This window comes from Trachypithecus francoisi, unplaced genomic scaffold (genome assembly GCF_009764315.1).
Source record: "Trachypithecus francoisi isolate TF-2019V2 unplaced genomic scaffold, Tfra_2.0 Lachesis_group17, whole genome shotgun sequence".
NCBI lineage: Eukaryota > Metazoa > Chordata > Mammalia > Primates > Cercopithecidae > Trachypithecus > Trachypithecus francoisi.
In genome coordinates, this window is record NW_022681462.1 from 89,051,819 (window position 1) to 89,123,907 (window position 72,089).

The 72,089-nt window shown below is 38.4% G+C and overlaps 1 long non-coding RNA gene across 1 annotated transcript; it reads right to left on the bottom strand.

Moving 5' to 3' along the window:
- Window positions 1-21,757: 21,757 nt before the first annotated feature.
- On the bottom strand, window positions 21,758-49,008 carry LOC117063028. The gene is made up of 4 exons (XR_004428679.1): window positions 48,918-49,008; window positions 43,282-43,402; window positions 41,966-42,059; window positions 21,758-21,832 (listed from the first exon to the last, which is right to left on the bottom strand). It is a non-coding gene; the product is annotated as an uncharacterized LOC117063028 (long non-coding RNA).
- Between the last annotated feature and the right edge of the window lie 23,081 nt (window positions 49,009-72,089).

Here is a 72,089-nt window from a genome sequence, read left to right on the forward strand (position 1 = left end):
CTCACACACACATGTACACACACCCCCCACTGGGCAATTAATCAGGAGCCCAGAGTAGAAAGAGAAGAATATAAGAAGACAATAAATAGGAAAAGAAAATAACTGTATAATGATGTTTCAATGACATTTATTTCAACAAATATTTTATGAAATGCAATTCAACCACAGTGATTTGAGCTTTGCTTTTGAAATATACACCGTAATAAGATTTGACTTGAAGGTTTTGATACTTAAATATGTACTTAGTGGTATTTTCAAAAAATGATCATCAATCTACTTACCTAAGTATTTATTTTTTTATCTCAATAAAACAATAACTATGCTGTTTTTCATATTTTGTGTGAATGACCCAAAATATGCCATCTGAAATGAAGTCAAGCTAAAAAAGAAAGAAAGAAAGAAAAGGACTGGTTCCCCCAGTGAGCAGCATGCAGATGAACAGCTCCAGGAAGTTGCTTCCCCACCTGAAGAGAGGAAGCCCTATGCTTGCCTTGGGCATGACAGGAAGAATTAATGGGATCTATAGTTATGTATTTTGGAAGTAGAAGTGTTATAAAATAAAATGTTTTTAATTAGTCAATTAAAAAGAATCATGTCCAAGGAACTTTTCTAGACCTTAGTTTTCCTCCAGATAGGAAAGGAAAATAACGAAACAGATTTGATGACCCGAGTTCCAAACATCAGGTTTATGGCTCTGATGTTTTTGATGCACATGTATGCTCTCTGACAGCAAGTTACTGAGAGCCTAGCTCCAGCAGATGGTCTCTGCTGACATTCTCCTCACATGCAGGCTTTGCTGACTATCCTGGCCCATTATCCCTATTACTTCCCCTGTGGCTTCATCCAGGGACCTACTGCCTGGTGCTGGCCTCTGGTGTACCTGGCCTCCCCACGCTGATTCTAAACAACTGGGGAGTAGACTGTGTATTGTATATCCAAGTCCGCCTCAGATTCCAGCATAGAACTGACAGTAGGCCGGGCGCGGTGGCTCAAGCCTGTAATCCCAGCACTTTGGGAGGCCAAGACGGGCGGATCACGAGGTCAGGAGATCGAGACCCTCCTGGCTAACACGGTGAAACCTCGTCTCTACTAAAAAATACAAAAAACTAGCCGGGCGAGGTGGCGGGCGCCTGTAGCCCCAGCTACTCGGGAGGCTGAGGCAGGAGAATGGCTTAAACCCGGGAGGCGGAGCTTGCAGTGAGCCGAGATCGCGCCACTGCACTCCAGCCTGGGCGACAGAGCTAGACTCCATCTCAAAAAAAAAAAAAAAAACTGACAGTAAATATTTTTGACCAATTGTTTGATGAATAAAAATAGTTTTAAAAATTAAAAAATTACAAGAATTCAGCTCAAAAATAAAAACATGCCATGAACTTTTTAAGTGTTTCAAAATGAAACTTCACTAGCCCAGAACTATTAAGTCATTCCTCCAGCACACAGAGGTAGAAACAGGCCAGATTTAGGCTTCATCGTTCACATTTTTCTAGGAGCACCTGTCATTTTTACTAAGATCTATGTAGATAAAATAAGGTAAAAAATTTTAATTCAGACGTAAAAACTGAAAAATGGAGAAAATTGATAACCTCTGTTTATCTTCACAACGCAGTGTACTTATTTGACAGATATTTTTTCCCCTCAATAAATTTCCATTTTTCTTTTGTTCAACTTTATGGAAGCATGATTGAAAAATAAAAATTATATGTATTTAGTGCATGTAATGTGATGTTTTGATATATGTATACCTTGTGTAGTGATTAGTACAATCAAGCTGATTAACATAGCCATCATCTTACACAGTAATGACCATTTGTGTGTGTGTTTGTGGTGAGAACACTTGAGACATTTGCTTCTTTTTTAAGGTTGGATAATATTCCATTGTTTATATATACCACATTTTCTTTGTCCATTTACCTGTCTACACTTAGGTTGTTTCCATATTTGGCAACTGGGAATATGGCTGCAATGAATATGGAAGTGCAAATATCTACTCAAGATAGTAGTTTTACTTGTTTAGAATATAGACCCAGATGGAGCTGAAGAATAAATTTCTGTTTTTAAATAATGTAATTTTTTTTTTTTAAAAAGGAAAGAAAATGGTGGTGTGGAAGTGGTAGGGAGTAATGGAAAGAGGACTGGATTTGGCTTTTAAGTCTTAAGTATAAAAATAATACACTATCTATGGCGGACTTCCCTGAGTCTCAGTTTCTTCAGTTAAGTATAAATATAGTAATAAAATATGCCCTCACAACCTTGAAGGGTTTTGAAGAACTCCAGTGATATAATGAATACAACAATGATTTATAAACTTTAAAGTACTTCACCATATTAGTTAATATTATTACAGAGATGAAACAAAGCTCCCCATATCTTTTGTAGAAAGTAGATTTGGCATTAGGCATGATTGTTGTATAATTTCAGATAAGCAGACCCACTTAGATCAGAGTAGGCACTCTGGAATTTTGAGAAATGAATGATCTAATCTCTTCTTTGTTTTTGTAAAATTGTCAGACAAATTGTTTCATGGTATTTTTTTTCTCTTAACATCTGGTTTTTCCTGGTTCAATCAGAGCTAGACATACCAAAAGAGTGTAGAAAATATTTTTGGGATATATTTGCAGACACGAGTCATTTGGATCTTTTCGTGCATTTTATGAGTTCTTATCTCAGCCCAGCCTAGACACTTGAGTCTTTAAATATGCCTCATGTACAAGATGATGTAGTTATCAGGTGAACCTATTTTACATGCAACTTTATTAAGAAGTTTGTTGAGACTGTACTAGCCAAACCCCTTTACAATAGAAAAATGGTGACCAATGGTATTCAGATAATTTCCTATTATGGTATTGTAGGGAGAAAGCCTCACTAAGGAGGTGGTTCATCATGTGGAATGCCAAGCAAGAAGTCATGAATCCTGCCCGTATTAGCTCACAACTTCCCTCTCAATGCTGACCTCTGGCTCCCATGACCAGGTCTCTCAAACCCCACTTCCTTGCAAGCCATAAACACTCTGGCTGCCATTATCCTGGCTGTTGAGGCAGGTGTTGAGCTAGTGGCAGAAAGATTTGCCCTGATGTTGTTTCTTCCTTCCCTCCAGACCAAAGCCACCACTGCCTCCCTAAGCTAAGGCATGAACAACCAGTTCAGCTAGGATTCTGTCTTACTCTGCAGTTCACCCCTATAGACTCAGCTGGACCTTTAAGAAGAGTATGTAGAAGAGAGTTACATTGTTAACCACCTAGCCAGTGTGCCACATGGCCTCAATGGGTGGAGTGTAGAATTAATGTGCACAGACCAAACTGCTGCTCAGCCCAGCAGGAGGAGTTTCAGTCTACAAATAACCAAGTAGTCAGTCAGTGCTCAGTGTTCAAACACTAGGTGCTACATGAATGAATGGATGAATGCATGAGTAGATAGCTGCCCACTGGTTTTCTCAAGCATTTAGCCTTTGGATGTCAGTTTTCATTCATTCACACAATACAAAAAGTTGGTTGAATGCTTGTGGATTGGGCAATGTCAGGGTCCTGGGCACACAGGGTGACAAAACAAGCAATGGTTCCTGTGCCCATGGACCTTATAGTCTAGGAGAGGATAGAAGCTTGAATCAAAAGGATACATATTCAAATATAAAACCACCACTGTGATAAATATAAGGGGAAAAGTATAAAGTGCTAATGAGAGCATTAAAAGGAGGGATCCAACCCACCTGAGTGCCAGGAAGGCTCCCTGAGAAAGTGATGTTTGAGGTGAGATTGGAAGAGTTAGGATGGGTCAGCTCAAAAGGGAACTCCAAGCAGAAGCAATTACTCAAGCAAAGGCTGTTGCAGGAGAAAGCAAGTGCCCTGAAGAACTGAAAGAACTTGTCTGTGGCATGACATTAGGATAAGAGGTAAGGTGATCCTGCTGAGGCTGGAAAGGTAGGCAGGGTCTGAACCATTAAAGGCTTTGTGGCTTGGCTAAGAATTCTGGTCTTTAGCCCAAGAACAATGGGCAAACAGGAAAGGATTTGAAAAGCTTGCTATGAAGCATAGTTTGGAGGGGTAAGAGTGAATGTGGGACACCTTCCTATAGTTAGGAGGCTAGTGCTATAGTCAAAAGAGGCCAAGATTGTGGCTAAAACTAAGGCATGGCAGACAATGAAGACAAGTGGACAGATGGAGAAGTTGGTAAGGACTGACAAATCTGGTCACTAGATTAGATATTTAAGTAATTGTGGGCTGCATCAACAATGACTCCTAGATTTTGGCTTGCACAGTTGAATAGGTGAGGGTGCCATTTACTGAGATAAGGAGTTCTGGAAGAGAAACAGGTAAAGAAAAATCACCGGTTCCTCTTGCACGTGTTGATATAGCGGTGCCTTTGTAGCATCTATGTGGAGACACAGAGTGGGCAGTTGGATAAATGGGACTAACGCTCAGAGGAAAGGTCAGGGCTGCACATGTGGAGTTGATAGTCATTGCTACACAAGTGGCAACTGAAGCCATGGATATGAATGAAATTGAATGAAGGGAAGGGAAATATTCCTGCTAATGGTCTTTCTCTGCCTTGACTACCAAGCTTTGGGTTCCCAGCTACACCTTGATAGCTGCCTCCTCAAGACATTGAGGATGTTTTTCATTCAGTCTTGTCAGGTTTCTTGTCAAATTACGCAGGAGTGTGTGTGTGTGTATCTGCATGTGCGTGTGTGTTTGTGGGTGTGTCTTTATGTGTGTATATAGGTAAAGTCTGTCCTATCGATCCAGAATTGAAAAGTCACACTGGACTGAGTTTTGGTTTCATTTTCTAACACTCCTGTCTGCCAACATTGTCAAAATGGAGAAAGTAGATTAGCTTTTCCTGGGGTATAACTTGTTTCCTTTACCTTTGACTTTTTCAAAGCTCACACCTTCTTCCTTCAAGGTTCCCTACTGCTTGGGACTTTAAAAACAGTCTGATCTTGTTTCTCATTTCCTCATAATTTCACCACCCGCAAACAACTGGATAGCTGTGCTTTTTCTTTTTCCAGCAAGGTTTACTAGGAGTTGAACACCTACTCTTTATTTTCCCACCTGCCTTGGCATATGATTCTGATTCCCAGAATGAGCCTATTGGTTACAAAACGACGTGGTCCTGGCACTCCATCCCCACAGGTGCCCAAACATTCTGGTCCTTTGAGAGGGCACTATCAGGGGTCTGGATCTTTCCAGTAGAATTGTATGCCTGGATTTTCATTGACTTTTTCTTCCTTAATTTGGTTTGTGTTGATGAGGAACACATTTTAAAAACGCTTTTCTCATCATATTCCTCAGGCAGCCTTCCTGACTTCTCTAAATGTCTCGGAGAAAAGGTAGTTTTGCAGCAGCCAGAATGTGGGCTTTGGAAAGGTGAGGGTTTCTGTTTGTGGCTGGTAATTAGGCTTGTCCTCTGCTATGGTTCTAGGGTCTGCTTTTACTGTCTTTACTAGAACTCACCTTTCAGTTCTAGATTGGAAAAAAATATATTTTACTTTGAATTTGATTACCAACCAAGATAGGGTGAGTGCCTAGTGTCTGCTGGGCTCATGCCCTGGGGATATCAAGATGATAAGGAAAGACATGGTCCATGCCCTCGAGATGTACATTTGTGTAGTAGAGAAGACAGGAGGAAGACAGGAAGAAAGTGACTGACTCTATGGTGATGTCATGACAAAGATGATAAGGATGCAACTAACCTGAAGAGAATAAAACATTCCACTGGTCATTTATAAGTTACATGGTTTTCATTTTTTTTAAATTCAACTTTCATGTTGGATACAAGAGGTTCATGTGCAGGCATATTACATGGGTATATTTCACTCAGGTAGTGAACTTAGTACCCAACAGGTAGATTTTTCAACCCACAAATGCCTCCTTCTCTCCCCACTCTGGTATAATAGTCCTCAGTGTTTATTGTTTCCATCTTTATGTCTATGCATCTCAATATTTAGCTCCCACTCATGAGAACATACAGTATTTGGTTTTCTGTTCCTGTATTAATTTGCTTAGAATAATGGCCTCCAGCTGCATCCATGTCACTGCAGATGATGTGATTTCATTATTTTTTATGGCTATGTAGTATTCTATGGTGTATACTACCACATTTTCTTTATCCAATCCATCATTGATGGGCATCTAGGTTGATTCCATGTCTTTCCTATGGTGAATAGTGTGGTGATGAACATATAACTGCATGTGTCTTTTTGGTATAATAATCTATTTTCCTTTGGGTATACACACAGTAATGGAATTACTGGGTCTAATAGTAGCTCTGTTTTAAGTTCTTTTTTTTTTGAGACGGAGTCTCGCTCTGTCGCCAGGCTGGAGTGCAGTGGCAGGATCTCAGCTCACTGCAAGCTCCGCCTCCCGGGTTCACGCCCTTCTCCTGCCTCAGCCTCCCGAGTAGCTGGGACCACAGATGCCTGCCACCTCGCCCGGCTAATTTTTTGTATTTTTTTTAGTAGAGACCGTGTTAGCCAGGATGGTCTTGATCTCCTGACCTCGTGATCCGCTCGTCTCGGCCTCCCAAAGTGCTGGGATTACAGGCTTGAGCCACCGCGCCCGGCCGTTAAGTTCTTTTTTTTTTTTTTTTTTATTATACTTTAAGTTCTAGGGTACATGTGCATAACGTGCAGGTTTGTTACATATGTATACTTGTGCCATGTTGGTGTGCTGCACCCATCAACTCGTCAGCACCCATCAATTCATCATTTATATCATGTATAACTCCCAATGCAATCCCTCCCCCCTCCCCCCTCTCCATGATAGGCCCCAGTGTGTGATGTTCCCCTTCCCGAGTCCAAGTGATCTCATTGTTCAGTTCCCACCTATGAGTGAGAATATGTGGTGTTTGGTTTTCTGATCTTGCGATAGTTTGCTGAGAATGATGGTTTCCAGCTGCATCCATGTCCCTACAAAGGGCACAAACTCATCCTTTTTTATGGCTGCATAGTATTCCATGGTGTATATGTGCCACATTTTCTTAATCCAGTCTGTCACAGATGGACATTTGGGTTGATTCTAAGTCTTTGCTATTGTGAATAGTGCCGCAATAAACATACGTGTGCATGTGTCTTTGTAGTAGAATAATTTATAATCCTTTGGGTGTATACCCAGTAGTGGGATGGCTGGGTCATATGGTACATCTAGTTCTAGATCCTTGAGGAACCACCATACTGTTTTCCATAATGGTTGAACTAGTTTACAATCCCACCAACAGTGTAAAGTGTTCCTATTTCTCCACATCCTCTCCAGCACCTGTTGTTTCCTGACTTTTTAATGATTGCCATTCTGCCTGGTGTGAGATGGTATCTCATTGTGGTTTTGATTTGCATTTCTCTGATGGCCAGTGATGATGAGCATTTTTTCATGTGTCTGTTGGCTGTATGAATGTCTTCTTTTGAGAAATGTCTGTTCATATCCTTTGCCCACTTTTTGAGGGGGTTGTTTTTTTCTTGTATATTTGTTTGAGTTCTTTGTAGATTCTGGATATTAGCCCTTTGTCAGATGAGTAGATTGCAAAAATTTTCTCCCATTCTGTAGGTTGCCTGTTCACTCTGGTGGTAGTTTCTTTTGCTGTGCAGAAGCTCTTTAGTTTAATGAGATCCCATTTGTCAATTTTGGCTTTTGCTGCTGTTGCTTTTGGTGTTTAAGACATGAAGTCCTTGCCCATGCCTATTTCCTGAATGGTACTACCTAGATTTTCTTCTAGGGTTTTTATGGTATTAGGTCTAACATTTAAGTCTCTAATCCACCTTGAATTAATCTTCGTATAAGGAGTAAGGAAAGGATCCAGTTTCAGCTTTCTACTTATGGCTAGCCAATTTTCCCAGCACCATTTGTTAAATAGGGAATCCTTTCCCCATTTCTTGTTTCTCTCAGGTTTGTCAAAGATCAGATGGCTGTAGATGTGTGGTATTATTTCTGAGGACTCTGTTCTGTTCCATTGGTCTATATCTCTGTTTTGGTACCAGTACCATGCTGTTTTGGTTACTGTAGCCTTGTAGTATAGTTTGAAGTCAGGTAGCGTGACGCCTCCAGCTTTGTCCTTTTGACTTAGGATTGTCTTGGCAATGCGGGCTCTTTTTTGGTTCCATATGAACTTTAAAGCAGTTTTTTCCAATTCTGTGAAGAAACTCATTGGTAGCTTGATGGGGATGGCATTGAATCTATAAATAACCTTGGGCAGTATGGCCATTTTCCCGATATTGATTCTTCCTATCTATGAGCATGGTATGTTCTTCCATTTGTTTGTGTCCTCTTTGATTTCACTGAGCAGTGGTTTGTAGTTCTCCTTGAAGAGGTCCTTTACATCCCTTGTAAGTTGGATTCCTAGGTATTTTATTCTCTTTGAAGCAATTGTGAATGGAAGTTCATTCCTGATTTGGCTCTCTGTTTGTCTCTTACTGGTGTATAAGAATGCTTGTGATTTTTGCACATTAATTTTGTATCCTGAGACTTTGCTGAAGTTGCTTATCAACTTAAGGAGATTTTGGGCTGAGACAATGGGGTTTTCTAAATATACAATCATGTCATCTGCAAACAGGGACAATTTGACTTCTTCTTTTCCTAACTGAATACCCTTGATTTCTTTCTCTTGCCTGATTGCCCTAGCCAGAACTTCCAACACTATGTTGAATAGGAGTGGTGAGAGAGGGCATCCCTGTCTTGTGCCAGTTTTCAGAGGGAACTTTTCCAGTTTTTGCCCATTCAGTATGATATTAGCTGTGGGTTTGTCATAAATAGCTCTTATTATTTTGAGGTACGTTCCATCAATACCGAATTTATTGAGCGTTTTTAGCATGAAGGGCTGTTGAATTTTGTCAAAAGCCTTTTCTGCATCTATTGAGATAATCATGTGGTTCTTGTCTTTGGTTAAATCTCCAAACTGCTTTCCGTAGTGGCTGAACTAATTTACATTCCCACCTGTAGTGTATAAGCATTCTCTTTTCTCCAGAGCCTTGCCAGAATCTGTTGTTTGCTGACTTCAATAATAGCAATTCTGCTGCTGAAAAAACAAAAAACAAAAAAACAAAAACAATAGCCATACTGACTGGTGTGAGATGATATCTCATTGTGGTTTTGATTTGCATTTCTCTAATGATTAGTGATAAAGATCATTTTTGATGTATTTGCTGGCCACTTGTATGTCTCATTTTGAGAACTGTTCATGTTCTTTGTCCATTTTTTAATGGGGTTATTTTTCTTTTGCTTGTTGATTTCTTTAAGTTCCTTATAGATCCTGGATATTAGACCTTTCTTGGATGCAAGCTTGTGAATATTTTCTCTCATTTTGTATGTTTGATGTTTACTTTCTTGATAGTTTATTTTGCTGTGCAGAAGCTCTTTAGTTCAATTAAGTCCCACTTATCAATTTTTGATTTTGTTGCAATTGCTTTCAGAGACTTAGCTAAAATTTCTTGCCAAGGCTAATGTTCAGAAGGGCATTTCCTAGGTTTTCTTCTAGGATGTTAATAGTTTGAGGTCTTACATTTAAGCCTTTAATCCTTTTTGAATTAATTTTTTATATGGTGAAAGGCAAAGGTCCGGCTTCATTCTTCTGCAAATGGCTAGCCAGTTATACCAGGACCATTTATTGACTAGGGAGTCATTTCCCCATTGCTTGTTTTTGTGGGCTTTGTCAAAGATCAGATGGTTGTGAGTGTGCTGCTTTATTTTTGAGTTTTCTATTCTGATCAGTTGGTTTATGTGTCTACTTTTGTGCCCGTACCATACTGTGTTGGTTACTATAGTTTGAAGTCGGGTAGTGTGATGCCTCCAGCTTTGTTCTTTTTGCTTAAGATTGGTTTGGCTGTTAGGATTCTTTTTAGACTCCATATGAATTTTAGACTAATTTTTTTCTAATTCCATGAAGAATGACATTGGTAATTTGATAAGAGTAGCATTGAATCTATACATTATTTTGGGTGGTATGGTCATTTTAATGATGTTGATTCTTCCAATTCAAAAGGTATATATTTAAGGAACTGAAATTGGTTAGCTTACACAAAACAGCATTCATAGTTTATCTGTTTCTGAAAGAACACATAAGGGAGGGAGGTAACAGATAGAAAGTCTGTATTGTTTCAGAGAAGATAAGTAGGCCATAGAAGTTATAGGGGGTTAAATATGGCACTCTAGAAGAAATAAGCATCCCAAGAACTTAAGATATCAGATATGGAAATGAGCTGCTTCAGGACAGTGAACTCACAATGACAGCAGTGTGCAAGCAGATATTGGATTACTGCCTGTCAAGGTTGTTATAGAAGACACTGATTTGTGCGAAAGACTGGGCTAGATCAGGGACTTTCAATTTATTTTTAAGTAGCGTAATTTTTTTCAAAGATCTCTTACATGAAAGCATAAAATGTAAAATATATATGTGTAAAAGGAAGGCTGTTTGGTTGTACCCTACCTTATTGGTCTGTTCAACTCCCCCATCCCCTGCAATGACTGCCCCCATGACATTTCCTTAGAATTCCAAGGACTTGAACAGTGTCCCCCTCACACTGTTTAATATCTAAGGATTATGATTCCTTTTGCTTCCAGGATTCCATGATTATTCTATATAGGAAGTTTTTGCATTTAAAATGAATCATTAGCTATGTTTCTTTTATTTTCATTTCTTTTTTATTTAGTCTCCAAACATTCTGGAATTTCACAAATTAGGTCCTGGAATGTTTAGCCCAGAGTTCAGTTTAGATCTGTTGAAACACAGATTTTGACCAGTTAAGATATATAAATGATTTTTCTTCCAAAGGATGAGTGTTTGCGGTCTAGTAATATATTTTTTAGACACAAACTACTTGAAATCAGATTGTTTGAGAATGAGGAAGTACAGCATTAAGTAACCAGCTCCAAAAACTTTGATCAACTTGGGTTTAGCATGTTATGGAATTATGTGTTTCTTTCAACTTTGCCTGGCCATAGAAGATTGTTTGAAGCTCACATGTAGGCAGTTAATCTTAACTGGGTTCATTGATTTATAACAGGGAGAAAAATGCTCTTGTGAATCCAAATAACTTACACTTGAAAAAGTTAAGTCAAGTGATTTTGTCCATAAGCCACTAATAAAATTAAAGAGATGTCAAACAGATGCCTTGTGGGGCGGGGGGGGGGGGGGGGGGCGGGGGGGTCACTGGTCTGCAGGTGCAAAAACTTTAGTTAAGCAGTTAATCACCTTCAGAGACTCAACATGCTAACTAACCTAAAAAAGATGGATACATCAAGCATATAGTTTATTAATTAGCATGAAGAAAAAGATGGCAGATTTCATTTGAAAAATGAGACTTATTTTTTGATCAGCTTTTCTGGTGTATATGTTCTCTTAATAGAGAAAATTGCATCGATTTACAAAAGAGAGACACTGACAAGTATGTTCATTGCTGCCTTAGTTTTGGTGACTAGGAGCTGAAGGCATTCTAGTTGTGCATAGCTTGAAGAATATGTAGATAAAATATGGTGGGGGTGTTCACCTTGTAATATTATGAGTAATCTCTTAGGAGCAATATGCTAGCTGCCACATAGCAACATGGATGCATTAGAAACACATATGATTAATTTTAAAAAGAAACAGTGAAATGTAACAATACCATTTACATAAATTACAAATAAATAAACACAAAACAAAAGAATCACATTTTGTCAAAGCACATACAAACACATTAGAATGGTTGCATGTACAGGGAGCACAGGCAGAATAGGAGCTGTGAAATGGGAATAAAAGTGAATAATGGCAATAATCAAACAATTAGCTATTGTACAGTATAAAACTAGTTGTATGCAGGAGAAACGTACAAAGTAAAGCTTTGAAATGAAGAAGACTGACATAACTGTGAGAATGAGAGAAGACTTCTTAGTGGAGGAAATGCTTGAGCTGGCGTAGAACAATATGGAAAATTTGGAGAACTTACATAATTCAGTGTAGCTGTCATGGAAGATGAGGTGAATGCTACAAACCAGGTGAGATCAGACTGTCTGGTACTCCATGTGAGCAATTTGTGTTTTATCCCAGAGGCAATGGAACAAATGGAAGTTTTAAGAAGAGGAAAAGTAAGAATGGAGTCAGTAATACACAGACTACTCAAGAGGCAGCGTAGAGGCCACATTTGAAGAAATAAAACTGTAAGAGAGAAATCAGTTGGGATATTTAAAACAGAGAGGATGACTGTCTGTAATTAAGGAAGTAACAATGAAGATGGACATAATTAAGGAAGTAACAATGAAGATGGATGCTGGGGAAAGATGTGGGAAATATGGAGGAGATAATGTTGATAGGACTTTGTGACTGGTTAGATATTGAGAGGTGAGAAAAAAATTTAGGATGGCCCCCAGTTTTCTGGCTTGGATGATTGGATGCTTAGTAGTGTTGTTAAACAACAGAGGGAACACAGGAGAAGGTTTAGGAGAAGACCTAGTTCAGTTTAGCACATGTTGAATTTGAAGCACTTGTGGGACCATTCAAACTGCGATGTCTAATTGGTAATTGAATCTAATTATCAGGAGAGTGGTCTGAGATAGGGATATAAATCTGGGAATTGAGGCAGGAGAAGAAGTGTTGTCCCTATTCCAAGTTCACGGTGTAAAGATAAAAAGGAAGAGAAAAAAGAACGAAGCACTGTGGGGAGTACAAAGGAATGAGCAGGTGAAAGAAGGGGCAAAGGAAGATATTTAGGGAGTAATGGAAGAATGAGAGCAAGGGAAGAAGAAATCTGGAAAACAGAAGGAAAGCTAGGAGAAGGCAATGTCTTGGAAGTCTAGGGAGTTAAACTTTTGATGAATGTGGAAGAAAGGCTTTCTTCTACTCCACATATCCAACTATCAGCCTACCCTGCTAACAGCTTCCCTGAAGCTTGTCTCTCTGTGGTTCTCCATTGCCATCTTCATCTTCCGAGCCCAAACCACCATCAACTCTCTACTGTGACAGCCTCTTAACTGTTCTCTTGCTTCTACTCTAATCTTAAATTACAACCAGAAGACCCTAGTTAAAACAAATTATATCATGCCACTTATCTGCTTATAAACTTTTAATCACCTCCTCTTATAAACAAGGAAAAAATCTATATTCTATCATGACCTACAAGAACCTGCCAAATCTGTTGTCCATGAGATGATCTCTCTAACCCATCTCATGCTACTTCCTTCTTTAGTCTCCATTGTTCTTTGTTCTCTTCATAAGATTCAACAAGCTCTTTGCTTGCTCTTTCCTTTCCCCAAATTTTAGCATGGCTTTTCCATTCTTATTTTTCATGACTCTATTCAAATATCATATGCTCAGAGTAATCTTCCCTGACCACTCTGTCCCTCCATCTTATTGCTTTATATTTTATTTGTCCTCATCACCTTATTGCTTTATATTTTATTTCCTTTATATCACTTATCATAATGGGAATAAGACAGTGCTTGCCTTATGCCAAATGCTGTGTTAAGTGCTGTTTCATGTATTAACTCAGTCATCTCAGTGATACTATCAGATAGGTACCTGTATCCATCTGGGTTCTTTCAGGAAAATGAAACTACTACAAGTCAATGGGAAAGTGGAATTAATATAGGAGTTTTATGTGGGAGGATCTGGAAAAGTGAAGATTTGAAGGCAGTGGCAGAAGCAATGGAGAACAGGGAGAAATCCACTGACTGTAGGCCTATCAGGGAAAAGTCTTAATCACAAAGTGAGAGCTTGTAGGGAGATCTGGAATCCTGTTGTGTCTCACTGCCATGAACTTCTGAGAACAGTCCTTTGATTTACTTCTGTCTTCTAAATTCACACAAGTTTCTCGTAATGGGAAATTCTAGCATGGAACTATCCAGAGAAGGGGGTTCTGGGAAGCCAGTTCTCAGCCTTAAAAGGGCCTGGTGGTAATGGTGCAAAGCCAACAACAAACAACTAACAATAGTATTATTATCTCCATTTCTCAGCAGAAGAAATGAAGAGGGGGAAAAAAACCAATGCAGTTTTCACAGGATCACATAACAAGTAAGGTGAAGAGTGGGATTCAGACCTAGCCATCCTGGCTGCTGGAACTTGCTCTCACCACTGTGTCATATACCTTCAGTGTATACATTCTGTGACAACCAGGACCTATTTATCTTATCCCCAACACCTCCCACAGTACTTAATATATAGTAGGCACTCAGCAAAATCATTCAGGAATGAAAACTCAGAGGTAATTGATGAGGTTACCAATTACTCAGCATAACCAATGCCACTGTAGTGACTGAGAAAACATCAGATTAAAATGGGTTAAAAAGTGAATGGAGGATTAAAATGGCGTATAGGAGGCAGGACTAGCTTGCAGCTCCTGCTCGCATGGACAGAGAAGTATGTGAAGACTCACATTGTGAACTTTTGCTCCAAGAACTACCATAGGAGCATACCAGGAAGGCCAAGAGAATCCACAGACCCTTTGAAGAAACTGGATCACCACCGCAGGCTTCAGTGAAATAGATAGCATAAATAAAAAACAATCACAACTTCTGGAAATCAAGGACACACTTACAGAAATGCAAAATGCACTGGAAAGTATCAGCCATAGAACTGAACAAGTGGAAGAAAGAACTTCAGAGCTTGAGGACAAGGCTTTTGAATTAACCCAGTCTGTCAAAGACAATGAAAAAAGGATGAAAAGAAAATGAACAAAGCCTCCAAGAAGTTTGGAATTATGTTAAACATCCAAACCTAGAAGAATTTATATCCCTGAGGAAGAAGAGGAATCTAAAAGTTTAGAAAACATAATTTGAGGGAATAATTGAGGAAAACTACCTGGCTTTGCTAGAGATCTAGACATCCAAATACAAGAAGCTCAAAGAATACCTGGGAAACTTATCACAAAAAGATCATCACCTAGGCACATAGTCGTCAAGTGACCTAAAGTCAAGACAAAGGAAAGAGTGTTAAGAGCTGTGAGGCAAAAGCATCAGATAATCTATAAAGGAAAACCAGTCAGATTAACAGCAGATTTCTCAGCAGAAACCCTATAAGCTAGAAGTGATTAAGGTCCTATTTTTAGCCTCCTTAAACAAAAATCAGCCAAGAACTTTGTATCCAGTGAAACCAAGCTTCGTAAAAGAAGGAAAGATACAGTCTTTTTCAGACAAAAAAAATTCTGAGAGAATTCACCACTACCAAGTCAGTACTATAAGAACTGCTAAAAGGAGCTCTAAATCTCAAAACAAATCCTTCAAATACATAAAAATATAACATCCTTAAAGCATAAATCTCACAGGATCTATATGAAAATAACACAATGAAAAAAAAAAGAATGTATTCAGGCCACAAATAGCATGATGAATAGAATAGTACTTCACATTTCAATGCTAATATTGAATATAAATGGCCTAAATGCTCCACTTAAAAGATGCAGAATGGCAGAATGGATAAAAATTCACCAACCAAGTTTCTGCTGTCTTCAGGAGACTTGCGTAAAACGTAAGGACTAACATTCACTTAAGGTAAAGGGGTGGAAAAAGCTGTTCCATGCAAATGGACATGAAAAGTGAACAGGAGTTGTAGCTATTCTTATACCAGATAAAACAAACTTTAAAGCAACAGCAGTTTAAAAAGACAAAGGGGGACACTATATAATGATGAAAGAACTAATCAAACAGGAAAATATTATAATTCTAAATATATATATGCACCTAACACTGAAGCTCCTGAATTTATAAAACAATTACTACTAGACCTAGAAAAATGAGATAGAGGGCAACACAATAATAGTGGGGGACTTCAGTACTCCACTGACAGCACTAGACAGGTCATCAAGACAGAAAATCAGCAAAAAAAATGGACTTAAACTATACCCTACAACAAATGGACGTAACAGATATTTACAGAACATTTTACCCAACAATTGCAGAATATACATTCTATTCATCAGCACATGGAATGTCCTCCAACATAGACCATATGATAGGCCACAGAATGAGTCTCAGTAAATTTAAGAAAATCAAAATTATGGCCAGGCCTGGTGGCTCATGCCTGTAATCCCAGCACTTTGGGAAGCTGAGGTGAGTGGGTCACCTGAGGTCAGGAGTTCGAGACCAGCCTGACCAACATGGCAAAACCCCATCTCAACTAAAAATACAAAAATCAGCTGGGTGTGGTGGCACATGCCTGTAATCCCAGGTACTTGGGAGGCTGAGGCAGGAGAATCACTTGAACCTGGGAGGTGGAGGTTGCAGTGGGCTGAGATCATATCATTGTACTCCAGACTGGGCAACAAGAGTGAAACTCCGTCTCAGAAAAAAAAAAAAAAAAGGAAAATCAAAATTGTATCAAGTACTGTTTCAGACAAAACTGGAATAAAATTGGGAATCAACTTTAAAAGGATCCCTCAAAACCATGCAGATACATGGAAATTAAATAACCTGCCCCTGAATGATCATTGAATCAAGAATGAAATCAAGATGAAAATTTAAAAATTCTTTGAACTGAACAATAATAGTGATACAATCTATCAGCACCTCTGGGATACAGAAAAAGCAGTGATAAGAGGAAAGTTCATAGCATTAAATGCCTACATCAAAAAGTCTGAAAGAGCACAAATAGATAATCTGAGGTCACACCTCATGGAACTGAAGAAACAAGAACTATCCAAACCCAAACCCAGCAGAAGAAAAGAAATAACAAAGATCAGAGCAGAACTTAATGAAATTGAAACAAACAAACAAACAAAATACAAAAGATAAATGAAACAAAAAGCTGGTTCTTTGAAAAGATAAACAAAATTGATGGACCAACAGTGAGATTAACCAAGAAAAGAAGAGAGAAGATCCAAATAAGCTCAATGAGAAACAAAATGAGAGCTATTACAACTGATACCACAGAAATACAAAAGATTATTCAAGGCTACTATGAATACCTTTATGCACATAAACTAGAAAACCTAGAGGAGATGGATAAATTCCTGGAAATATACAACCCTCCTAAATTAAAACAAGAAGATATACTAAATAGAATCTCTGAACAGACCAATAACGAGTAGTGAGATTGAAATAGTAGTTTAAAAATTGCCAACAAATAAAAGTCCAGGACTAGAGGATTCACAGCTGAATTCTATCAGACATTCAAAGAACAATTGGTACCAATGCTGTTGACACTGTTCAAAGAGAGAGAGAAGGGGGGAATTCTCCCTCAATCATTCTATGAAGCCAGTATCACCCTAGTACCAAAATGAGAGAAGGACATAACAAGAAAAGAAAACTACAGACTAATATCTTTGATGAACATAGATGCAAAAATTAACAACAAAATACTAGCTAACTGAATCCAACAGTATATCAAAAAGATAATTCACCATTATTAAGTGGATTTCATACCAGGGATGCAGGGATAGTTTAACATGTAAGTCAATAAATGTGATGTACCACATAAACAGAATTAAAAATAAAAATCACACAATTTTCTCAATAGATGCAGAAAAAAAATCTGACAAAATCCAGCATTGCTTTATGATTAAAACCCTTGCAAAATCAGCATAGAAGAGACATGCTTTAAGGTAATAAAAGCCATCTATGACAAACCCACAGCCAGCATTATACTAAATGGGGAAAAGTTGAAAGCATTCCCACTGAGAACTGGAACAAGACAAGGATGCCCAGTTCCACCACTTCTGTTCAACATAGTACTGGAAGTTTTAGCCAGAGCAGTCAGACAAGAGAAAGAAATAAAGGACATCCAAATCAGTAAAGAGGAAGTCAAACTGTTGCTGTTTGTTGATGATATGACTGTATACATAGAAAACCCTAAAGACTCGGGCCGGGCGCGGTGGCTGAAGCCTGTAATCCCAGCACTTTGGGAGGCCGAGACGGGCGGATCACAAGGTCAGGAGATCGAGACCACCCTGGCTAATACGGTGAAACCCCGTCTCTACTAAAGAATACAAAAAACTAGCCGGGCGACGAGGCGGGCGCCTGTAGTCCCAGCTACTCGGGAGGCTGAGGCAGGAGAATGGCGGGAACCCGGGAGGCGGAGCTTGCAGTGAGCTGAGATCCGGCCACCGCACTCCAGCCTGGGCGACAGAGCCAGACTCCGTCTCAAAAAAAAAAAAAAAAAAAAAAAAAAAAAAAAAAGAAAACCCTAAAGACTCATCCGAAAAGCTCCTAGAACTGGGAAATGAAATCAGCAAAGTTTCAGGAGACAAAATTAATACAAATCAGTAGCTCTGCTATACACCAACAGTGACCAAGCTGAGAATGAAATCAAGAATGCAACCCCTTTTACAATAGCTGGAAAAAATATTTAGGAATACATATAACCAAGGAGGTGAAAGATCTCTACAGGTAAAACTACAAAACACTCCAGAAAGTAATCATAGATGACACAAACAAATGGAAACACATCCCTTGCTCATGGATGGGTAGAATCACTATTGTGAAAATGACCATACTTCCAAAAACAATCTACAAATTTGATGCAATTCCCATCAAAATACCATCATCATTGTTCACAGAACTAGAAAAAAAATTCTAAACTTTTTATGGAACCAAAAAAGAGCTCACATAGCCAAAGCACGACTAAGCAAAAAGAACAAATCTGGAGGCATCACATTACTTGACTTCAAACTATACTATATGGCCATAGTTACCAAAACAGTATGGTACCAGTATAAAAACAGGCATATAGATCAATGAAACAGAATAGAAAACCCAGAAATAAAAGTCAAATTCTTACAGTCAACTGATCTTTGACAAAGCAAAGCAAATAAAATAAAATAATAAAATGGGGACAGGACACGCTATTCAACAAATGGTGTTGGGATAATTGGCAAGCCACATGTAGAAGAATGACACTGGATCCTCATCTCTCACCCTATACAAAAATCAACTCAAAATGGTTCAAAGACTTAAATCTAAGACCTAAAGTCATAAAGATTCTAGAAAATAACACTGTGAAAACCTTTCTAGACATTGGCTTAGGCAAAGACTACATGACCAAGAACCCAAAAGCAAATGGAACAGAAACGAAGATAAATAGATGGGATTTAATTAAACTAAAAAGATTCTCCACAGCAAAACAAATAATCAATAGAATAAACAGACAACCCACAGAGTGGGAGAAAATCTTCACAATCTATTCATCTGACAAAGGACTAATTTCGAGAATCTACAAATAACTGAAATAAATCAGCAAGGAAAAAGCAATCTCATCAAAAAGTGGGCTAAGGACATGAATAGGCAGCTCTCAAAAGAAGGTACATAAATGGCCAACAAGCATATGGAAAAATGCTCAACATCACTAATTATCAGGGAAGTGAAAATCAAAACCACAATGCAATACCACTTTACTTCTGCAGGAATAGCCATAATCAAAAAATCAAAAAGTAATAGATGTTGGTGTGGATGTGGTGAAAAGGGAACACTTTTACACTGTTGAAGGGAAAGTAAACTAGTACAATCACTATGGAAAACAGTGTGGAATTTCTTTAAGAACTAAAAGTAGATCTACCATTTAATCCAGCAACCCCACTACTAGATATTTTCCCAGAGGAAAACAAGTAATTATACAAAAAAGATACTTGTACATGCATGTAATTTGCAGTTGCAAAAATGCGGAACCAGCCCAAATGCCCCATCAATTAATGTGTGGATAAAGAAAATGTGATGATACTACTCGTCCATAAAAAGGAACAAAATAATCTGCAGCAACCTGGATGGAATTGAAGATTGTTATTCTAAGTGAAGTAACTGAGGAATGGAAACCAAACATTGTATGTTCTCACTCATATGTGGGAGCTAAGCTGTGAGGACACAAAGGCATAAGAATGATACATTGTACTTTGGGGACTTGGGAGAAAGGGTGGGGGTGACAAGGGATAAAAAGACTACACATTGGGTACAGTATACACTGCCAAGTTGATTGGTGCACCAGAATATCAGAAATCACCATTAAAGAACGTATGCATGTAACCAAACACAACCTGTTCCCCAAAAATCTATTGAAATAAAAAAATTAAAAATTAAAAAAAGAAGCAAAAGAGTGAATGGAGATGAATATGCAGAGACAGAGAAAAAAGACTTTCAGGTAATTTGGTGCTATATAAATGTGATGTTTTCATTGTATGGCTTCATTCCTACAAAACTCTTTATTATGACAATATGACAATTACCAGAGACATTTTCTCACTATATAATTGGTTATGTACTACTCTAGTAATGCTCTAGGACTTTGAATACATCTTATCACCACTGTTATCTATTGTCCTGAGAGAAGTTCTAGCTTCTTCACCAGAGATAACCAGTTCCTCCAATAAATACATCACAATTATTTTCTCTTTTCCTCTATTTCTTTTCTTTTTACACTTTTCAGTGTAGTTCACATATCTTAAATGTTCACTTGGTGGAGATACATATGTGTGTGTGTCAGGGGGTACACATACTACTGATCAAGATATGCAAGATATAGAACATTTCAGCCCTCTGGGAGGCTCCCTTGTGCTGCTTCCAAATCAATACCTCTATTCTATTTTATCTTGCTTCTTTTGCTAAACCTGGTATTTCTGAGATTAATTAATGTCATAATGCATAGCTTGTTCTTTATATTGCTGTTATTTCTTTACAATCTGCTACAAAATATTGCTACTTATTTTTCTGTGTTATTGTTGGTGGTTATTTTTATATTTTTGGTTATTATTAATAAATTGCCTATGAACATTCTATTATATGACTTCTGGTGGTTATATTTATTTCTCTTGCATATATAACCAGGAATGGAATTTATGGGTCATAAGGAATGCATATGTTTAGTTTTAGTAGATACTACCACAATGTTTTCCAAAGTGATTGTACTAATTTAAACTCTTACCAACAATGAGGAGAGTTCCAGTTGTTTCACATCCTCAGCAACACTTTTAATTATTAGACTTGTTTGCTTCAAATAATGCACATAGGAAAATAGGATTAATACATAGAAAAACATAGCTAAAATACAAAGTGCTACATGATGAGTGTATGATGGGACAAAAAATAAGGAACTGTGGATATTCCCAGACTTTGTCCCTTGTCCAGAAATCTGAGGATAATCTTGCAATTGCTGACCCAGTATTCCCCTTCTTACTATATTTACATGTTTAATGAAGATATAATTTTCATAAATAAAGTGCACAGATCCCAAATGATAGTTGGATGAGTTTTGGCAATTAGGCACGTCTGTGCAACTTCTTCTCAAAACAAGTGGTGTAATATATTCTTCACCATTCAAAGTTATCTCATACCCCTTTCCAATCAATCTCCTCCCTTAAAACTTGCCGACAGAGGCAATCACTTCTTGATTTCTGTTACAAGCCATTTGCACTTTCCCAAACTTCTGCAGATGTCCCATGGGGAAAACTGGTTGTATGTTTGGGGCTTGACTAGGATTCTAATCCTTCAACATAGTCAGCATGACTATCAAAACTCTGAGGGTTTTTTTTCCCCCCTTAGTAAAGTACCTCTACCTTGGTTAGCTCCCATGATTGGCAAATGCTGCTAAGGTAGAAAATGACCAGCATTTGCCAACTTTCTCTAAAAAGGACATTTTCTTCTTTGGAAATTTAGGCAATTTAGCCATTTTTGCTTCTATAGTTGTCTGATGCCTCTAAAAATATTATATTTAAATCTTCGTAAACTTTTTCCTTAATTCTTGTAGCAGAAATGTTGAGCTATTACATTCTACTCCTCCTACTTAAAAGTGGACACTTATTTTCTTTTTAAAAACTATTTTAAAAGAATTTATCACCAAGTACTTATTGGTAACCTGTTTTATTCTTAACACTGTGCTGTGAGACTTAGAAAAAGAATCTAAGCTGACGATACTTAACCAAGGTAGCTGACATCCGTTTAAGAAGAAAAATCATAGCCAAGTGAAACTGTAAGAAAGCATAACAGCAATGTCAAATATAACAGGAAAATCTGTAACTTTGATTCAGTCATTTTGTCTTCCAGGTCTCCTTTTCCACAATTGTGAACAAGAGATCTGATTCCGATTCATGATTATCAAACATTTATGTTAAACACACTGAGCCAGGTGATGGGGCTGGCCACTAAGTAGCTGCCCAGGATATCAATCTAAATGAGGTGTAAAAACAGCAATGGAAATATAATAAGATAGAGAAAACACAATTTATCAGAATCTCACTCAGGAAGCATACTGCATGTGATCTTAGAGTAAGCCATTGGGATATTGGGTGAGATTCCCAAGGAGAATGCTTAAGAAAGAACAGATGGAGGATAAACTCTTCTACGGAGAGGGAAGCTGGTTCACCACAGAGTTTTTGTTCTGTGAAATGGCAAGTTTGGGTTCCATCCAATATGCCTGGCACAATAGAGGAGAGGCTGAGGCTCTAACAGCCCTATTTTTCGGTTCCTTCATGCAGCTTTCGGTATTTCTACATGAATGATGAGCATATAGTTTATAAGTATAGACTAAATGAGACCACATTCATATTAGCCCTGCATGCACAGCCTAGTTCTCTAGTAAATAACTCCTTTATAAATGAAGTTGCGCATGGAACCCCAGTACAAAAACATGAGAGAGAAATCACCTGGTTAAATTATGCACAAGGGTGTGGGGCTTTGTCTGCTCAGCTTGCCTTAAAACCTGCTGATAAAATTTTGCCAAATCTTAGGTCTTAGTGGAATACTCTTTGAAAACTACTTAGATGATTTCCACCTTTTTTTTTTTTTAAAAAAAACCACTGATGTTCTGTGATAAGGTATAGATATCTGGAGAATCTGATTGTAATACTTTATTTCTTAAATTCTAATCTGTCATTCATGAATAGCAATGCTATTAATTATTTGATGTAATAACAGATATTTTGAGAAAAATAAAAGATTTACATGTTAAATGTACAATTATCCCTTATATTTTGTTTTCTCTCTCTTTTATTTATATTCTGAAAGCTTTCCTGAACTTCTTGTGGCCCTTCTATTAAATAATGTTTTTATTTCCATGAACTCTTTCCTTTTCTTTTACTGTGTATTTTTTTAGTCATCTGTTCTTGTTTTCTGGATGCCCACTCTTCTTACAGCTCTCGGACGCTATTAATTAGAATTCTCTTGATGTTTGTTTCTCTTTTCTAGGGTATCCAATGTTTGCTTCTCAGTTCTTTCTTCCATCCTATTCCTTCTTTTCTGAACAGCTGGTTCTCTGCAAGTTTTCCAGGAACCTTGATTGTAATTCATATTTAAGCACAAAAGACTGTTGATTAGTAAAGGCAGATGACGTGGTTTCCTCTGTTGCTTCAGGTGCCCCTCCACAGGGAGACAGCAATTTGAATTCAGGGTGTGCTGACTGCCAGGCTTCACCTCAGTCAGGCTGCCTTGTCTCTCCCTCTGCTGGGCCACAATGCTGGGCCACAAATGCTAGGAGAGCCAGCTTTGAGGGACCAACTTCCATGTAGATGCAAATTCTTCCCAGGCAGGTTGCTTAATTCCTCTGGGAGCATTTCCCAGGCCTTCATGGGGGAAGACACTGCTGTGGCATGGGGCAGAGAGAGTGGAGAAGGGGCTATCTCCTGACCCAGGAGAATTCCACAGGTAGCTCTTTATTCATCGTCTCAACTTCTGCCCCTTCTCCCATTCTCTCTACATTGCTTATTCCAAAATATTATATAGGAAAAACGTATGTGGTGGTCTTCCTATGCATTTCCTGAGCTGGAGCCTCCTCCTGCATCCAGTATTAGTAGGCAGTATGAGCCTGTCATTCAAGATTTTCTAAATGGCTGTAACTCCCATTCTTGTTTCTTTCTTATGGCTTTATATCCTTGTGCACTTTACTGTGATAGCATACTAAAGATGGGGCAGCTGGAAAGCTCTGGGTGCAAACAACAGGAGATGTATTGCTGGTAGAGAATTTAAACACAATAATAAAACCAACAGAAAGGAAGTCTGGTTTTTATCATCACCAAGGTCATTGATAACTGGCCTCCTCCAATCCCCTGACCAAAAAACCCACTTTCTTTGATCTAAGTTCTAAATAATTGCTTTGGTTACTGTAGAGTTTTAATAATATATATGTGTATCAAAAAAACCCCACAGTTTTTACTGCTTATTCTTTAACAACACTGAATTCTACAGTGAAGCTAATTTGGAAATTTCCCAATTATACAGTGGACCCCAACACAAATAAGTGTAGTTTTTACTGATTATTCTGTAACAAACATTGGATTCTATGGAGAAGCTAACTTGGAAATCTTCCAGTTACCTAATGGACCTCAACACAAAGGGACTCAGCTACCTATGTTTGTTTCAAGAGTAAGTTCTTAAAGATTTGGAAGCATTCAAGCTCACTCTCGGAAGCATTTGTATCTCCAATCCTTATGGTGCTACCTATGCTTGCATTGAAAGAGTAGATTTGAAATGAACAACGACAGTGCAGTGATGATAAAGAAGAATTCGAGTTACTTCCATTATCTCATTTTATTTGATAATTTTGAGTTTTATTTGTGTTTAAATTGAAAACAATGATCAACAGACCAAATAGTGAGCTGTAATATTTTTGTGGTAAGTACTAATTTTAGTTCATAATGATATATTTCACTAAGTATTTTTAAATGAAAATTGTTGTATGTAAAGTAAACCTTTGTTTCAAACTGTGGAACAAATTAATGAAATAACGATTAGTACTGAAAGCAATTTTGTCATAAAAGGGAGTATTAAAAGATGATGCTTCTGGGTGTCAAATAACTGCATGCCGCTGCTTTTTGTCATTTCAGTGGGTTGGGGGAAGGAAGGAAGTCAACGCATGTGGTCGGTCTGCCATTTTGAACCAGTAGTGCAGGTACCACAAGAAATTAGAGAACTTGAGAAGTTAAATAACTTGTTTAAAGCAAGGTTTAAGTCAGCAATGGAGCTTGTGTCCCACTCTCATTACTTTTAGTCAAACTAGTCATTGCACTTCGTGTGATGAGTCAGCCTGTGAAGGATATCCATACATGTCCAGCTTTCCCAGGCCCTTTGGGCTGAGCACGAGTCCCATTCCTCATTATGACTTCTCCTTAGGCTGTTTCAGCTCAGACTCCTCTCAAGCCTCACATACCTTATACTTCATCTAGTGCTTTTCATATGATACCTGTGTTTTGCTTCCACATGGACTGTAATCTCTTTAAGTGTAGGAACCATATTTAATGGATTGCTCTATCTCTTTGCAGCACTGAACCTACTTCATGTAGGTTTCCAGGAGTAGTTGCTGATAGAGGTGGTTATGGTAAGGTTGGAAAGAAAGGCTAACCCTCAATGGTGACTTACTTTGAACATGGATTTTTACAAAAGGTCAATTCATTTGGAAGCCAGTCTGAAAATGAGCTCTGAACTCTCAGCATTTTTTACTTTTTAGTCAAAAGTAAAGCGTGATTACAAAGCAATGAGATTTCCTGATAGCTTCATTTACACAGTGGCTCCAAAGGAATTTCCAGAAGTATGATCCAGATGCATTCTATGCTGCAGCAAAGTCATTCACTTGTGCATCTAGCCTCCTTCAGAAGGTTGACTCTGAAAGATAACACTTATTGGATCTGCTGGTTTAATTACCTAAATAGCCTGAGGTGATACTATTTTCCTAAAGCACTAAGTCATATTAAAGGCATTGGTTCAATCTGAAACACTGTCAGAGATTAAAAGAAAACTGGATTTGACAAGAGAGTAACAGTTTGCTGCCTCTCTCCTTAGGAGAAAGTTCTGAATTTGTTCTCTTCACAGCCAGGGCATAGTTATAATCGGACACCTTCTGTTAAACGTTACTCAATTTCAATTCCAGAGAGAAATAAAAAAGGGTAGGAGAGCTGTGACTGAGAGCAAAGTACCTTATATCATTAAGATCTGTATTTTTTTTTAATCCAGAAAGACAATTTAACAGATTGAGGAAGTTGTGGGAGAAGAGATAGCTATATAAACACAGTCTCAAACAAAAGACCTTTCATTTAGAAAGATAAGACTGTGTTTGGACAGAATCAAATTTTATCAAGTCATGATTGAATGGAGAGGATAAGTTGAGGCTTGTTTAACAAATGCAAATATTGAATATTCAAGAATGGTAAGTTTAGAATAAATATAAGATGTGTATTATTTCAGCAGAGGGAAGTAAATACACTGCTGGAACTCATTTAGCCTCAAAGGTGGTACTGGCTAAAATACAAGTAGATTGCAAAGTGCTTACAATCCATTCAGAGATGATAGGTATAGCATGGATTATTAAGGGAAGCCAGAATGATTGGACCTTTCCCTGACCTCTGAGGCTGATGCTGAATGTGACATGCTGGCCCTCCAGGACTCACTCTTGGGGTCATCATCAGAGACAGTCAGTTGGACTGCAGAATCAAGGAACTGGTCCAAGGGCACAATTCTGATGTTCTCATGTTTCATCTCACTGAGCTAAATATTAACTTTCGGCCTGTAGTGTCTGTCACCAAGTCATCTGTCTTGGTAAATGCTGTTGGAGTCTCAGCATTGTGAGAAGGCAATGAATTTTCCCTGCTGACAGTGCCATAGAGATTTCTGCTTCCCACAATGTTTATGACAGTAAATTAGGCTACAGGGTGCACTGAAGATTGTTTACATAACCCCGATAGCTGGTATATTTGTCAGTCCCACTCCATGGACTGTGACTTTAGTAGAGCCAGATATTGTTTAAAATATAAGATAATGTATGAAATGATCAGAGTGCTTTACAAGAACTCTGATAATAAACACTTGTTTATTTGGACCTTTCGTGTGGATCTCGTATATTTTCTTTCCCCTCTGTTTTTCTTTGGTTTTTTATATGGTTTGGATCTGTGTCCCCACCCAAATCTCATGTTCAGTTATAATCTCCAATGTTGGAGATGGGATCTGGTAGAAGGTGATTAGATCATGAGGGTGGATCCTTCATGAATGATTTAGCACCATCCTTTTGGTGCTGTTCTTGTGATAGACTTCTTACTAGATTTGGCTGTTTAAAAGTGTGTGGCACCTCCCACCCTCTCTTTTCCTCCTGCTCTGGCCATGTAAGACGTGTCTGCTTCCCCTTCGCCTTCCGCCATGGCTGAAGGTTTCCTGAGGCCTCCCCAGAAGCTGAGCAGAAGCCACTATGCTTCCTGTACAGCTTGCAGAACCCTGAACCAATAAACCTCTTTTCTTTATAAGTTATGCAGTCTCAAGTATTCCTTTATAGCAGTGTGAGAATGGACTAATACAGTTCTAGTATTATCTTTCCATTTTTCTCTGGTTTCATTGTTAGTTTCAATTCTGTACCCAAACAGAGTAGCTTGGGCTTTTCTTTTAAACTTGTTGTGGGTCGTAGGCCTGCCTCTCTACAGAGCCGTTTTCCTAGGAAAGTCAGTGACACAAATTGGCCTCATATGCAGATAATTTTCAACTGTCTAGATCTCACCCTAACTCTTTACCTGTGTCCAGACTTTCAGTTCAGCTTTATGCTTCCATTTACCTTGTTCAGTCTTTAGCAGAAAATCTTGTTTTATAAGACTTGATTGCAAAACAGAGACTGTTGCATAAAGCAATCACCACTGAGTGTCATTCCAATCAAAATAGAAGCTTTCAGGAAATATTCACTTTTGCAACTTGTGTGTGTAGCCCTCATTTGCAGTAAATTTTGTCCTTTGATACTACAATCTGATTTTTCAAAAGAGCTAAAATTATCTGGTTTCAAAAAAATAAATTTGATGGCAAAGTAGCCCTAACAGATTGTACTTCATATAATTTTTACTTTCATCAAGCTAAAAATCTGTTTTCTTATATATTTAATTCATTTCATATAATTTCATGGCCACTTTGTTCCCAGAACTACAAGAAGAGTTACTGATACAGAAGCAAATGATACAAAGAAAACATTATTAAAATAACTGTTTGGTCTGGAGGGAAATTTTGATTTCTTGGCTCCAACAATCCTTTATATCCATTTTAATGGCTTTTAGCAGGCCAAGACTAATTAGTAGATTATGAATTTTAAATGTAGTGGTCACTACCTGCAATGTTTTGTTTATTTTGTTTTGTTTTTTGACAATGCAGAATAAAAAGAAGATAATAGAATAATATAGAATAGAATAGGATTTCAGTTCTGCTTAGGATATAGAAAGTCACAAGATAACTCTGTTCCTATCCTACCAAAAGGAAAAACTGAATAGTCCACAACAACAAAAATAATTTTCTTGAATCCACAATACAGTTGAAGTCACTGGGTAGCAAGGTGAACTGAACTCTTCAAAGTGCACCAAAGGTAACTATAGTAATAAAAAACCCAAATCCGGATCACTTAGATTAAATCAGCTCCCCATAATGCCTGATAGAAGAAGAACTACATCCATTTCTGTGTTCAAATATTTTAAAACTTAGTCAGTATTGTTCTAAGCATAATGTTTGGCATTTGATTACAAAAATTATAAAACCCCTAAAAGCTAACCCATTGTGAAGAGACAAATCAGTAGAGATGATACAGATGCTGGAACATTGAACTTTAAAAACACTTATGATTGATATTTATTAATGGTATTAACCACTGGAGAAGGTACACAACATGCAAGAATAGATTCAGTAACGTGATAAAAACTACATACATAAGAGATGTGATAAGCAGATTGGTCACAGCTGAAGAAGAATGAGTGAACTAGAAGTCAGAACAATGGAAGTTATCTAAGCTTAAACACAAGAGAAAAAAACAGGTGGTGGTAGAGAGGACAAAGCATCTGAGAGCTAAGAATTATGGGGCAACATCAAAAGTCTAACGTGTGTAACTGGAGTCCCAGATAGAGAAAAAACAGGAGAGCAGAAAAAAATATTTGAAGAGATCATGGGCAACTCTTTTCCAAAATTGATGAAATGTAATAAACCAAAGATCCAAACACTTTATAATGTGTGTACACTTAATAGCAGAACTTTGAAGTACATAATGCAAACACAGAACTGAAGCGAGGAGTCCACAATTATAGATGGAAATGTCAATACTTCTCACACAGGAATTGATAGAACAAATACACAAAAAATTGTAAGAATATATGAGACATGAACTGCACTATCAAACAACTTCAGCAAATTGACATGTATAGAACACTTCACCCATCAGTAATAGAATACACATTCTTTTCTCAAGTACACGTGGAACATTCATTAAGAAACACTATCTTCTGGCCCATAAAACAAAGCTCGACAAATTTTAAAGAACTGAAATTATATGTATTAGGCCATTCTTGCATTGCTATGAAGAAATACTTGAGACTGGATAATTTATAAAGAAAAGAAGTTTAATTGGCTCACGACTCTGCAGGCTGTAAAGGAAGAATAATGCTGGCATCTGCTTCTGGGGAGGCGTCGGGAAGCTTACAATCATGGCAGAAGATGCAGCAGTTGTCTCACATGGTAGGAGCAGGAGCAAGTGCAAAGGGGAAGGTGCTATACAATTTTAAATGGCCAGATCTAATGAGAACTCACTCAGTATCTCAAGGACAGTACAAGGGGATGGTGCTAAACCATTCCTGAGAAATGCACCCCCATAATCCAATCACCTTCATCAAGCCCCACCTTCAACACTGGGAATTACATTTCAATATGTGATTTGGGTGGGGACATACATCTGAAGTATATAATTATGCAAAGTACTTTTTTTCTGCAGAAGGGATTTAACCTAGAATCAATAACAGAAAGCTATTAAAAAGAAGCCAGGCACATTGGTGCGTGCCTGCAATCTCAGGTACTCAGGAGGCTGAGGTCGGAGGCTTGCTTGAGCCCAGGAGTTCAAGGTCACATAGCAAGACCTCATTTCAAAGGTATTGCAATAGTTTCTTTAACATCCTGCAATCATTAATGATAAGCCTTATTATCAACACATATAATAGATGATAAAAATAACACTTGTGTGGCAAAGAGAAAATTGCTCATACAGTTGCTGAAAATCATTTCTCTTATATATTGATGTGTGTATAATCTTTGATAAATTACCTGGTAAATAAAAAACTGTATTTCTCAGTGTTATCATTTACCTTATATAATTCTATTGTTAAATAACATTTCAAAGTAATGTTTATTACATCATCATACTTAAGTATAGATTCCACAATCCAATCTGATGAATGTCCTGATATTTGCAACACTTTTAATTTAGGTGGGATAGATGTGGCAAGGTAATTTTATAAAAGAGTTCTTTAGTTATGTAAGTTTAACTTAAATTACAATTCATTTAACCTAGATTTTAATTTCCTCCTAGAATTAGGAAGAAAAAATGGTGGTCAACATATATTTACTTAGAAAAATAATAAAAAGAATTACATGTGATAAGGCAAAAATATATTGCAAAGTATATGGAAATTACTAAAATGCTTGGTGTCTATTAATAATGGTGCAATTTCAAAGGATTACAAATATGTATAATGAATATTGAGAATTCTTCAAAATTCTGCAATTGTCATGAATATATTTAAAAATACATGAAATGATTTTTAATTTAATTATTTTAATTCCTTTAAAAGTTAATCTTAACAGAATTTTACCAAATAACTAGATTATGGAAATATTTTGTTCAGAGATTGTAGTTAACTGTTTCTATTTACTATGTAATTCTGAAGTTCTTTGGTTTTTGGAAGAGAAAGTATTAAACGGGGCATAGAAACTCACAAATGAGATTCACATTTTCAGTTGTAAAGAAATCTCACTTGGAAAATATTTTTAAAGATGTTATATGGGTAACAAAATTGGCTACTTAGCTGATATTTTAAGCAATCTTAACAAATATAATTTAAAACTACAGGGAAAACCAATGCTATATTTCAACAAGTTGAGAGGTTCCAAAAAATGTTGTTATGGCAAGCAAGACTCAAAAATAGTCACCCTAGTTGCTATGTTTTCCCAACATTGCTGTAACATATTGAAAAGAATGCTATTAATGAAGCCAGTTTCAATAAAATAAATGTAGAGATATTGTTACATTTCACTTCTTTGTTTCAAACTTTCAATCACTACTTTCCAGAAGGGAAATTTGAAACATTGAAGTAGAAAGTTTTCTATGCAAACCTTGAATTAATTATTGATTTAAACTTGATCCACGAAAAATAATATAAATCATTATATCTAAGCTCTTCCTTACACCAAAGAATATTTATAAAATAGAGTTTACCATTGTTTTGGATTAAGATTATAGGAAAATTTCTATTGCTAAGTATAAAAAGTGTTTATCACACTTTTACACTGTTGGTGGGACTGTAAACTAGTTCAACCATTGTGGAAGACAGTGTGGCGATTCCTCAAGGATCTAGAACTACAAATACCATTTGACCCAGCCATCCCATTACTGGGTATATACCCAAAGGATTATAAATCATGTTGGTATAAAGACGCATGCACACGTATGTTTATTGCGGCACTATTCACAATAGCAAAGTCTTGGAACCAACCCAAATGTCCATCAATGATAGACTGGATTAAGAAAATGTGGCCCATATACACCATGGAATACTATGCAGTCATAAAAAAGGATGAGTTTATGTCCTTTGTAGGTATATGGATGAAGCTGGAAACCATCATTCTCAGCAAACCATTGCAAGGACAAAAAGACCAAGCACCGCATATTCTCACTTATAGGTGGGAATTGAACAATGAGAACACTTGGACATAGGAAGGGGAACATCACACACTAGGGCCTGTCATGGGGTAGGGGTCTGGGGGAGGGATAGCATTAGGAGATATACCTAAAGTAAATGACAAGTTAATGGGTGCAGCACACCAACATGGCACATGTATACATATGTAACAAACCTGAACGTTGTGCATATGTGCGCTAGAACTTAAAGTATAATAAAAAAAAGAAAAAGTGTTTATTTATAATTGCCATTCACAATGACAATATTTGTATAAACTAAGATTTTCAACACTGAATTGATAAAAAACAAAAGAAAGTAATAGGCTCAAAAAGTGTACCAGGGGTCATCTGCTTCTTGTTAAGGTGAAATAACAGAGACAAGATTTACAAGTCCACTTGAAACAACTAAAAAATAAAAATTAGATAAAATAGATGAAACAATGATTTTTAAGAAGTTGGATATCAGGTAATGAAGGACAGTAATCTCTGAGATATAGTAAACAAATGATGTTAGCCTTATAAGTAGCTACAGTGCAGGGAGAGGGGACCCAGGCAGTAGCTATTGGTCTCCCTGAGTTGAAGAGACAGAGCTGAGACACCAAGGCTGCTGGAGTTCACAGAGTAGAATGTAGAATACCAAAGAAGGGAGAACCTCTTGAAGAAATAATCCAGAGATTTGCAGAGGGTCCTCCTTGAATATGGAGCAGAGTAGTGAGTCTGTTCCCCTCAGCAAAACTGGAAAAACCTCTTAACTCACAGGGCATTGACTGGAATTCTCGAAAAAGTCTTGTCTCAGTTGTGGAAATTACTAGCCTGAAGCTAGATCCACCTCTGGTCCCACCTAATGAGTCTCAAAAGCAAGGTCTGAAAGAATCATGCTGCTGACAAACTAATTTTGTCTCAGAACAGAACAATAATCAAGAATGTCTATAGAAATACAATAATATCTATCACCTAACAAAGCAAAATGCACTGTGTGGCATCTAATGAAAATTTACCAGGCATGCAACAACAACAACAAAACCAAAAAAACAAAACTAGGCAAATAGAACGCATAACAAGGAGAAAAATAAATCAGTTGAACTGGACCCAGACTGACACCTTAGAATTACAAAAAAAGACATACAATAAATTATTGTAACTGCGTCTGTACTCAATAGGCATAAAAATTATAAAGTGAAGATCCAAATCAGCTTTTCAGAGGTTAAAATTATAATGGCTATGGTAAAAATACACTGTATTAAGTTAATTGCAGATTAGATGTTACAGAAGACTAGATTAGTGAACATGAAGACATAAAAATAGAAATGATCCAAAATTAAATAGAAAAAAATGACTAAAGGTAAAATGAAGTATTGGTGAGTGGTAGGAAAACTCCAAAGAAGTGAACATCTATGTAATTGGAGCTATGAAGTAGAAAGGAGACAGAAGTATTTGAAGCAATCATGGCTGAATACTTCCCAAATTTAATAGACACTCTAAAGCCATTTATTTAAGATTTTCAATACACCCCAAACTTGAGAAATATTATAATAGCATAGTTCAAAAGCGATGATTAAGAAAAAAAATCTTAAAGTAGCCAGAAGACACATAGGAAGAAAGACTAGACAGATTTCTTATCAGAAACTTGTCTTCATCGGCAAGAAGACAGTGGAACAACATAGAGACAAACCAACACAAACAAAACCCCCGAATACCTGTTACCCTGGAATTATATATCTGGTAAAAATATCTTTAAAAAATAGAGAAACTCCACCAAAAAGACTTTTTCAAATATGCAAAACCTGAAACACTTAATCACGGTGGACCTGCACTACAAGATACATTAAACAAAATTCTTCAGACCTAAGATAAATGGTACTAGATGGAAAGGGAAGTCTACACAAAAGAATGAATAGCCCATAAAATGGTAACCACATAAGACTTTTTCCTATTTTCTAAATCTCTTTAAATAATTCTTGACTGCTTAAAAATAATAACAGTATAATGTGATGTTTATAGTAGGTCTAAAAGTAAAATGTATGACAATAGCACAAAGGCCAAGAAGGAAGAAATGGAAGCAAACTATAATAAAGTCCTTTTGCCATACATGAAATGGTACAATATCTCTTGAAGGTAGAGTGTAATAAGTTAATATGTATGCTTTAAACCCTCAAGCAACCACTGAAATGAGAAAACAAAAAAGTTATAACTCATAAGCTAACAAAGGAAATATAATTGAATAATTTACAAAATCCAAAAACTAGAAACAACCAAATGTCCATAACTAGGTTAATGGATAAACAAATTGTGTTATATCTATTAATGGAATAATTCTCAGCAATAAAGAATGAATCATTGAAACATAAGACAACATAGATGAATCAGAAAATAATTATACTGAGTAAACTAGCTATAAATATCGAGAATACATTGAAATATCCATTTATTAAGAGATTTGGGTCCTGTTACTCTTCTTTCAACATCCTTCACACTCCATATAGGGAAACACAAGCCAGGATGTAAACATCCCAGGGTTGTTGTAACACAATCTTTGATAACGGTGTTTTGGGGAGTGGTGAGGTTCTGCATTTTGTGTTCTAATCTTACATTTACCATCAGCTAGTTTTGGGGCAATGAGGAAAGTCATTTTCTTTATTGGTTTTCTTCTGCATTTGTATTAATAACATAAGGGGATTATAAGAGGTCTAAGGCCCCTATCAGCTATGAGCCACTAAACCACAACAGGTCTTGTAAATCCAGACAGAGAACTGAACTGTAGCAGGGTTGGGACCCCAAATCAGGTGTTTTCATGCCACACACTTCACTTGTTTTTTTTCATGTAATTGATTGCACACCTATTTTCTTTCTTTCACCAGCCAAGTGTTTCTGAGAGTCAGGGCAGCTCTGCTCTTCCCTCCCTCACCCAGCTCTGTGCCTCGATGATCATCCAGTCTAAGATAACATTTGCTGACTTGACTAACTCATGAAAAATAGGGGCAATATGAGCACTGAGTGTCTCCTCTGCAATTGTTCTGCAGTGTTGTGTAGTTTGAGAGGACTAGAATAGGAGTCAGGAGACTTGGGCTTTAGTCTGATTCACCTGTCTCAGTTTCCTCATCCATAAAATAACTCCTGGTGTATTCATTACAGTGAGTGGTTGTTAGAATCAGATAGGATGATGAATGTGAAGGTATTTTGTGAAGTGTAAATCATTCTGCAGAATTAAGGGAACACTATTATTTCTAAATGTGAATTTGCAAAGAAACACCAGCTGAAGTAGCTAAGACTTTAACTTGGGGCTGCTCTTGAGCTCACTCAAAGCGGGTGCCAAAGGTGACTTTGGCTTTGCTTTTTATGTAGCCAAAGGGAATGATTCATTAGCTGCTGTTATGAGGCCTATATATGTAGCACCACCTGGGTGTGTGGTCAACAGTGCCAAAGCTATTTGGTCACCGGAATTTGTGGGAAAGGCCTGGAGGACATCACTAGTACTTGGTGGGTGGTGATAGAAAACTTCCTCCTGAAGGACAAGATTAGGTCTGATGCTGGTATCTGTTAGAAACCCTGTTGAGAGTGAATGAGTGAAAGTTAGAGCATGCCTTCCCCAGGTCCCAGAGAAGAATGTCTTACAGCCTGCAACACAGGCAGGGTTGGGTCCATTCTACTCCTAAGGTGCCCCATTCAGGTCTGGATTTGCAACATTCTATTGTGATTGGCTTCTGCTTTTGCTCTACCCAATTAACCCCAAGTTCTTTAACATCAGAGAATGAGTTTTAGTCATTTAATTTTAAACCTTTGAGACCTATGAGTGTCGAGTAGGTGCTCAAAAAAACCTTGGATGAACCCAAACGAAAACCAATGGATAAGATAGAAGACTAGGTTGTTCATCTTGCAAAGCTTGTGTTCTGATGGCAGAGGCAGATGTATGACGAGGTAGATATTTATTGAGTGATGTGCTATGTGTGAGGACGGAAGCTTCAGAGAAGACTTTTTGACCACAGGAGATGACAGTTGAGTGGCATTTAAAAGGATGAAAAGGCTGAGCTAGGGGAAGAACGGAGGGAAACATGGTTCGGGACGTTTCTGTAATACCATACTCTTAATGTGCTTAAATATTGCAAGATACTTTTGCATCAATTTTCTTAATTTTCACAGCAATTCACATGTTAGTAGGATAATCTTTAGTGCCACATTCATAGGTCAGAAAACCAAACCCCAGATAGGTTAAAGGACTTGAGTCACACAGCAGGTTGGGGGAGTGTGTAAATTAGAATTCTTTTAACTTTTACTTATCTGTCATTCATCCCAGAACACATGGCTTTATGTGTTAGTTCATGGACTTCCACTCTCTATTAGAGCTGCTCTTTTGAGTTTATTGGAAGCAGTTTCCAGAGATAATTATAAACTGGGCAAAAAATAAACTGCTTATCAGAGTTTGGAATGGGGAGATTTATTTGGTAGCTGATACTTTATTTACAAACAAAAGAAATTCATTGCTTACAATGTAGAGCCCAAGCACAGTAAAGACAAAAGAGTCAAATTCAGAGTGACATTAACAAGCCCAGGAGGTAAGGGGAGCAGAGCTGATTTTGCCAGTTGTTGCCAAATATTTTAAACTTAAAAAAACTATTTTGCATTTGAAAAAACTCAAACTTTCTTTTGCAGGACTCTTCTCTATTCCCTTCATTTCTAAATGTAAGAACATTTAAGTAAAAATCAAATCCATGGGATTAACATACATTTACATGATAAAACAGCATTGTATATGAGCTACTTAATGTCTAAGAGTCATCACGCCTTTGATCTAAATGAAATTTCATTCGTCAGCTACAACTCCAAAATATTATTATTATTTTTTGAGATGGAGTCTCACTCTGTCACCCAGGCTGGAGTGCAGTGGTGCGATCTTGGCTCACTGCAACCTCCTCCGCCTCCTGGGCTTAAGCGATTCTTCTGCCTCAGCCTCCTGAGTAGCTGTTATTACAGGTGCCTGCCACCACGCCCGGCTAATTTTTGTATTTTTAGTAGAGATGGGGTTTCACCATGTTGGCTAGACTGGTCTCGAACTCTTGACCTCATGATCTACCTTTCTCAGCCTCCCAAAGTGCTGGGATTTCAGGTGTAAATTCTTAATGATCATGGACTTTCTCAGATTAAGTGTGTGTGACCGCAAAGCAGGTCATTTTAATGATCCGGGCCTCAACTTTCTCATTTATAAATTGGGATTTACTAGATTTTCTCTGTGTTCTCAAGCTGCAACATTATGTGGTTCTGACATTGTGGATATTGCTGGCCCATCAGTGTAATAAGACTGCCTAGGTTTCATTTTCTGGCTCTGTTATGAAGGAACTCTCAATTGTTCTTGTTAACTTCAGTTTCCTCATTTATAAAAATGTAGTCATAGCACCTACCTATAGAATGGTTGTTAGATTAAATGGGTTAACACAGGTAAAATGCTGAGATCAGGATCTGCATCATGGAAAACTTTACAGAAATGAAAACTCTTATTACATACTATCTTCTCTTGACTTTGTTAACAACAACAATAGTAACTATCATTTACTGAGCGCTTCCTATGTTAGGCAGTTACTATGAGCTTCACTGACATCATCTCATTTAATCCTCACTATGACCCTACAGTGGTAGGTAATATTTTTATCTCCTCTTTTGTAAATGAGGAGACTGAAGCTTAGGAAGCTCGCTTCAAGCCATACAGCTAGGAAGTGGCAAAGCCAGGAAAAAAAGTGACCCTCTGGACTTCAGAGTAGGAGTTTTCACCCATCGTGTAATATTACCCCTTCTAGGTAAAAGACTGGGCTATCTCCAGGGCCAGAGATGGAGACCTGTACTTTGAATCCCTCCTCTGGGTTAGGGCCAGAAAATATGATTCAGAATATAATAAATGAGCACCAATCTGAACTGTAGTATAGATTCACATCATTCGTAAATCCTAAATAGTTCTAATTCATTCATCTCATAAAAGTCATCTTCCCTCCTTTAACATTAACTTATTGATTATTATGTGTTTCTACTGATTTTTCCCCCAGTGATTTTCTGTCTTCTAGTTAAATTTAGCCAACTATTTAAGAATATACCATTGTGGACAAGAAAGATCACTGTAGCACTTTTGTAATAGTGAAAACAAAAACAAAACCCAGCATATGACCTTAAATGAAAGTCTATCAGTTATGGTCTACTCTACTGTTGAAAATAAAAAAGTTACCATGTCTATACCCTTCTTAGACACAAGAAAAGCTGTTAACTGTGAATATCATGAGGTAATGGGGGTCATGGGTTGCCCAGGCACATACTCTTTCAGTCTTCATCTTCAGCCTCATCTCATGCCATTCTCTTTTCCTCTCCTTGGACTTCAGACCTACTGACCTTCCTTCAGTTCTTTAAACATGCCCTACTCCTTCCTGCCTCTGGGCCTTTGCACAGACTTGCCCCTTCTCTCTTCCCAAACTTCCTCTCACTTTTTTCTTTTTTGCCTTAATAATTACTGTGAATTTCCCAATATTTGGCTCAAACTGCTCTTATTCAGGAAGGCTAGGCAGGGGCCTCTTGTTCTACACTCTGATAGCACCTGTGTAATTTTTGGTTTAATGTTTGTCAGCCTGCTGGAAGGTAAGCTCCTCAAGGGTCAGAACCTTCTTTTCTCCCATTTTCACCATTCTCTCCCCTGTGCCAAGCACAATAATTTGTATGCTCCCCAATGAAGGAAAAGCTCATAGATCTCTTAAAGGTACATATTATTTTTTACTCCTGGAGCTGGGTGTGACTAATGCATTAGAGTTTAAGCAGATCACAGGGAGGAGTCTGAGGTCCAGGAATCTGCCATTTTGAACAGTACTTCTATTTGGACCACACTGGCAGACAGTACCTTGAGCAGTATGGTAAATCAGAAAAAAAAAATTAGACCTTAGAGTTAAGATATGATTTTAAATCCCATTCATGTATTAATTCAAAAAGTATTTTGAGAGCCAGACACTGTGCTGGGTGCTGCAGAGATAGCAAAAGTGGGTTCATACTACTGTCTTAAAGAGCTTTATAGTGGGGGAGAGGCAGGTAAACAGGCAGGTGTAATGCAGTGGACATGTGCTGTGAGAAGGGATGGGGGTGGTATTCTGAGGACCCAGGGAAGGGGATCCCTAACATCACCTGGGAGGTCAGAAAGGCTTCCCAAGAAAGGGAGAATGAGACTGCGAGCCAATGGGAGAGTTCACCTGGAGAGCAACTCAGTGGGCCAGTGGAGTGCATGCGGGCATGGCTGCTGAGATAAGCAGTGCATACATTGCAGGGCAGGGAGCTCACCTGGGCTCCAAGACTCAAGGAGGAGGACTTGGAAGGAGGCATCTCTGAAGCAAGTGAGCCTCCTTAATGGGGGACGTTCTAGGTGATTCACAAAATTCTCAAATGTTTGCATGCTCTCTGTCTCTTAGCTAGATGGAGAGTGGGTGATTATGTCTACTTTCCTGCTTTCTTAAGTCTCATCCTGAAGTTTGAGCATGAAATTTTCCCCTGTGTTATTTTAATGAAACTGCAAAGATCAGAGATTAATCCAGCATGATATGTAAAGGGCTCAGCAAACACGAAAGCAATAAAGTCAAGACAGTGGGTGACAGCACAGAATTTCATAAGTATTAAGTTAATTTAGGGCTTTTATATGAAACCCCCCAAAGGTCCTGATAATAAATTCTCATTCTCTTTTCCATAGCCACTCCTCCTTTCCCATCCAGAACTTTTCTGGACTTCAAAGTCTCCCTGCACCCCCAGAGGAGCTCTCTGGCCCTTAGCAGGGTTGTGAGGGTGGGAACTGGCTGATTTAGGGCCCTATCCTGTTCCCCTTCACAATGAGGGCCGCCTGTTAACTTGGGTCACTGTCCTCTGCATGAAGGTGCATTTTTAAAACACTCCAAGCCAATGACTCTAGACATTTTGGTCTCTTGTTAATAAAGGATAATAAATTTCTGAATTCAGCAATGACAAATAACCCTTCGTGAGTTATTAATACTTCATAAAACAAATATCCCAGCTTTTGTTTTGTTTCTGGCTTTCCCTTGCTCTCTACCCTTCTATTGTTCTTTCTCCCAATATTTTCTTTTCTCTTCCTACATCTGTCTTTTCTCAGACTCCCTTCATAGTACTAAGTTTGGCTTTGATTGTGAAAATGTTGTTCCAAGTATACAGTTTGCTAATCTACTTTGATAACCTCTTTGAATTTCTAAGTGGGATTTTTTTAAAGGGTTGTTTTTGTTGCAACTGTGCAGCCCTGCTTTAAAGGCTTCTTTTACCCTCGAGTTAAAGAGGATTTTATAATGCATAGTTTTTCCTTAACTAAGGCCATTTTTAATCTACTTGCTTTATCTTTTTCATTCTTTATTCCTCCCCTACGCTGTCTTTCCACTTCTCTATCTCCTTTTCCGGTATGATATCTCATTTATCTAGCAGCATCCTCTCTCCCCTTCCCCTCTCTCTTCTGTTTCTCTTCAATTTCTCTTCTCTCTCTCTGGTGTTGATTTTCTCATTGAAAGCTTCAATATTACAAGAGAGAAAAAAAAGATTCTGATAATTCATTGGAATCCCTACCAGGTCAACTGTGACTAGAAGCAATAAGAGTTGCTGTGAAGGTTTTGAAAATTCATTTAATACGATATTTTTAAAGCTTATAGTAAAAAAGGACAAGCCAAAATTCTTAACACACATATATACAAATTTCTTGTGCAGAGGAACAGTTCCATTACATAACTAGTTTTGGTTTCATATATGTTACTTTGCTCGCACAACTCAAATTCTGTGTAAATATGGGTTCAAGAACACATGCTAAATTTGAACACCAGTCTTCTCTCTTGAAACATGTGCATCCTACAAGTCATAGCACTTGCTCTTTTAAGCAGGCATCACTAGCACTTTCCTGCCACTTCTTAACTCTCTGTGTTTTATAGTCTTCCAGGGAGAAAGGAGCCTGACTGCTTAAGCACCCCTCCAGGCAGGATGGACAGCGGCTCCAAATATCTAACAGATGTCGTGCTGTACCTCAGGATGAATCTATTATTGATTCGGAACTCTTGCTCGGGTAACTTTTGCCAGGTTTCCTTTCACACTTGTGATGAGGAAATGGATTGAACATCAGTAAGGGGACAAGACAATAACAATAAACAGACATGGTTTAGAGCAAGGCAGCAATAACAAAAACAATCCCTGGCCCCCTGACAGTCTCTCTCCTTCCAGCGCCAGGTTGCAAATCACTTTGTTTCCTTCTCCCTGAGCTCACACACATTCAGATACAGGATCTGAAAACTTGCCCAATTTGAGTTCTTGTTCAGGAAATATTTGGATAAGAGAGACAGGACTAAAGAAATTCAGAGTCATCTTGGAGGAAGTTATCAAAAGACATGGGCGTGTTAGGCCTGGAAAGTGAAAAGGACGACTTAATTCTCCATTCCTGTCTAATCAGAATCACTTGTAGCCTCAAAAGCAGGTCCTGATTGCAGTGGACGCCAAAGGCATATTTTCCATGTTCAAAGCGGAATCCATCATATTCTCCCCCTCCTTCCAAGCCTGCAGTCTCTCATCCAATTTACCTAATACATCACTGTCATATTCATTTTTCTAAAGCTCTTTCCTCTCAACTGCCTTAGATATTTTCAGGAAATTGGTGTGATAAAAATATATGAATTAGTTTATCCAACCGTTATGTAATGAGTGCCTGTATTAAGGCTACAGAGAGCAATAAGAAATAGTGCTACCCAGTGTAGCCGGAAGATGGTAATATAAATGAACACACAAAACAGTGACAAGTGGAGTCAGAGCCTTCAAATGGAGCTATGGAGAAGAAGAGAAGGTATTAACTCAATGGAGGGAGGGGGCAAGGCTAGGGATTATCAGGGAAGGCTTCATGGAGGAGGTGACATTTGAGCTGAATTTCCAAGGGTGAATAATATTTTTCTAGGCAGACAAGGAGACTACTCACACCTAGGTATGGGGGTGTGAGAAATCAGGACATTTAATGCAACAGTGAGGAATTCCAGGTCAAAGCACAGGGACCACAGGGGATGTGTGTTGAAGGGGTTACCTGGTAGGCAGATAGGTAAAATTTTAAAGATGACAAGCCTGCTATACCACACTAAAGCCTTGGACATTCTTCTATGGGAGAGAGGGACCTATTGATGGATTTTAAACTAGGGGGCCATGCAATCATATTTCTAATTAAGACTCATGTCTTGTGGGTTGGGAAGGAGACAGAGAGCCTGGTGGGGGTCGTGGTGTTTGGAGGCAGCACTGACATGGGGTACTAGGGAAAAAGTGCTGTAGTAAGAGTCCAGGGGGAAATTGATAAGGATTGGGGAGCAATTTCAATGTAAAAGGTTGAATGATGATAAATAATAAATTAACGTAGGCCACTAACTAGCTTAAAAACAAAATAAAACAAAACCTTCAGTGGTTTCTCATGACTTACCAAATTAAGCTGAAAATATTTAGCCTGATATTCAACACCCTTAAGAATTTGGGTCCAGTCCATCTTTCCGATTCCATTTCTCAATATTCCTCTGCTGGGAGAAGAAATGGAGGAATGCTCATTGCTTTCTCTGTGTTTTCCTGATTCCCTGTCATTTCTCAGGCTCTTCGCTCTGCAGTGACAACGCTTCTAACCCTTCTGGTCCAAAGCCTCCCAGGGGCCCACCAATTCACTCTCCTTTGTTATCTCTCTGACTGAATGGAATCTCTCCCTTATTGGAGATTTCATAGGGACATGAGTTTATCTCCCTTATTTCACGTATTTCTTTGGTACTTTGTATTGGCTTAATAGTTTTCTGTTTCTTCCAGTGCATTTATCAGCTGAGATGTAATCTTAGTGAGTACTGGGATTCTCTTATTCATATTTTTATCCCCTTGCACATCTCACTCCTAGAACTTTGTACAAAGCACTCATTTTTTTTCACATTTAAGATTTTTACTACAGCTGAATTTCCTCACTTTCATGAAGTAAAGTGGAGAATTAGAACATTTAGGCAGATAATTCAAATCAAAGTATCTATTTGGCCATGATACCTGGCCATTGCTAAATGAAATCTCTTGACAATATTAATTTAAACAAGATTCACTAATTGAGTAAAGAAAAACATATATAAAGTTTTTATACCCCCAAATATCATATTCATCAATAAATTCTGGTTATGTTTGGCACATCACAAAGAGACCAGTGGATCATAAAGATATTATTGATAAGATTCTATAAGCTCATATCCTGCTATTAATTTTTTATACCAAATTCTTATTGGCTTTAATGAGAGTTCTGATTTTTTTTCAAAAGACAACCACATAAAAGAAGTTTTAAATAAATTTGTTTTCACTTCTATAGTGAAGTATATGTAGGTTCAAATGGAGAAAATTGCTTTGGGACATATTTATAGACCATATATATTTATTCATCTAGGGATATTTGAGTAAAAACTCCCCTCGAAGATCACAAACATGAAACAGTACATGAGTATTTGCATCATTACTATTTTGTTTCTCAATATGATTATTATTATATTTATATGGTATTTATCATTGAGTGGCAATGAGTATACTTAATTTAAAATCTTTGAAAAATTGTTTCATCTCTACATGGTTCTTAACGATCAAATGTTATCACTATTTAACTGATGTGGAGCCAAAGCACAAAGAGGTGAAGCTAATTCCTGGAGAGAACTTGAGATAACCTGGGGAGTCTATGAAGATTTTAGCACAGCCTTCAAAGCTCAGTTCTATCCCACTTCCTCCTAATACCTTTGCTTGGCCATTCTGAGTCAGAGTGATCCTCCTGAGTCACTGTTGCATCAGACACGGCTCTTGTGCCCCTCTTTGCTTTGTGTGTGTTGGTCTTGTCTGCCATTTAGACTTCAAGTTCCTTTAGGGACATGAAAACTCTATTATTAGCTCATTGATTACAATAATTTCTAAAATTACCCCTTGGAATAAAATATGTTAAGTATCTGGCTTATCCTTTCTCGAAACATCTGCTCTAACATTTGTTGAGTACTTAGTATATGTCAGGTACCAGGGGCAGAGAAAGGAATAATCCATTGCAGTACCTTCTCCAAACCTATGGGTGAGACAGGACAATTACCACAGCTGAAGTCTGGTGAGGAGGGTGCTTTTATGGAGAAAAAGACAGGGGTATTGTGGTCCACAAAGAGGGCACTGGTAACAAGCTAGCCACTTACAATCAATAGAACAGAGGCTCAGGAAAGAAAAATAACTTGCCCAGTATAATGGCTCAGTACATGGCAGTTGCAGGATTTAAACCCCAAGTATACAACTTCACAGCCCAGGTTTCCTTTTCGACATCTATTTGTTATCCCACTTGAACACCTAACTGTGTCTTACTTGTGGGTGTATTCCTCTACACCTGTACTACAGTTGCCATATATAGGAAACAGTTGTTTTACTGAGTTAATGAGTGGAGGTAATGTAATGTTTCTTACTGCATTTCATGCCAAATTTTAAGTTAATGCTAAATGGCTAACTAAAGCATTTCCATGTTTTCAAAGAGAGGTTGGGGGAAGATCAGGAGAGACTATTGCTCTATTTTCCTTTTGCCATTGAAATTGGAAAAAGAAAGAAAGAAAAAGGAAGGAAGGAAGGAAGAAAGGAAGGAAGGAAGCCACTGTTTAACCCACATGGATAGAAAAGGGGCAGAACTGGGGTCTGGCAATGAGTGATGGGCAGAAGGCTGTTGCAAAGTGAGTGAGTAGACTTTGAAAGTGCAGGGTTGGCTGCTTATACCTTCTGTCTAATTCAGCTGTTTGTATGGGTTTCAGACAGGAAAGGTTCAAGTGCAGGATGGATTTGTGATATAAACGCCCCATTCTTTATGCCCATTCCTCCATCATTAACCTTCCTACTCAGTCCTCGAAATGAAAAGCCCGGCATCTTCCATCTGCTCCACGTTATTTATGATGATGTCTCTAATTATGTCCAATTGAGTTGCTGTCGATGATTAAAGGTAATAAGTAATAATAACTTGGCCTCATCATTACCACCATTATTATTAGCTCATTGATTGCAATAATTTCTAAAATTACCCCTTGGAATAAAATATGTTAAGCACCTGGTTTATCCTTTTTAGGAACATCTGCTCTAAATGTGTGATAGCATGGGACTGAATGTGTCTTGCTCCACAAAGAAAGCAAACAGTGTTGACATTGGGAGTCTTGCCTGTGCTGGTATGGATATACTGTGAGATGATGAGAGGAGGAAATAATGATCATGCTCAAGTTCAATGCTGGAATTGCAGAGCTGTTTAAAAAAAAAGGAAGGAAAACAAACACACGCACACAACCTGGCATATTCTGTGGCTACTGCAATCTTTGCTCCTTCTTTGAAAAGATTCCCACCTTCAGTGTTGCCCTGATCCTTGCCATGGTGGTGCTTCTCCTGATCTGTATAACCAGGATATTGGGTAAGTGGTAACTGGGAGGAATAGGTAACAAGAGCTACATGTGGTGGGGAGGGCAGTGGTCTATAGGAAATCCGTTGAGAAGATCCACTTCCTAACACCATGTTCCTGCTTTGGTTCTGGAAATTTCACCATTGGCCTTTCATTTTTAGTTAAGTGGTCTTCTCAAGACTCCTCTTTGGGAGTGAGAGTCCGCCACTGGGGGTTGTACTGCATGTTTATAATGCCTTGGTATGCTTTCCTTTTTAACATACTTACCTCTTTATGGGGATGGTGGCCACTGTGAAGAGACACTGCATGTTCTTAATGGTAAAAGATACTAGGGAACCATTAGCTCTGAGAATGGTATTTAAAACAGTGGCTATCATTTTGGTCAGTGAAAATATAGAACATTTCCATCATCACAGAAAGTGCTATTTTAGAGAGTGCAGATAGGCCTTTAGAAACATTTATTAAGGATTCGATGTGATAAACTTTTGCTGGGTGCTATGAGTTTATTTGCCATAGGTGTCCCCCCAAAATTTGAGCAACTGAATCACATATAATCTATCCCAGCTCTGAAGAACTCAGATACTTAAAAATTATAAAATACAAAAACAAGATATAAGGCCTGACATGGTGGCTCATGCCTGTCATTACAGCACTTTGGGAGGCCAAAATGGGCCTTTGGGGGCTCCTAGACCCTTTGCCATGGTACCTCTGGTTTCTCAGGGACTTTGCATATAAATCTTCTGATTGAATTCACTGAGCACAGCTGCAGTGAGCCATGTTCAAGCCACTGTACTGTAGCCTGGGGGACAGACTGTGACCTTGTCTCAAAGCAACAGCAACCACCAGGATCTATGTCTCTGTGTTATCAATATATAAAATAAATGAATATTTAAAAATGAATTACTCCTTATTTGTTGTCTCATCTACTACTCATAAAAATTCTGAAAGAGTGGATTATGCCTATTTTATAAATTAATAAATAGGCCCTGTGAGGCTAGATAACTTATCCAAGGCCACAGAAACTACCTAGCATGCCATATAAGTGGTAGACCCAGTCTGGCCTTTAGAATCCTAGTTCAATGCCTTTTTCCAAAATATCTTACATACATACACAGGTGGACATAAATGCGTATTTACTCTTTCTATATAGAATATTATGCTCCAAATGAACTCAGTTGTGTCATAATCAGACTAAATACAAATTATATCTGGGAAATAAAAATCTGTGGTGTAAAAACCTTTGAATTATTTTTTAGATCTCTTACACTAGGTCAAAAAAATGCAAAATATTTTAAAAATTGATATTGGTGACTAATAAATATTCAATGAGATGAACACAAAATTTTCTAATTTTATAATTTTGTCACATTATGAAATCACAGTGGTAGAAGTTTTATTTCCTTTCTAACTTGAAATCTTCACTTCTTCTCTCTGCTTTGACCAGGTCATTAGTTACCTACAGTCAGGTATGGATTTGGACTGCTCTGCCTAGGTCAAGTTGGCTCCTAGACCCCTTGCCATGGTACCTCTGGTTTTTCAGAAACTTTTCATATAAACCTTCTGATTGAATTCACAGAAACTAAGGAATATATATGTCACTGGTATATAAGTACTTGTGGAACTTCTATGTGGCTCCAGGGGTATGATTTGGCCTTGGCATCCACTCCCTTTAATACTTTCAAGGTCCCTGAAGAATGTCGTATTTCAGGAAAGAGTTCTAATCACATTGTATCATTAACTTTATGGAGTGTTGTGGAATAACATTTAGTTTGATTCTGATAGAATAAAGGTGCAAATCCACATGCATAATTTAAAATAAAAATCCCTTCTCTGGTACCATATAAATAGATGCCAGGTGTGAAAGGAGAACTGAAATAGTCTCTGAGGATGCTATCACAAAGGAGGCCAAGCTTTCTCCATCAGCTATTTTCAGCCCCTGGGGAACTCATGTGAGTTGCTTCCACCATCATATCTGATGTTACTCCTAGAAACTTTTCAGGATCCCTTTTACTCTCCCTATGTATAAATCAAGAGTGAATTTCTGGCCATATGTATAAATCAAGAGTGAATTTCTGGAGGTTCAACCTGGAATACCTTGCTTCCTTTATTGGGCTGTGAACCAGAAAGAATGAGGTAAGATAGTTACAAAAGTTATTTGTTAGCTTCCAGACTACATTGGTGTAAGGGCATCATTTTTTTATTTGCAGAAGAGTTTAAGCTTCAGCTAAATACCCAAATGCTAAGAAACTCACCCCCACAAAAAAAGTTGTTAGAACTAAAAAACAAATTGAGTAAAGTTGCAGGATATAAAATCAACATACGAAAACAGTGTGTTTTTGTCCACTAACAAAAAAAATCCAAAAAGGACATTAAAAAACAATCTCATTTAAAATATCATCAAAAAAGCCTTAGATATAAATTTAACCAAGGGGTGAAAGATCTGTGCACTGGAAACTATAAAGCACCAATGAAACAAATTAGAGACAAATAAATGAAAATATATCCCATGTTCATAAATTGGAAGAAGTAATATTGTTAAAATGTCCATACGACCAAAAGATACCTAATGATTCAATGCAATCTCTATCAAAATTACAATGGCATTTTTTCACAGATAAAAAAAAAAAATCCACAAATTTATATAGAACCACACACACATACACACACACACAGTATAGCCAAAGCAATCCTAAGTAAGAAGGACAAAACTTAGAGGCATCACACTTCTTGATTTCAAATTGTATTGCAAAGCTATAGTAGTCAAACCAGTATGGTACTGACATAGAAATAGACACATAAACCAATGGAACAGAATAGAAGGTCCAGAAATAAACCCACACATATATGATCAACTAATTTTTGACCAGGGCATCAAGAATGCACAAGGAAAAAAAATAGTCTCTTCAATAAATAGTGCTGGGAAAATTGGTTATCCACAGGAAAACAAATGAAATTGCACCCTATCTTACACCATACACAAAAATGAACTCAACATTGATTAAAGACTTAAACATAAAACCTGAAACTGTAAAACTCCCGGAAGAAAACATGGGGAAAAAGTCTCTTGACGTTGGTTCTGGCAATAATGTTTTGAATATGACACCAAATGCACAGACAACAGAAGCAAAAAATAAACAAGTAGGATTACATCAAATTAAACACCTTCTTCACAGCAAAGGAAACAATCCACAAAATGCCAAATGAATCTGTGGAATGGGAGAAAATATTTGCAAACCATACACCTGATAAGGGGTCAATAACTAAAGTATACAACGAATTTCTATAACTAAAGGGCAAAAATAAAATAATTCAATTAAAATTAGGGAAAGAACCTGAATAGACATTTCTCCAAAGAAGACATAGAAATGACCAACAGGTGTATGAAAAGGGGCTCAGCATTACTAATCATTACAGACGTGCATATCAAAACCACAATGAGATACCACTTCACACCTTTAGTATGGCTATTACAGCCAATTTCCATATTCTCACCAGCACTTGTATATACATATATGTATACACATATATGTATATATGTGTATATACAAGTGCTGGTGTATATATATACATACACAAGTGCTGGTATATATATACACACACAATATATATATTATGTATATATACACACAAGTGCTGGTGAGAATGTGGAAAAGGGGAATCCTTGTACATTATTGATGGGAATGTAAATTTTTATAGCCATTATGGAAAACAGTATGGAGTTTCCTCGAAAATTAAAACTACCATATGATTCAGCAATCTCACTTCTGAATATAGATCCAAAGAATTGAAATTAGGATCTTGAAGAGATATCTATGCTTCCATGTTCATTGCAGTATTATTCACAATAACCAAGATATAGAAACATGTAAGTGTCCTGTGATGAATGAATGGATAAACAATTTTGAGATACACACAGACACACACACACACACACACACACACACACACAGTGGAACAATGGAATATCATTCACCTTCAAAAAGGAGATCCTACCATGTGCAATAACTTGGATGACCTAGAGGGTGTTATCATAAGTGAAGTAAGCCAGTCACAGACAAATGCTGTATGACCTCTATATGACCTCATTTACATGTGGAATCTAAATCAAACTCTTAGAAGCAGAGAGTAGAATGGTGGTTGCTAGGGGATGGGTAGGGAGAAAGGGGGAGGTGTTGGTTAAAGGGTACAAACTTTCAGTAATGCAAGATGAATAACTTCTGGAGATCTATACAGCATATACAATATTGTAGACTTAACATTTACTAAGAGAATAGATCTTATGTTAATTGTTGTTACCACAAAAATAAGCAAATTAATTAAATAACAACAACAATAATAATAAATGCAGTGGAAGGAAACTTTGGGAGGTGATGGATATGTTGATGGCCTTGAGAGTGGTAATAGGTTCATGGATGTATATGTATCCACAAACTCATCAAAAAATATATATGAAATATGTACAGTATAGCTCAATAATACCTTAATAAAGCATTTTATTTTTTAATACTGGTAAGAAGGAGATCTCTGAACTACCATCTAAAACAATGGATGTGTAATTTAGCAAACTTGGAACTGTGTAAATATATCAGAAAGCATTTATTCCAACATTCATTTCCTTCTGTCCTCTGACAGGCATCTTTGTCTTTCACCTGCTGCCACTTATTTTAGCAGCAAAGGTGGTTCACCGCATACTTGGATCTATCCTCAAGAAAGATGATGGACAAAGTTCTCTTCAACTCCTCCAGACACCCTTTTCTGAACCCTTCTTTCCTCTTTTAAGGTTTCAACCTTTTTTTTGTTTGTTTTAACCTTACTGTTTTCTGCTTCTCAAAGTCACCCGTGTCATAAAGTCAAATAATATAATGACTTCTCATAGAGGATAGTTGGGGAATTTACTAGTGACCCTACCCGGGAACATCAGCATTTACAGGAGGAAATCAGACAGGGAAAGGTTATGTTCAAAGGAATGAATGAAGTCAGGGTTTCACACACTGTAGATTATGCATTTGAGAAAAGCTAGGGGTGACGCTCTTCACCAATATTGGAAATCTCCTGTGAGCTTGGTCATTATTTTCTACACCCTTGCTTGGCTGAGGGAGGAGTGAGGAAACTTCTGTGGGGCCTGAGCATCAGTCAAGAGGACCTAGATGAAAAGCCTGGAGCGGGGGAGGCCCATGGCCACAGAGCACTTGGAAGAAGAAGGGAACATGTGGTCCACTGGTGATCTGTGTTTACTCGTCTGTCTGGTGTGTTCCGAGAGGAGGATGCAGGCCAGCCAGAGGTCAGCAAGTCAAAACCCTTTGAAGACAGACCCAGCTTCTGAAATGGATCTGGCGTTCCCTTGCTGGCTCCTTATCCCACAGTAGTTCACACACTTCCCAGCCATCACCTTTTGTGTGTGAATTGTCTACAAATTTCATTGATGATAGAAACACAAATGTGTAAAATTGTGACATCTTTATTTTTCTGGTACTAAACAGTTACTCTCTGGTGCTCCATTTTCACTAACAAGAACTTTAATCTTATTATTTCTGAGCAGGCATATATTTAAACCCAATTAGTGTTTTCTCCTCCACTCTTCGTCATCCCAGAGTATCATCTATATGTTTTTGGGATATGCACATTAGGGCAGGAGTTGTCATAGTTGTCCATGCCCTTCATTGTCCCCCTTTGAGTGCACCTAATTCACATCACCACTGACCTGTGTCTCTCCTGCTGGTGTCCACGGTCCATCAGGGTCTCAGGTTTGTCCCACCCATGCTGTTGCTGCTGATAGTGGCCTCTTGTCAGGCCTCTTCTGATCCAAGACCTTCAAGAACATAAGAAATGTTTGGATGCTCTCTCACAATCCCTTTCTTCTTAGATATTCCAATTTCCTCTCTTAGTTCATTGCACTGAGGGGCAGGACACATCTGAGAGGCTCTAAACTCAGCCTACTGAACAGGAGGGGAAATGCAGTGTTCTCTTTCAAGAATTCTCCCTCCCCATCCCAAACCTAACTACAGTTAGTCTAGGGCTGGGCCTAGCTCTACAAGACAGGAAGATGGGAGCAGAGTCCCTTCTCTGAGACCCACACAGTGACTACTAAATATTGCCCCCTTTTCCATCTCAATTCTCTTCTTTCTCCAGCAGATTGAATTTATTTAGTTTTTTGAGAGAAATCTGCCTTTTTCCTAACACTACTATTTATGGTATAAGATTTATGTTCATATTCCATCTGAGTTGACTCAAAAAAACCTTTTCTCTATCATAAAAACTTGGCTCTCACAATGAAAGCCTTGGCTCTCAAGATTATGCTCTGCTTTGAGTTTCTAGAGAATATTTTAGAAATAAAAAGTCAAGATTTGATTCTTATATTTTCTGCATTTTCTCCTTCCCAAAGCAATAAAAATATCTGTTTTTTTGTTGTGGTTTTGAGTTTGTTTGTTTTTTTTTTAATTGAGACTGAGTCTCACTCTATTGCCCAGGCTGGAGTACAGTGGCATGATCTCAGCTCATTGCAACTTCTGCCTCCCTGGTTCAAGCGATTCTTGTGTGTCAGCCTCCCAAGTAGCTGGGATTACAGGTGTCCACCACCATGCCCAGCTAATTTTTGCATTTTTAGTAGAGACAGGGTTTCACTACGTTGGCCAGGCTGGTCTCAAACTCCTGACCTCAAGTAATCTGCCCACCCTGGCCTCCCAAAGTGCGGGATTACAGATGTGAGCCACTGTGCCCAACCAAAATATCTAGGTTTTCAGGTAATAGTTCCATGAAGAAGCATAGAATTAGTAATAATGCATTGATTACTGCTTCAGAAAACCACCCTGATAGACTAGAGTTGCCACAATTTTCCTTGCCCACTTTAGCAATGATCAGATTCTCATGAGAATCAGGGAAAGGAAGGTAGAGTCCATTAGGGGTAGCAAGGAGACCAAAAGGGGAATATTTCAAAACATGGAAAGTGAGTAGACATCAAAATTTTCTTTATGTTTACCATTAAGAATGCTTGCAAAAGGCATCATAAAAATATGGGAGGCAAACTAAAAAAAGCTTGCTGTTAGTTTCAGCTCTACCATTTCATAGCCATATAACATTTGATAAGACAGCCTTACTGGTTTGTTCATCCGTGCAATGGATATAATAATATTTGCCTGGCTTGTTTACTTTAGAGGTATGTGTCTACATGGAAATCTGAGTAGATGTTTTATTTAATAAGCTTTGTTCTCTGTAGAGAAGAAATAACTGTGCCTAACAATAATTGTATGAAACATGGTAATTAAGAAAGACCCGTGTTCCTTAAATGACAAATGGTCTTACTTTCTATTTTAAAAGACAGGCATCTTTCCAAATTTAATAGATCTTTTTCTGTCTCTTCCTTTTTTCCCCCAGGAATAGTTTAGGCAGTGAGTACTTCAATTGTATTCATCTTCAAGTCTGACCTAGAACTTAAGTCTGCAGTTAAGTCATTGGGCATTGCAGAAGATTGAGTACTTGGTAAATGAGATGTACATGCACTATGGTTTGAAAATGTATCCCCTCCAAAACTCATGTTAAAATTTAATCCACAATGAGGCAGTATTGAGAGGTGGGGCCTTTAAGAGGTGATTGAGACATGAAGGCTCTGCCCTCATGGATGGATTAATCCATTGATGGGCTAATGCATTAATGTGTGAATGGATTGATGGGTAATCATGAGAATGAAACTGGTGGCTTTATAAGAATAGGAAGAGAGACCTGAGCTAGCACACTCAGCCTCCTTGCCATGTGATGCCCTGTGCCACCTTGGGACTCTGAAGAGGGTCCCCACTAGCAAGGAGGCTCTCATGAGATATAGCCCCTCAATCATGGACATCTCAGCCTCCATGATTGTAAGAAATCCATTTTCATTTCTACCCAGTCTTAGGTATTCAGTTATAAGCAACAGAAAATAGACAATGTAGCAGTGAACTGTGGATAGTAAAAATCAAAGGATGATAATGTGGCCCCTGATCTTGAAAAATTCCAAGTCCTACTGAGAAGACATTTGTTTAATCATTATTTATTATTTCAATAAATATTTATCAAGCCTCCCCATGTTCCAGGTATTGTTCTAGGTGCTAAGATTACAGCAGAGAACAAATGTTTTTTAAATGAAGCTTTTATTTTTGTGAGACTTGAATCAAATGTACAAAACAAGAGTAAGTTTTTTGAAATGTAAGTCATTACTAAATCATGTGGTACAGAGGATTAGTGCTGTTGGAAGGCACAGAAAAAAAGATGAATGTGAGGGTGTTGGTTGAAAAATGCAACTTTCAATAAATTACATTTTAAGCTGGATCTGAAGTTTAGAAGAAATCTTTCAAATGAAAGGAAGAAATACAGGGAAAGGTCTCTAGAGTAAGCATGATTTATTTGTAGACATAGAGGAAACTTGCTTGACTTAAATAACAGGTATATTTTGGAGAGAATTGGTGAATCCAACTGGAGAAGTACTGTGAAAAACTATGACAATTAAACTGAGAAATTTAGTTTCAATTAAATTGGAAGTAAAGGGCCATGGAAAGTTCTGGGTGGAGTGGTGGTCAGATATTGGTGATATAAGGGTGTGTAATGTAATGAACATTGTCTTTAGATAATATGGATTTAGTGCACTCAAAATTCAGGCCACAGGGAGAATTACACATGAATTTTCGTTTTCAAAGGCCCACACACTCTGAAGAAGATTGTAAATTACCTGGACAATTGATTATTTGTATAATCTTGACAAGCCTGCATAAAAAATAATTGCCCCTGAAATCCAGATTACTAACTTAATAAAAAGGATATTTTTGTCTTAGCTTCTAAGCTATATAGTTACATGGAGCTGTGTACATTTGCCTTCATGACATTTACATGTGGGATAATGGATGTGGATTTAATGCAATGATTAATTGTTCACTTGGAGTTACCATGTCATGTTTCTATTGAAGGTGGGGGACTAAAAGTAGGAGTTCAGACATTTTAGGAACAATCTCATCACACACAGAGAGAAAGGACTTGGATAATCAATTTAGGAACACTTTTCTTTTTCTTGATCCAGTGGCCAAAGCCAGATTGATAAGTGGGTATTATTTTCCAGAGAGGCTTAAGAACTTATTATTGAGAAGATAACCAGCCCTCTATTGAGAAGTCAGACCATAGCAGCCATGTGTTTATAAGCTTTTGGTTTGTTTTAAGATGGAGGGTTCCTCACACCATTAAATTTGGAGTTGGTTAGGGATAATGTGGTTCAGGTTTTCCCATAATTGTATGGGAATTCCCTGGGTGAAATGTATGGGTCTGGGAAAGATCAGATCTGACTATGCTCAATAACTTCTGACTTTCAATTCATCAGAATGCCCAGTGGTCTCTCCTCATATATCTCCTCATCAAGCTTTAAGTTGGTAAAGTTTTCATAGATAAAACAGTGCTTCTCACTGTGGGCTGCCAATGAAATCCAAAAGGAATAGAATGTGTGTTTGGTCAATGGAATTGGCAAACAGAGCAGGCTTCTGGGGCATCTGGACATTGTTCATACTGAAGCCTCTTATTTGTTCATTTAGAAATGAACAATCAGGAAAGCTTCTACATTTGGAGGATGTTTGCAAAATGAGTTCTCTCAGGTTAAATTTGGCTATGGTCCCATGTGAAGCAGTTGCACTTTTTACTCCACAGATTTTGGATAAACCAGGGAAGCTTGGCTCCTCATATGGTCCGATCTTTGTTGCATTGCCCGTTTTTGCAGTTCTGACATCTGGAATGTAAATTAGAACTACGTATTTAATATTTCTGTTTAATGTTTATTATTGAGCTCCCCTGAAGATTGTTATTTGGAATTGGCTACCAAGGGCCTGTTATTCTAATTGACAGAGCTCTCATCCAGCATGCTGGTTATTCCTTTCTCTCTCTCAGTACACTAAGAAAGGGGTGGTGAGCTTTTCCAATTTTCAATGAAAAGAGTAAGTCAGCAGAGATATATAACTTGACTTTTTTGCCTGGCAGTTGATAAATGTCCATTGAATGAACAATTCTGGAGTCTTCCAGGACATTTCTGTGTAGAAACTTCTTATTTACACTCTAGAAACTTTGGAGAACCAGTGTTGGTTCTGCTAAACAGTATTCTGGTCCTCAGTGCCTAGATTCACCACTTTAGACCCCAGACACACCAAGTTATGCACCTTGCTTTACTAAATTCTATAAAGCTTGGTCAATGAATACTAGACAGACATATGGCTCTCAATGCTATTGGGAATGCAGTTGCATGGAGCTGTGTACATTGACCTTCATGACATTTACGTATGGGATAATGAATGTGGATTTAATGCAGTAGTTCATGGTTTGTTAACTTGGAGTTACCAAGTCATGTTTCCATTGAACATTGGGGACTAAAATAGGAGTTTCTAAGAAATAACTTCTACTCTTAAGTAGCTATATTAGTTTGTTGGGGCTGCCATGCAAAATAGCACAGACTGGGAGGCATAAACAACAGAAATTTATTGTCTCACAGTTCTGGAGGCTGGAAGTCCAAGACCAAGGCATTGGCAGTATTGGTTTCTTCTGAGGCCTTTCTCCTCAGCTTGCATATGGCCACCTTCTCACTGCATCTTCGCATGGTCTTTCCTCTGTGAATGACCTCTCTGGTATCTCTGTGTCCTAATCTTCTCTTCCTATAAGTACATCACTCAGATTGGATTGGGATCCACCCTAAGGACCTCGTTATACCTAAGCTACCTCTTTAAAAACTCTATCTCCAAATACAGTCACATTCTGAGGTATTAGGGGTGGAGACTTCAACATATGAATTTGGGGGTGGGGGCACAATTAAGCCTATAACAGTACTTTCCAGTACTGTGTTGCAGTTCCACTAAAGAGCCAATAAAATAGAAACGCAACACACATGTGCCAAGAGTTCAACAACAATGTATACAGAAGCGACACATCTAATGACTATTATAGAAGCGTGGAATCAGCCAAATGTACGAGCAAAGTTCCATGGGGATTGAGAAACCAGAGTGCTCCTGTCTATTTGGAAGAAGCTTTATGGATGAGATGGTTCTGAGATGGACATTGAAGAAGAGATTTAAAAGAACAAACTATTAAATTGAATTATGTGAAATTTCAATTACTTAGATCAAATATAAGCAATTTCATATAGTATAACATATTTATTTTTATACTCATAGTATAGGGCAAGGACTGGCAATTTTCTTTTCTATAATATTAAGAACCAGATGGTAAATATTTTAGGCTTTGTGGGCTATGTGGTCTCCTTCACAACTACTCAACTCTACTATTATAGTGTGAAAATATCTATGGATGATACATAAACAAATGAATGTATGATGTATTCCAATAATACTTTATTTACAAAACCAGACAGCAGAAGTAACCAGTTAGTAGAAGAGTCAAGACAACAACTTAGGCCCCCTGACTCACAGACTAATGTCCTTTGCTTTATGCCACATTATTTTATTTCCTAGAAACCAGTAAGTTTCCAAGTGAATACTGGAACTTTTTTCAATTCAAAAAAGCCCATTTGGGAAAATAAAAACTTCTAAAACTGCCAAGAAAAAAGACAGCGGGCTGAATTTGTCTTCTGGGCCATAATTTGCTTACTCTTGTGTAGGGAAACTTTAAATTGCCTAACTTTTCTATTTGCTGAAACGTGTCTTCCCTGATCCTTTCACACCCCTGTGCCAATCACGGAGTTCCTCTTCTGTGACATGCGTATCCCTTGTTCTTTCCGAAGTAGAGCCTTTCAACATGCAGAGACTGCAAAGAGCAGAAAATGCCTTGGCTCCAACTCAATGTTGTCATGTGGTAACAGACCACAAACCTAAGCCACTTCCGCCTTGTTGTTGAACTCTTGGCACATGTGTGTTGCATTTCTATTTTATTGGCTCTTTAGTGGAACTGCAAAAAGATTTGTGGCCTCCTTTCATCTAGCGAGAGAAAACAAGCAACCACTTCTCTTTTCACAACCTAAAATCCTCCTTGGTATCCATATTGCAGAAGGGACTTCTTCACAGTGTCAGATCTTTCCAGATAACTGAGAATATCCAGTAAATAAAAACAAATAATTCATTGTGGGTATAAGATTTATAAAGTGTCCATAAATCGCCCTGTCTCTATAGAAAGAGGAAACTGATTAAAACGCAACCTTATTGGGAAGACTCCATGGTATCACTGGGGACTCCTCACTTACTAGTTCTTTACAGTCATTGATAGGGTGGCTGCTCCATGCCTTTCTGGGACCTGGGGTAGAACGGTGACCAAGCTAGGCAAGATTCCTCTTTTCATGGAGGTTTCATTCAAAGGGGAGAAACAGGAAATAAATAAGCAGAAAAGCATATAAAGCAAATAAATTCAAGTGGTAATTATTTGTAAAGAAAATAGAGCAGGGTAATGGGATGCAGATTGAGAGTGGCTATTTAAGAAAGAGTGAAGGGATGGAGAACAGAGAAGGGGCTGACCATATGAAGTGTTGCCTTGGAGTTTCACAGACCGAGGCAAGGGCAATGCAGAGGCACTGAGCTGAGAACAGGCTTGGTGTGGTCGCGGATCAGCAAGGCCATGGCGGCTGGGATGGATGAACTGAAGGGATGGAAGTAGAGGGCAAGGTAGAAAAATCTGCTCTGAGACAGTGAGGCCCCAGGACATACTGAGCAGTTAAGCCTCTTTGTCCCAGACCAAAATAGGCTCAGATGGCTGTGCTTCTTAAAGTCCCTATGTCCTTTTAACATGTTTTTCCTTTCCTTTTTTACCAAGTTAGATTAGGCCACTCTGTTAATATTCTGCTTTAATCTCTGGGATGAGAAACTAGATAGATAGTTAATCTTAATTTAAACAATGTAGTAAAGCCAAATTGAACTCTAAATGGGGGTGTGAAAAACTTTTCGATGAATAAAGTTCATGGGGTGTTTTACAGCCTTTTAAAAGCTCAGACTCCTTCTTCGTATTGAACTCTCAGCTGTGTTTTTTGCTAGTTAAGGCTGCTGAATGGTATACTACAGTCTCTTCCTCTATAATCGTACCTACCACACTCCTGTATCCTCAGAAAGAAATTTAGTAAATTTCTAAAGGAAAACGCTTGCCACGTTCCAGTAATTGTGTCTTTCCATGATACCAAATCATCAAGAAGGACCTTGGAGGCTGAATGCAGGCTTAATGCCCACTTTACTCTCTCCTTCCTTTTCCTCTTTTCTGCTTGGATTCACAGGAGAATTCATTATAGAAAACACTCTTTCTCCCTACTTCTACTATTGTTGGTAACAAGAAGATGAACAGTACCACCATTTCTTTTCCTCTATAGAAGAAGTAGCGTTTGAATGGAGCAGGATTTCAGTGAGCATGATAGTGAGGGTATTGGGAGCTAAAGGCACTCAGACTCTGGTCAGTGTGTAGGTGTCTCTGCAGCAGCATTTAAATGGGGCAGGATTTCAATGAGGATGATGGCGAGTGTTGGGGGCTAAAGGCATTCAGATGCTGGTCAGTGTGTGAATGTCTCTGGGCCTCAGCTCCCTTCTCTGTTGCCCTTTTCTCCTTCCTATTCTCGTACCATAATGTCATCCCATCAGCTACTTTGGCCAGAGCCTGTCAATACTGTTTTTTTCAACCACAAATCCAGTTTTTAAAGCTCTATTTTCAATGATTTTACTTTTTCATAAGAATTGAAGACCAGAATACTGTTTGGCAGAACTAGCATTGATTTTATCACCAGGTGCAGGAGACAACTGCCACGAGTGACTTCTGGGACACATAACAACCCTACTGTGTCCTCCCCAAACCCTTCCTTGAAATTCCATCACAACAGCTATAATACTTTGATTTAAATTTTAAAACTCCCATTAAAATGTAAATGCCCAGAGGAAGAATAATGCCTTGAACTCTCTCTAAGCATTTATCCCTTAGGGTGAGTTAGATATTTTACTGACATTAGATTTTTATAGGAGAAAGAGGGGAGAGTGTGAGAATGGGAGAGTACTCTGAAAGAAAGGCTGGGAACACCAAAGACCAACTTGGCTGACTTTACAATCATCTAAAACTGCAGTCTCAGGAAATGTCACTGGGCTAATTGTTCCCTACTTTGGTTTGTTACTCCTGGTTTCTTTGGTTTGGATTGGTTTCCATCCCTCTGCCCAAGCCACGATGTCATAGCCAAGCGTCACTATCCCTATTGGGTATGATTTGCTACAATTGCTGGGTCCAAGCTTCTGAATCATCTCAATACTCGGTGTATTTGTTCTGTTGTTTGGCTACCCTTTTATACATATTACAAAATCTATCCCAAATCTGGCTGACCATTTTCTCTTACTACTATCCCCTCCTCCATTAGTAATATATGTAAGTCACCCTAAGGGATAAATTCTCCTCCATCCAGGGGGAGGAGAGGATAGGAGTAAATCACAAAACCCTTCCCTGTCTTTCATCCATCTCCCTTTCTGGAGCCAGTTTTTTCTCTTGCACCCTACATCACCCATGTTCAATAGCTCTTCCCCTTGACCATTAATCCCGGATGTGGATCTTGTCAAATCTTGTTTAAAAATCAAAGCACTCTTCATACAGCCACTAAATCTCCTTCATCTTTCATGACAGGGATATCTTCAAGGAACTCCATCCGATTTGTTAAACATGACCTCCTCTGCCTGGGTCCTCAAAGCCTCCCTTCAATAAAGTAGGCTTTTCCAGGTGCTCTCCTACCACATCCTTTAAGAATGCTTCCAAGAACTCCCTCCACTGCACCCTTCTTATCCCTAAACAAAACAGATGTTACACACTCTGGTCTCCTATCTCTCTGCTTGTCTTAAGAGGGATCTTAAAAGAAATATGAAGGATGGATCTGGCTATTTTCAAATCCTTTGGAATTACTTCCAAATAGATGAATTTCAGTTACTGCTGCTTTACCTTGTCTGATTTTCCCATGAATGCAAATTTTTTTTTTTAAAGTAAAATGAATAGCCATGTGTTTTCCACTGCTTTGCATGATGTACTTATGTTGTATTTTTTGAAACTTGCCTATAGGTCAATTATCTTCAATTGTAAATTCAGGATTTGAGGGGACTCAATATGTAACATGCCTTTGAACCAATGGAGAGATTGGTTCAGAACCAACTGAGAGATGGGCATAGCTCTATGAAGACTAAGCCTCCACCTTTAAAATTGTAAGTGAATTTTCTATTGTTTTAATCCTTTATCAGATGCACTTTTCTGCCCAATCATTGGGACAATCAGATAATTATGAGATTCCTCCCTCAGTGCATAGCCCACACCACAGAGTAAAATGCACCCTTCTGGCAAATAAGTAGATCCCAATGAGAGGAGTGAGAGGTAGGGGCTAGGCCAAGCATTCATGTTGTGTTTTTCCAAGTTTAACCCTCAGAAAAGTCATTCCTAAAGAGTAGAATGTGTGAGGCATGGAGAGGGGCTGAAGAAGTGTAGGAACACTGTGGAAGTTCCTCCAGATAAAGGTTCAAATAGGTAGGCATAGGCTCCCAGTAATCTTAGGTAGCACGAGAATTGCATATGTTGTTTGATGTAAAATGCAGATTCCTAAGTCTGAGTCTGATTCAAGATCTGGAATAAGACCATGTTGTTTGATTCAAAATGCAGATTCCTAAGGCCGAGTCTGATTCAAGATCTGGAATAGGACCATGTTGTTTGATGTAAAATGCAGATTCCTAAGGCCGTGTCTGATTGAAGATCTGGAATAGGACCAAGGGTATCCAAATATATAAATGAACTCTCAATGATTCTAATGCAGGTAGTTGGTTAACCCACTTAGAGGGACATTACATTAAAATCTTACAAAATGTTCTCAAAAAAAAAAAGGGATTATATAATTAACTGTTTTGGAAATATTAAATAAAAACAAATTAAGCACACTTTTCTTGATTTATAATATGATAAACATTGAACAGAATGGAACATGATATTTCTCAAGCTTTTTTTTAGACCACTCATTAATGATTTGAGGGATGCCACTGCACTAACACAGTTTGAAAGGTGCTGAGTTGAGTGCCTGAAATAAGAGAGCTACCTATTGTCATCTGTACTGGTTAGAATATACCTGAAATTCAGTTTACGGCACTACCATGCTTTAAGAGAGTTGTTGAAAACCTTGAGCATGTTGAAAGAATTTATTCTTTAGGGGTTTGCTAATGATATCACCTGAACAATGGTTAAAGGAGACTGAAGAGACTCTTAGGCTAAAATGGCAGTTCAAATATGCTAAACTCACATTGGTCAAAACCCTAACAAAGCCATAGAAAAGAGATTGAAAGGACTAGGAAATAAAGCAAGAAAACAACAGTTATACGTTTTGGAAGCTGGAAAACATACAAACCAGCAGTAAATGAGTTATCAAAACCAAAACAGTGGAATGCAAAACCAAAGTGAGGAGAGCTGGGAATCAACCCATCATGGATTCTTCAGAATCTCTGAAATTCTCAGGACCAGACAGGATAGCTCCAGTTTCCTTTGTAACTGGGCGTGATGGTGTTAAAGAAAATATAAAGGATTGGGTGAAAACTTCTGGCAAAGCAGTGAGATGTTTAGGTTTTCTTCCAAGTTCTATGCCACCGGGTAACTGACCTTCCTTCACTCTAGAGGTTTATTATCTGAAGAGGGTAGAACAGAGAAACCTGGGACAGAGGGTTGGCTGGCACAGGTGTTAGTATAGTTAAGATGGGCTATCCTACTGAAAATAAGGTATATGCTTTAAATATTGAATGCTGAGTTCCCCAGTCCTATTTTAACCCCCAGCCCTAACAAGTCTCCTAGAATTCCCTAAGCAAGAAAATGAAAGAACATACTTTAAAAAATCTGATTATCCCCAAAGAAAAGATGAAAACCAGGGGCTCACTGCAGAATAGCCAACCACATCACCTACCTGAAAGCTCAATGTCAACAACCCCATTTACAAATGCCTACAGCAATATTCTGGGTGTCATATGCCCTCCAAGAACTTTGCCACTCCCCATTGAGAAGCAGTATTTATTTCTCTCCCATTGAGAATGGGTGGAGCTTTGTGACAGCCTCAATGAATGAAATGTATTGCATGATTTTTGAGGCCAGGTCACCGGAGACAATATGGCGTCTGCTTGGCCCTTTCTCTCTCTGGATGCCTGCCCTTAGAATCTTGTCACTATGCTGTGAGGAAGCCCAAATTTTAGCCCATAGGGAGAGGCCCACTGAAGAATAATTGAGGCTTCAGCCAAAAGCTAGCATCAACTATAAGACCTGTGAGTGATGGACTCCAGCTCCTAGATTTGGAACCTTTCAGCTGAGGCCTCTGGTGTCAGAAGTGCTGTTCTTGCTCTGCCCTGTCCAAATTCCTGAAACACAAAATCCATGAACATAATAAAGGGTTGTGTTAGACTGCTATACTTTGGGATAATTTCTTATAAGTCATTAATAACTGGAGTAAACTGGAATTTCAACAGTTAAACTTACAATAATTATTTTGAAGATCATCTTGCCTTAAAAACTTCAAGATCTTTGAGGGGATAATTGTCATCTTAGAATTTAGAAGAATTGTGTTTGTGTCTATATGAGGGAGATCAGATTATAATAGAGGGTAAATGGGTATGGTATTTTGTATGATCTATAACTCTCTTAAAAGCTTTCCTGGAATTTTAAACTATTTTTCTTTTGATTAAAAAAATAGAGGATGAGATATGAACTCATTACAAGAATAATAAGTTTCAGGATTTGGTAAAATGAAGAGAAAGTTTTGAATGGGCTAAACAGGAATTCAAGGACTGCTTATAATACATTCCAGAGCTCAGCAACTCCTTTTTTATATTGCCTGCTGTTTGGGATTATATTCATCATTGCTGCCTTCAGTTACAGGTGGGGACATTATTTTGGAAACCTTTCTTTGTATTGTCTTTGTAACCTAGATCTATTGCCCATGACATTTTAGCTATTTAATAACTCTACTGTTCCAGCAAAACCTCCCCAAGGAGCAGTTCAAGCTCCCAATGTCCACCAACCTAAGCTCTCCGTAGGAGCAATGAAAAAACACAGGTGTGAGAAATCTGAGGATTCCTTCTCCGAGGGCTCTCTCTTCAGTCAGGGGTGTATTTTCCTTAAAAGAGCTTAAGCTCTATGGAGTAGTTAATCTTAGATATTCAGATATGGAAGATTAACCCCTAAAGATTAAGTGATCATCTAAATGCGTTAATTCAAGGTGATTGTTTTATTTATTTATTTATTTATTTATTTTATTTTTATTTATTTTTTTTGAGACGGAGTCTCTCTCTGTCACCCAGGCTGGAGTGCTGTGGCCGGATCTCAGGTCACGGCAAGATCCGCCTCCTGGGTTCACGCCATTCTCCTGCCTCAGCCTCCCGGGTAGCTGGGACTACAGGCGCCGCCATGTCGTCCGGCTGGCTTTTTTTTTTGTATTTTTTAGTAGAGACGGGGTTTCACCGTGTTAGCCAGGATGGTCTCAATCTCCTGACCTCGTGATCCACCCATCTCGGCATCCCAAAGTGCTGGGATTACAGGCTTGAGCCACGGCACCCGGCCAAGGTGATTGTTAATTTATTGCCTTCTATTCTCATGATGAACAACAATCCACCCCGCTAACTTCATATAAATTACTTTCATCAAATGAGAACGGAAGTGTTTTTGTGAGTAAGGTGAATACATATATTTCATCCAAATAAAAGAAAGATAGCACCATGCTTATGTACCTTATAAAAGGTGTGAAGGAGATTCTGAAGTTGCATGACTCTCTCATCTGGTGTGACATGTTTCATTTCAAAGAAAATTGGTTTCTGCTTGAGCTTATTGTAAAAAGACAGGATTCCGGGGGGCGGAGCAAGATGGCCAAATAGGAACAGCTCCAGTCTCCAAATCCCAGTGCGAGTGACACAGAAGACCAGTGATTTCTGCATTTTCAACTGAGATACTGGGGTCATCTCACTAGGGAGTGCTGGACAATCGGTGCTGGTCAGCTGCTGCAGCCCGACCAGCGAGAGCTGAAGCAGGGTGAGGCATCGCCTCACCTGGGAAGCCCAAGGGGGAAGGGAATCCCTTTTCCTAGCCAGAGGAACTGAGACACACAACACCTGGAAAATCGGGTAACTCCCACCCCAATACTGCGCTTTAAGCAAACGGGCACACGAGGAGAATATATCCCACACGGGGCCGGGAGGGTCCCACGCCCACGGAGCCTCCCTCATTGCTAACACAGCAGTCTGTGATCTAACTGAAATGGCAGCAGCAAGGCTGGGGGAGGGGCACCCGCCATTGCTGAGGCTTAAGTAGGTAAACAAAACCGCTAGGAAGCTCAAACTGGGTGGAGCTCACAGCAGCTCAAGGAAACCTGCCTGTCTCTGTAGACTCCACCTCTGAGGACAGGGCACAGATGAAAAACAACAACAAAAAAGCAGCAGAACCTCTGCAGACGCAAACGACTCTGTCTGACAGCTTTGAAGAGAGCAATGGATCTCCCAACACTGAGGCTGAGATCTGAGAAGGGACAGACTGCCTGCTCAAGCGGGTCCCTGACCCCTGAGTAGCCTAACTGGGAGACATCCCCCACAAGCGGCAGTCTGACACCCCACACCTCACAGGGTGGAGTACACCCCTGAGAGGAAGCTTCCAAAGTAAGAATCAAACAGGTACACTCGCTGTTCAGCAATATTCTATCTTCCGCAACCTCTGCTGCTGATACCCAGGCAAACAGCGTCTGGAGTGGACCTCAAGCAATCTCCAACAGACCTATAGCTGAGGGTCCTGACTGTCAGAAGGAAAACTATCAAACAGGAAGGACACCTATACCAAAACTCCATCAGTACGTCACCATCATCAAAGACCAGAGACAGATAAAACCACAAAGATGGGGAAAAAGCAGGGCAGAAAAGCTGGAAATTCAAAAAATAAGAGCGCATCTCCCCCTGCAAAGGAGCGCAGCCCATTGCCAGCAACGGATCGAAGCTGGTCAGAGAATGACTTTGACGAGATGAGAGAAGAAGGCTTCAGTCCATCAAACTTCTCAGAGCTAAAGGAGGAATTACGTACCCAGCGCAAAGAAACTAAAAATCTTGAAAAAAGAGTGGAAGAATTGACAGCTAGAATAATTAATGCAGAGAAGGTCATAAACGAAATGACAGAGATGAAAACCATGACACAAGAAATACGTGACAAATGCACAAGGTTCAGTAACCGACTCGATCAACTGGAAGAAAGAGTATCAGTGATTGAGGATCAAATGAATGAAATGAAGCGAGAAGAGAAACCAAAAGAAAAAAGAAGAAAAAGAAATGAACAAAGCCTGCAAGAAGTATGGGATTATGTAAAAAGACCAAATCCACATCTGATTGGGGTGCCTGAAAATGAGGGGGAAAATGGAACCAAGTTGGAAAACACTCTTCAGGATATCATCCAGGAGAACTTCCTCAACCTAGTAGGGCAGGCCAACATTCAAATTCAGGAAATACAGAGAACGCCACAAAGATACTCCTCCAGAAGAGCAACTCCAAGACACATAATTGCCAGATTCACCAAAGTTGAAATGAAGGAGAAAATCTTAAGGGCAGCCAGAGAGAAAGGTCGGGTTACCCACAAAGGGAAGCCCATCAGACTAACAGCAGATCTCTCGGCAGAAACTCTACAAGCCAGAAGAGAGTGGGGGCCAATATTCAACGTTCTTAAAGAAAAGAATTTTAAACCCAGAATTTCATATCCAGCCAAACTAAGTTTCATAAGTGAAGGAGAAATAAAATCCTTTACAGATAAGCAAATGCTTAGAGATTTTGTCACCACCAGGCCTGCCTTACAAGAGACCCTGAAGGAAGCCCTAAACATGGAAAGGAACAACCGGTACCAGCCATTGCAAAAACATGCCAAAATGTAAAGACCATTGAGGCTAGGAAGAAACTACATCAACTAACGAGCAAAATAACCAGCTAATATCATAATGACAGGATCAAGTTCACACATAACAATATTAACCTTAAATGTAAATGGACTAAATGCTCCAATTAAAAGACACAGACTGGCAAACTGGATAAAGAGTCAAGACCCATCAGTCTGCTGTATTCAGGAGACCCATCTCACATGCAGAGACATACATAGGCTCAAAATAAAGGGATGGAGGAAGATCTACCAAGCAAATGGAGAATAAAAAAAAGCAGGGGCTACAATCCTAGTCTCTGATAAAACAGACTTTAAACCATCAAAGATCAAAAGAGACAAAGAAGGCCATTACGTAATGGTAAAGGGATCAATTCAACAGGAAGAGCTAACTATCCTAAATATATATGCACCCAATACAGGAGCACCCAGATTCATAAAGCAAGTCCTTAGAGACTTACAAAGAGACTTAGACTCCCATACCATAATAATGGGAGACTTCAACACTCCACTGTCAACATTAGACAGATCAGCGAGACAGAAAGTTAACAAGGATATCCAGGAATTGAACTCATCTCTGCACCAAGCGGACCTAATAGGCATCTGTAGAACTCTCCACCCCAAATCAACAGAATATACATTCTTCTCAGCACCACATCACACTTAATCCAAAATTGACCACATAATTGGAAGTAAAGCACTCCTCAGCAAATGTAAAAGAACAGAAATTATAACAAACTGTCTCTCAGACCACAGTGCAATCAAACTAGAACTCAGGACTAAGAAACTCAATCAAAACCGCTCAACTACATGGAAACTGAACAACCTGCTCCTGAATGACTACTGGGTACATAACGAAATGAAAGCAGAAATAAAGATGTTCTTTGAAACCAATGAGAACAAAGATACAACATACCAGAATCTCTGGGACACATTTAAAGCAGTGTGTAGAGGGAAATTTATAGCACTAAATGCCCACAAGAGAAAGCAGGAAAGATCTAAAATTAACACTCTAACATCACAATTAAAAGAACTAGAGAGGCAAGAGCAAACACATTCAAAAGCTAGCAGAAGGCAAGAAATAACTAAGATCAGAGCAGAACTGAAGGAGATAGAGACACAAAAAACCTCCAAAAAATCAATGAATCCAGGAGTTGGTTTTTTGAAAAGATCAACAAAATTGACAGACCGCTAGCAAGACTAATAAAGAAGAAAAGAGAGAGGAATCAAATAGACGCAATAAAAAATGATAAAGGGGATATCACCACCGACCCCACAGAAATACAAACTACCATCAGAGAATACTATAAACACCTCTATGCAAATCAACTAGAAAATCTAGAAGAAATGGATAATTTCCTGGACACTTACACTCTCCCAAGACTAAACCAGGAAGAAGTTGAATCCCTGAATAGGCCAATAGCAGGCTCTGAAATTGAGGCAATAATTAATAGCCTACCAACCAAAAAAAGTCCAGGACCAGATGGATTCACAGCTGAATTCTACCAGAGGTACAAGGAGGAGCTGGTACGATTCCTTCTGAAACTATTCCAATCAATAGAAAAAGAGGGAATCCTCCCTAACTCTTTTTATGAGGCCAACGTCATCCTGATACCAAAGCCTGGCAGAGACACAACAAAAAAAGAGAATTTTAGACCAATATCCCTGATGAACATCGATGCAAAAATCCTCAATAAAATACTGGCAAACCGGATTCAGCAGCACATCAAAAAGCTTATCCACCATGATCAAGTGGGCTTCATCCCTGGGATGCAAGGCTGGTTCAACATTGGCAAATCAATAAATGTAATCCAGCATATAAACAGAACCAAAGACAAGAACCACATGATTATCTCAATAGATGCAGAAAAGGCTTTTGACAAAATTCAACAGCCCTTCATGCTAAAAACGCTCAATAAATTCGGTATTGATGGAACATACCTCAAAATAATAAGAGCTATTTATGACAAACCCACAACTAATATCACAATGAATGGGCAAAAACTGGAAAAATTCCCTTTGAAAACTGGCACAAGACAGGGATGCCCTCTCTCACCACTCCTATTCAACATAGTGTTGGAAGTTCTGGCTAGGGCAATCAGGCAAGAGAAAGAAATCAAGGGTATTCAGTTAGGAAAAGAAGAAGTCAAATTGTCCCCGTTTGCAGATGACATGATTGTATATTTAGAAAACCCATTGTCTCAGCCCAAAATCTCCTTAAGTTGATAAGCAACTTCAGCAAAGTCTCAGGATACAAAATTAATGTGCAAAAATCCCAAGCATTCTTATACACCAGTAAGAGACAAACAGAGAGCTAAATCATGAATGAACTTCCATTCACAATTGCTTCAAAGAGAATCAAATACCTAGGAATCCAACTTACAAGGGATGTAAAGGACCTCTTCAAGGAGAACTACAAACCACTGCTCAGTGAAATCAAAGAGGACACAAACAAATGGAAGAACATACCATGCTCATGGATAGGAAGAATCAATATTGGGAAAATGGCCATACTGCCCAAGGTTATTTATAGATTCAATGCCATCCCCATCAAGCTACCAATGACTTTCTTCACAGAATTGGAAAAAACGGCTTTAAAGTTCATATGGAACCAAAAAAGAGCCCGCATTGCCAAGACAATCCTAAGTCAAAAGGACAAAGCTGGAGGCGTCACGCTACCTGACTTCAAACTATACTACAAGGCTACAGTAACCAAAACAGCATGGGACTGGTACCAAAACAGAGATATAGACCAATGGAACAGAGCAGAGTCCTCAGAAATAATACCACACATCTACAGCCATCTGATCTTTGACAAACCTGAGAGAAACAAGAAATGGGGAAAGGATTCCCTATTTAATAAATGGTGCTGGGAAAATTGGCTAGCCATAAGTAGAAAGCTGAAACTGGATCCTTTCCTTACTCCTTATATGAAGATTAATTCAAGATGGATTAGAGACTTAAATGTTAGACCTAATACCATAAAAACCCTAGAAGAAAATCTAGGTAGTACCATTCAGGAAATAGGCATGGGCAAGGACTTCATGTCTAAAACACCAAAAGCAACAGCAGCAAAAGCCAAAATTGACAAATGGGATCTAATTAAACTAAAGAGCTTCTGCACAGCAAAAGAAACTACCACCAGAGTGAACAGGCAACCTATAGAATGGGAGAAAATTTTTGCAATCTACTCATCTGACAAAGGGCTAATATCCAGAATCTACAAAGAACTCAAACAAATGTACCAGAAAAAAACAAACAACCCCATCAAAAAGTGGGCAAAGGATATGAACAGACATTTCTCGAAAGAAGACATTCATACAGCCAACAGACACATTAAGAAATGTTCATCATCACTCGCCATCAGAGAAATGCAAATCAAAACCACAATGAGATACCATCTCACACCAGTTAGATGGCCAGTTAGAATGGCAATCATTAAAAAGTCAGGAGACAACAGGTGTTGGAGAGGATGTAGAGAAATAGGAACACTTTTACACTGTTGGTGGGATTGTAAACTAGTTCAACCATTATGGAAAACAGTATGGCGATTCCTCAAGGATCTAGAACTAGATGTACCATATGACCCAGCCATCCCACTACTGGGTATATACCCAAAGGATTATAAATTACTCTACTACAAAGACACATGCACACGTATGTTTATTGCGGCACTATTCACAATAGCAAAGACTTGGAATCAACCCAAATGTCCATCTGTGACAGACTGGATTAAGAAAATGTGGCACATATACACCATGGAATACTATGCAGCCATAAAAAAGGATGAGTTTGTGTCCTTTGTAGGGACATGGATGCAGCTGGAAACCATCATTCTTAGCAAACTATCACAAAAACAGAAAACCAAACACTGCATGTTCTCACTCATAGGTGGGAACTGAACAATGAGATCACTTGGACTTGGGAAGGGGAACATCACACACTGGGGCCTATGATGGGGAGGGGGGAGGAGGGAAGGATTGCATTGGGAGCTATACATAATATAAATAATGAATTGATGGGTGCTGACGAGTTGATGGGTGCAGCACACCAACATGGCACAAGTATACATATGTAACAAACCTGCATGTTATGCACATGTACCCTAGAACTTAAAGTATTATAATAATAATAAAAAAAGACAGGATTCCAATATTTGTAGAAACAAAAATAAATTTATTGGCTTTTGTCCTCCTAAAGAGATTTAGGGCTACCAAGTCTAGCAAACCCTATTGATTCAAGAGATACCTACCAAATGTCATTTTTTTGCTAGGCTTTTTTTATTGGTTCTGGAGAGACAAATTAGACATGAAATTTGCCTTCAAAAGGCATATAATCTCATGGGGAGGTAAGCGATGTATAAAACTAATTAAAATGTAAGGTAATAGAAAGTGAGATGGACTGTATGGAAGGTAGGGACACAGTAAGTGAGAGTTAAGAGGGAGAGAAACTTTGCAGCTGGTGGTAGAAAATTCAAGATGGTGGGATAAAGGGGCTGTGGAGTCACAGGAAGTTGGTTTCATGGTGGAGATGAACCAGGGGAAATACACAGAGGATTTTTCAAGTGAACAGCAGGTTTGGTTTGGCTGGAACATCCATATTGGATGTACATCAGTATTGATGGGGTCCTGCTAAAGGGAAGATTCCTAGGCCCTACCAGACTTACAGACCCAGCTCAATGGAGGGGTCTATAGGGGTGGACCTGAGCAGTCATACATTTAACAGGCTGTTCTTGGGACCATAACTACAGCTGGTTTCAGGGATTTCCAGGCCGAAGGACAAGATTTATAATGGTGAGTGATGAGAGATGACATTGGGAAGGTTGGTTGGTGTCAAATCATAAAGGGCCTTGACTTCCAGAATGTATATGAGCTTTACTCATTAGTCAGTGGGGGTACTGGGAGAGACTCTTGAGGAATCAACCGACAGATCAGAGAGGTACTTCCAGAATGGCGATCAGCTGGTGTGAATAGGACGGATTAGCAAGCCAAAGACCATAGGTAGGGGAAACAATTAGGTGCCACCTATAATTTCCCATGAAAAAGTAATTGAAGCATGAAATTTAAGAGTGGCAACATCAGAGAGAGAAACGCATGGGAGGGCTTCTAATCTCATTCACCTGACAATGGTTTACTTTCATTCCTGGGACATCTCTGACTTTGATCTTGCCTCTCCTTGAAGATACTCTCAGTAAACCCTTAAACATTATGACCTAGGCTCTTGTTCTTTATGGCTAAAGTACATTGTGCTTAAATATATAGAATGGCATTTGCTATCATTATTTTAAGACAAAAGCATGTTCATTTCACCAAGTCCTCTGAACTTAAAGATAATTAAGGATGTCTTAATCTGGATGTGATTGACTCTTTGCCAAATGAGATGGATCAAGAAATGGTGGAAGCCGTTGAATTTTTTTTATCTGCCCAGCATCTTGCATATGAGTGAACATACAGCAATAACTTTAAAAATCTTGGTTATTTATTTGAGCTCCGATTCCAGTTTCTGAAGATTTTGATTCTGTCCTGATTTTCTTGGGAAGTCAGGATGTGCTTTTAAAAATATTATTTCTTCTCTAATAATCTTTTTCTCTTTCTCTGCTCTCTCTCCTCACACAGCCTGTTCTCATAGGCTTAATGGGCCCCGATTACTCACAGGGATGCATAGAGTAGTCCCTTTAGAGGAATAATAGAGGTTGATGACTTCTTGGAATTACCTGGCCTTTGAACACATTGCACGTGTTTGGGAAGTGGCTAAAAATTTGGAACATTACTGTCTTCCACATGAATAATTGCAGCATGTAAAAACAGGTATTCCCAGCAACTCTTTATAAGGAAACATAGCTAAATGAAAAGAAGAAAGGGCAAATGCTGTGTCCTTTTGTGTGGAAATATCAGAAGAAGAAAAAACTTTCTGTCTCAGAAACATAACAGCGTATAAATTCAGATTAATCTTAATAAAAAAAGAATAAAATGCAAGTGAATCTTGAGGAAAAACTTAAAATTAGTTGCTGTAATCTCTGTGGAACTTGTTATAGGCTAAACTGTGTCCCTTAAGAATTCATATGTCGAAGCCCTAAACCTCGGACCTCAGAATGTGACTGTATTTGGAGACAGGATCTTTAAAGAGGTGATTCAGTTAAATGAAGCCATTAGGATGGATCCTAATCTGATGTGATTGGTGTCCTTATGAAAAGAAGGAATGTGGACACACATAGAGACACCACAGATGCAAACAAAGAGAAAAGACCATGTGAAGACAAAGTGAGAAGGTTCTGTCCCCAAGCCAAGTAGAGGGACTTCAG